The sequence below is a fragment of the Myotis daubentonii genome, chromosome 6 (genome assembly GCF_963259705.1).
Source record: "Myotis daubentonii chromosome 6, mMyoDau2.1, whole genome shotgun sequence".
NCBI classification, from domain to species: Eukaryota; Metazoa; Chordata; class Mammalia; order Chiroptera; family Vespertilionidae; genus Myotis; species Myotis daubentonii.
In genome coordinates, this window is record NC_081845.1 from 46452009 (window position 1) to 46524097 (window position 72089).

The 72089-nt window shown below is 37.7% G+C and overlaps 1 pseudogene; it reads left to right on the forward strand.

The window, feature by feature from the left end:
* Positions 1–23788: 23788 nt before the first annotated feature.
* LOC132236682 (ATP-dependent RNA helicase DDX54-like) lies at positions 23789–37898 on the forward strand (annotated as a pseudogene).
* Positions 37899–72089: the final 34191 nt, after the last annotated feature.

Below are 72089 nucleotides of genomic sequence, written 5' to 3' on the forward strand. Positions count from 1 at the left end.
TTATCTGATAAACAAGTCATTTTTGGAAACTGCAGATGCTCCCACTGTGAAGTATTAAATGTGGCCCCGCTTAGATACATAGAATGGGGTTCTGGTCGACTGAACGCGGGCTGATAAGCTCTGCACAGCTCAGAATGCTGTTTGCCCACATACTAATGTTAAACAAAAGAACCGCAGACTGCAGAGAAAGGATGCGGGTCAGCCCAGTAAATTGCTTAAACCCTTAGGCAGCCTTCTGAAAAGAAAATGCATGAAAGAAGCTGATATGAGCTTTTATGCAGAATTGTTCTGTTTATTATCCCTGTTAAGGAAATGATGGCAAGTGTCTTGTTAAACTCTACATTCCCAATAAGGCAAGAGGACTGACTCCCTTTTTAAACAAGATGCAATATGCCACTGGTCATCACTTGATAAACCATACATCTCTCCTATATTATTTCTCCATTATGAAGACAATAAAAAGACAATAATAAAGCAGTACACATAATAACCATAAATGCTGTTAAATTGTGTTCCAGTATTATCCTACCTGATTTGTCACTGGGCAGTCCAAGCTAATAACAATCTGTCATGGGAGAAATCCATTTTGTATAAAAATTTCACAATCTTCATTAAAACTTTGTTAGTGTAATTGTGATGACTCAATTTCAAATGAATTGCTGGGACAGTTTAATAATACAATCAGAATAAAATACATCATTGTGGCAACATGTAAACTTAACCTGAGTAGAGCAGGAATATAATTTTATTAGTAAAATTCTCCAGTGGCTAACATGACAGTCAATATTGAATCTCTCCTGTGTTAAGGGTGTGAGCTGGGGGGAGAACAGGGAAGAGTCTTAAGTTTGCTAGACTTTCAATACTTCCCCTCAGGTCTGACCCCTTAAGAAAGAGCATCTTTTCTGAAAGCAGATTTTTCTCCTGCTCGGTCCCCTGCCCTTCCTCCCCTCCCACAGAGACACTCCCATTATGATTCATGTACTGGGACAAAGGAAATGAGAGAAGATCTCAAGGCTGAATAAAAATCCAATGAGAGAACCCTAACAGATAAGCAATGCATTCCTTCCAAATCACACAGCAAGAAAAGACTGGCAATCAAAGGGCCACTATACAGCAGAAAGAAATAAAACTACATGATTTAAAGGCAGAATAAAGAAAAACACACAGGGCAATTGTACTAACAATAAAAAATTAAAAATTACCCTTTGCTTAAAAGTAGTATAACATGTCATTGAGTACTACTTTGACATTTCCCTGCGGCTTTTCTCAACAGGCGATAAATGAAAACAATCTTGAAACTGTTCTGCTAAAGGCTCAGTGCAGGAGGCCTGTCCATACATTGTCATCAGATAATCTTATAATTTAGGTTGGGCTTAAAAGCACTTATACCTATAGGAGCAACAGGTTTTTAATAGGAAATACTCAAGTCTAGTCCCAAGTCTTTAAAAAACAAACAAAAATGAAAGATACACACACACACACACACACACACACACACACACTCACACACACACAATTCTCCCATATTACAATAAAATGTTGGAGAAGATAAAAGTTTAATTGTTCTATCCTTAAGAAGCATAGAAGCTGAGAAATATTTTTAAACAGAGTACTAAAGTAGTAACAAAGAGAGCCCAAATCTGCAAAAGGGGGTGGAAGTGAATCCAGGCTTGCCCAAGGACATGTGACCAGGATTGCATGGGCTTATTATGACCAGGAGAGAGCTCAGCTAACAACAGACATCAAAGGGATAGGGAGGTTTACAGAAGTAAAAAAAAATAATCATCTCTAGATCAAAACAAAAACAATCACACATAAAAGATTCTGACACTGTGACATTGCAGCTCCAGTGAATGGTCCGTGGAGGGAGCTGTTGACACAAGTTCCTGTGTGGAGATAAAATGACACCATTACATCTATATGAAAAGAAGGAAAAGGAAGAGAACTTAACTAAACAACACAATTGAAATGATTTTATAGAAATAACTTTTAAGCGACAAATCTGCTCTCCAAGGGCATCACCTAGGGTAGATCCCTCCCAGGCACTGGCCCCTCTGTGTGTGGATCAGAGCCCAATGTCACCGCTACTGTCTGTTCAGAGCAGAGGCAGATATTAACCCGCCACTCCAAAGAGCAAAGCTCAGAAATGCTGGGAGAAGGTGAGTTAACCCTTGCAATGTCAGCCACATTGCTGAGAGAAATGCTGGGAGAAAGTGAGTTAACCCTTGCAATGCCAGCCATATTGCTTTGGTGGAGATTTACTGTGACAATGCAGCATTAGGTAAACAGGCTGGAGAGATGCTCTCATCCTATAGGTTACTTGCAGACCCCTCTGAAGGAACAGGGCATGTGGAAGGAGCATCATTCTAAATAATGTCTGACTTCAGAATGCATAATTGGAGCATCGCTTCAAATAATTTTCATGTCACATGGTTTCCTGTACAAAGTTTTGCAGAGGAAGCCTTTCTTTTTCTTATAACTCCTTGGCAACAAGCAGTGACATATTTCGGGTGATAAAAGCGGGAGACTGTATGTGTGAACGGAGGATCCTAGCTGCTCAAGGTTTATTCTCAAAGACCCACACCCACTGAATCTGGAGGGTCCTTCAGGGCGCAGGACTCAGTGTCCTGCCTAAAGGGTAGCTGTGGCTGGAGCAGGGCCCAGGCAGAGTCCTGGGAGCAGTCTGGCCTCAGCTGCCCGCTCCTGCAGCTCATCGGAGGACACCCACAGGGAGCAGCACACTTTCACAGAGTCTGGGAGCAGCAGTGATAACATTCGTTGGCCCTTTTTAAAAAAATTGCTGACTTCCTCCTCCTCTCGTTTTATTTCTTTAGACCTCTATGTGAGAGGGTGAAAAGCTAAGCTCAACAAGGAATACTATGGAACTTGGTCAGTTTGAATTATTTTGGATTCATTAATATTTTGGAAGGTACAACTTTCCCTCACAACACATCTTTTCCATTGAGAAAACCTACCACAAAAGCTATTATCTGAGATTGAGGAATCTTTTTGAAAATGCAAATACTGAAATGCGAAAGATATTATTTTACTTTTTAATTTCTGTGAAATTTACACTCATATTCAGCTATTGTCACAAAGCATTTAGCCCTTAGGTCATAAAAATATATATCTATTGTTGAAGTGTGAGAGTCTCATGAATAAACATTTACTAAAAATAAAGATGATAAAAGTAACAATATTAAAACACATGTTGTGACCCTATGTATACCTGTAATGATGCTAAAGAGGTACAGATAGACCAGGGAAATTCTTTTCCATGGAATTTTAGTAAAAATTCGTTAAATGGTGAGGCCCCTACTTAAGTCTTTAAGGATTACTTTGAATTAAAATGCTCCTTTGACTACAATATCACATTTACTCTCATAACAAACGTACAGTATGAGAGAGAAGTTTTTGGTGGTGGAAATTAGGCTCTTCCATGGGATGATGAGGAAAGAATTTCAAGGGCCCATGATATTATGATCTCTTGGCAAGATTTATTCGGGAAGTCTGCCCATGCCCCTGGATTTCAAAGTCTCATCTCCCTCTGTCCCACACTGGGAAAAGTCCAACCATGCCTTCAGCAAGGCCAAGGCAAAGGCCAGTGGCCAGAGTTTCTGCTTCATGGTCCTTCTTAGCCTAAGCAGTCTGCAGCAGGCCCCAGGTGACCACTAGACAGGCATGGTTGCATGGTCCTGGGCAGGGAGAGCACACACAAATGGGGCAAGTGCGGGTCACCAGAAAGAGAGAGCGAGAGAGTTAGACTGACAGTCCTCTATCATTAAGTACCTCCCCCATGCCACTTTGACTTTGTTGCGCATGTCCACATCTCTCCCTTGTTCTATCTCTTACTCCATCCCCCACCCCACCAGTGACCTTCCAGGGGGTGGGGGGTTTGTGGGAAGTAGTGAAGCTGTGCTTTTGGCAAAGCAAAGAGGCCTATGCTTCCCAGCTAAATATGTGCAACAGTGTCTGACTCCCCTGCTCTTTTTTCCTCATTAATATTTAGCTAATTATGGTAACAGTTATTATTAATATCTAGGTTTCAAATAGAGAAACTATGGTAAAAAGATAACGGTCATTAATTAATGCCCTAATTAATTAAGGATTTTTTTAGTGCATTGATCATGCTTCGTCTTATCTTTTTTTTCCTCTTTATTGATTAAGATATTACAAATGTGTCCTTATCCCCCCAATGTCCCCTCATCCCCCCAATCCTGCCCTTACCCTCACCCCCGGTTGTCCACATCCATCGCTTATGCTTATATGCATGCATACAAGTCCTTTGGTTGATCTCCCCCCATCATCCCCATCCTCCCCTACCTTCCCTCTGAGTTTTGAGCATCTGATCAACGCTTCTCTGTCTCTACATCTGTTTTTATTCACTGGTTTATGTTGTTCATTATAATCCACAAATGAGTGAGAGCATGTGATATTTATCTTTCTCTGACTGGCTTATTTCACTTAGCATAATGCTCTCCAGTTCCATCCATGCTGTTGCAAATGATAGGAGTTTCTTCCTTTTTACAGCAGCATAGTATTCCATTGTGTAGATGTGCCAAAGTTTTTTAATCCATTCATCTGCTGATGGGCACTTAGGCTGATTCCAAATCTTAGCTATTATAAATTGTGCTAATATGAACATAGGGGTGCATATATCCTTTCTGATTGGTGTTTCTGGTGTCTTGGGATATATTCCTAGAAGTGGGATCACTGGGTCAAATGGAAGTTCCATTTTTAGTTTTTTGAGGAAACTCCATAGTGTTCTCCACAGTGGCTGCATCAGTCTGCATTCCCACCAGCAGTGAATGAGGGTTCCTTTTTCTCCGCATCCTCTCCAGCATTTGTCGTTTGTTGGTTTGATGATAGCCATTCTGACACGTGTGAGATGGTACCTCATGGATGTTTTTTATTCTGTTCATATTTTTTTCAGTAGCTTGTGCTTTTTTCAGAGAAACTTCAGGCCTTGGGGTAACTACCAAACATTACTTTTGATGCATAAGCTAAAGTTGTTTCTCAAAAACATGATGCCTAACTTTATTCATCACACAGCATTAAGGATTTACATGTTGACACATTAGATTGTTTTTATCTTCTAATCAAGTAGGTCTGGCTTTCTTGTGTCTGAATTGCCTAGGTGTTTGTGAAGTGTGCTAATTGCTCACACCACATTAGATCAACTATTGATATGTGAATTATTTAAATTCAGCCATACATTAGAGCAGATGAGGAAACATAAAATGTGATAATAAAATGAAAATAGAAAAACAAAAGGAAAGAAAGTTAGTGATAGAGCAGTTTGGTAATTTTCTGTCAATGTGAATTTATTTTGACCTGAAACCTATTTCTAGAATGGCATCAAAATGAGCAACATGCTTTAGACTGTAAACAAGTTTATACATAGGTTGTGTTTACATAAGTTAATACATCAGAAACGTTAATATTGAGCCTTTTGGAATTAGTAATTTTTGTGTATTTAGTATATCGCCAACTTCTTAGTTATGTTCCCTCTTAACCTACTTGACATTTCTGATCTTAGTTCCCTCATGTATAAAACGATCATGTAGATAAATAATCTAACCCATCAGGTTGATGTGAGAATTGATTAAAGTGACTAATACATGTAGCTAAAATTTCATCAATTCAGATAACTAAGGATTTTGTACTAAATTAATTTCATACTATGATTTAATTTAGAACAAGCTATTATTGGCAATTTATTGGATAAAACAAAGAAATCATGCTTATGTACTTAACATTCCTGATAATTTTTGGACTGAAAAATTTTAACATTTACTGGGAAGACACCAAAGAGTTATTTGGATATTTGGGTTGTAGCCTTAATTTCCCCTCAGCTGGAAATCCCGGTTCTTTGGGGTCCCCTTCTGCAGACCCAGTGGTTCTGATACACTTTCTGGCAGTGGGGTGTACTGCCAAATAACATCCCTCCCTCTCTGGCACACCCTCAATGTAGGACAGCCTCATTTAGAACCCATTACTTTGGTTTATAGGTTTATCAGACAAATAGGAACATTTGGGAATAAAAGGGGGGCACTGTTGACAACCACTCTCTGAAAACAGAAGTAAACCTAGATTCTCTCTCTAGCAAACAGGGACACGTGGTCTAGCTATTCATAGGTATCATGCTATCGGTGAGCCATTTGTTTTAATTAATACTTGAAATCAATAATGTGAAATATTTTCCTCTTACGTGCTTCTCACTTCAGAGTGATGTGGAAATTCTCTATTTAAAAATTATTTTAAGTGAATTTCAAGGAACTACCAAAATTGTTAAATAAATACTACTTTAGGGTATGAGGGGGGCATCTTTGTGATACAGAAATGATGTTTTGCAATCGTGTTTTTTAAAGCAGAGATGTAGAGGTTTATCTACATTAATTTGGTAATATTGATCCAATTATTCCTAGAAAAGGAGTTTGCTGAATTAAACTAAATAGAAAAGCTCCCAGCCACTTTTACACAATTTCAAAAGGATATAAAAGTCTGACATTAATACTTATTGATTTGTGCCTTAATTCAAAACTGCAAGCCATTATAGAATATTGACAAGGCTTTTATTTTTATCTCTTTGGTGATATCTCCATTGCCTCCACCTTACACAGACATCCTAAACCAATGTTATGACATTCTGTTGCATTAGCCATGATGCAAAAACATACCTTTCTGGCCAGGTGAGGTGAACAGAATCAACTCCTGTGAGCTGCAGGAGCTCTGCTGGTTGGGTACAGGATCATCTTGCCATCAAATGTGACCTGACACACTCAACAACAGCTGATATATGTGCAGTAGTTACTAAGGCTAAACTCTTGATCAATATGTCAGATTTCAAAAGCGATTGCAACAAAGTAGACTCTGGATTATGAGGGAGCTGAGTGCACAAAGGTAATAGAAAGACAGACCTGGCAGGACTGCCTGCATTTTGCATGTCAAAGGACGGAACACATGATGCTGGATCTATAAATGCTCCCAGTACTTAGGAAGGCAGTAGTCTGAGGATCATTTGGTAGGCTAAAAATGTTAAACATTACAAGTTAATTATTAGTGAGAAAAAGAAAGAGAAGAGGAGCATTAGCACAGAGTTCTGTAAACCCCAGTAATTCTGCCCAAGCCTGTGACTTGCTCAGACCTCACCTAAGCATCCATTAACATGATAATGCACATTAATCCCGCCAAACACAACTCATCTGTCATCCTCAGTGGCGACCCATCTGTGTGCATGTTGAGGGGAAACTCACAGTTTTAGCTGTCCAGGGATTAGCTTCAGAGGAAAGGCTGATTTTCCCGTAATCCTTTGCTAAGAAAGCACTCATTTGTTTGCATTTATTGAAGCACCTATTTACTCTTCAGCTTTCATCATCTCACCAACATCTTAAGCAAAAGCTAAGAAGAGGATGGATAAAATGGCAATAAAAACATCTCAGGACAATCAACCTGAAGCCTAATTTAGTGCTCTCTCAAAGTTTGTGCTATTATGTATTCTTATTTCTGTGGCTGATCTCAGATATACATTTTGTCAGAGCAAAAAAAAAAAAATACGTACATATATTTGTAGGTGGTCATTAATGGGCAACACTCTTCTCTATTGTTTATATCTAATTGATATAAAATATGTTAAAAAAACCTATGGATGTCTTATTATCATATATACGTTCTGTTGTGTCAACAAGAAAGAGAAGACACTGCTTCAGAGAAGGTAAGAATAAAAACAGCTTCATTTTTTCTCACACAAGTACAGTGATTTCTCTCCCTGCTACGAAACCTTACCCAGTGGTTAAATGGTCTGTTCTCTGGGCTATATTTACTTTGGACAAAATTATACATAACTTCCTTCTAATGTAAAGCTAAAAAAATATAAGAAGCACTGGCAAGAGAAATACCATTTTGAGGGTAAACTAACTATACCATTCAGTAAATTTAGTGGAAAGAAAAATCAGTTACAAGGCAGCATGACTGGCTGGTTGATTTAATTGTTCACTTTTCAAAGGGTTATGTTGGAATAATCAGAACCTTCTGTTAAAGAAAAGATGCAAATAATCATTTAAAAAAATAGGCACATAAAACAGTAAATCTCACTTATTTTTGTTTTCCTAGTCTAGAGTGCCTGAAAGTGTGGCCTGTGTGATGTTAAAAGATCTTGCATGCAAAGTTTTCTATCATATAAGTTTGGTAAAAACTAGGTTAAATAAAGTGAACCAGGTTAATGCATGACAGGACTTCTTAGTTATTGAATTTTGTGGAAGTTATTTTACATTTTAAATTGTTTCCTCATCTTTAAAGTAAGTGTGTGTGTGTGTGTGTGTGTGTGTGTGTGTGTGTGTGTGTGTGATGGGGGGGGGCAGTGAGGGGAAGAATGGGGGGGACAAGACCCCAATCAATTAATGCCATAGCACAGAGGAAGAACTTCATCAAAGAGAGCTAATATGTTTTTCCAAACACACTTGGCAACATATCTATTCCCATTACTGAGAATTAAATTTGCAGAACTCACTCTTGAAAACACTATCCTACACTAACATTGCAATATTTCTATTGTTAGAAGTATCGGACAATTTTTCCAAATAATAAACCCTCACTGTGAAAAGGGCTAGCAGAATGTTTTAAAAAGTACCTATTAAAGGAAGACAATTAAAGCCAATACATTCAAGGGAAAATTATCAACTATAAAACTTGTTACTTGAGCAACTTTCTTTTGGGTACCTGGTAATGAACATTAATTACCACCTGTCCATCACACCTGAAAAATTGAACAGATGTTAGAAAGCTGACACAGTAAAGCAAACACTACTATTTAGCTTTGTTTTTGTGTTTTTTCCCTTCCTTTCAAGATGCTACTAATGGAAATGACATAGAAATCTGTATATGGAAGCACTTCTGAAAAAGAACATCTATGTAAATAGAGCATGAAGGAGGCATGAAAGAATCTAGCAAGCTCCATTTGGGTCTTTAGACCTAATAGCCCAGATTTGGTCCTCAGATGTGCATGCATGCACGAGGTAATACTAAATTTGGCCGAAGCTGTGCAAACAATCCTAAAGCAAAATGAGCCCAATGCTTGATGCCTAAAGAGTTGGAACTGCAATTTCCAGATGAGACAGTCATAGGAAAACTACTTGGGTACAGAGGAAATGTCCTGTTTCATCCTCACTGAGAGACCAGGGTGACATTTTAAGAGGAAAAAAAAAACATTTAGAATTTCTGTTTTAGGGAGCTAATCACCAGATTTCAAATTTATTTAAATCCATTAGCAGTCATTTTGTGAAATAAAACATACTTCAATATTTTAAAAATACGTGGGTATGTGTGATCTATCAAAGTCAGTGAAAGATTTAAAACTTGTGTTTTTAACAGAACTTCAGCTCCACAAAGTGAACTCAGTGCCTTGGCTTGAATATGCAATGGTGCAATCACTAAAATAAATGTACTTGCTGCACTCAATTAAACATTGTATTGTACATGTGTGTTTATTCAATTGTGTGACGACACAGTGATTGAAACACACACGCTCGGCGCATTTGTCTCAATCTGTAGTGCATTTATTTAAATGTGCAATCAATCATAGGCCTCTGCTTTTAGTTTTTCCTTTGTATTTTTAGAGAATACTAAATATAAACCATATTATTGTGTATATGCTGTGACATGAAGAACTAAAATGCACATTAAATAAAGCAATATACAATTGGAAATTTTATTTTGCAGGGAAAGAAATTATGCAGCTAATATGTGTATTATATAAGGTCAGAGTTTTATGATCTGAACTGCTCCTTGATAAATAGCTTATATGTATGGTAACATTAATAAACTTTTAATAGTAATTGACAAAATAATGTAAAAGATATTCAAATTTATTAAAACTAGAGGCACAGATTCATGCACCGGTGGGGTCCCTTGGCCTGGCCTGTGCCCTCTTGCAATCTGGGACCCCTCGGGGGATGTTGGAGAGCTGGTTTCAGCCCGATCCCCACAGGCCAGGCCGAGGAACCCCACCAGTGCAATCGGGGCCAGGGAGGTACCGCGGGAGGACTCCCGGGAATGTCCGGCCCATCTCGCCCAGTCCAGATTGGCAGGACCCCAGCAGCAAGCTAACCTACCAGTCAGAGCGTCTTCCCCCTGGTGGTCAGTGCGTGTCATAGTGACTGGTCGAACAGTCGAATGAACGGTCGGACACTTAGCATATTAGGCTTTTATTATGTAGGATATTTTTGATCAAGTTTATATAGAGCTTTATTGACTCTTGTTCTATATCATTATTTTAAATATGCTTATTATTGTATTTATCAGACTATTCTATTGTCTGAATTTATTGTGACTATCTTCCTTCTGCTTATGTCTATGAATTCTTACTCAGAGTGTAGAGTATATCATATTTTTTCACTCTAAAGGGTAACCTCATCTTCAATAGGATATGGTTTGTACCTATTATAAGTGGTCTGAGTTGAAGACATGTCCCTTCAGAGCAAATTTTCCTGCCTGGTGTCCTGGCTTAGGACCAAAACTCAAGGTTTCTTTTTATCTCACAGGACATTTTCTCTCCATCCAGTGCCAAGGTAAAGACAAACTTCCTTGCCCACTTCTGAATGTTTGCCCATGTTGTTTTCTTTACATAGAAAGTGTTTTTCTTCTGTGCTTGACCTAGACAACTCTTTTCATATTTTACATCTTAACTGATAACTCACCTGTTTAAAGAAGCTGTCCCTGAAGATACTTCTACTCGTTTGTCTTTTACTTATATATTCTCTCAATTTATAAGTACTGCATTCCCATATCATTTTAGACACTGGGTATACAGTGATGAACAAGACAGATGTGACCACTATACCCAGGAATTGATACTCTAGCAATGTGTCCCTTTATATTTTTATTCCATTCATTATATCGTACATGTTGTAATTTGCAATTTTTCTACTTGCTTACATCTTTTCTTTGTTTCTCTCTCTTACCTGGCTGCAAGTGTCCAAAGAACCTGAACCATGTCTCTCTGGCTCACCTATGTTTTCTTCAACACCCAGAACAGTGCTTAGAACATCATAGGTGGTCAAAAAACATATCAGATTAATTAATTAGTTAAGAGAAGGAAGGGTGAATTTAGTCCTTGCAATGACCCAAAGCAACCACAATTGTTACTAGTTTACAGTTAAAGACACAGAAGCTGAGTGGTACTAATAGCATGTCCAAACTATGCTGCTGGTCAGTGAAAGGACCCGAGATTAGCAATAAATGAGTGTGACTCAAGAGTCCACACTCTTCTCAGTGATGTTCTGAATTATTTCATTTCAGAAATAATGAGCAACAGCAAATATTTAAGAGATTAATCTCTGAGGAAATTCAGGTCCAAATTTAGAAAATTTCTTAACCCCCTTCATCTATGTATTAGGAATAATACCTGACTCATAGGTAGGAGATAATAGATGTAAGGTACTTAGAACTGTGTAAATATTACTACTGTTGTTGTAGTGATTAGCTAGGAACAAAAAATATATATAATTGCCAGAAGTATCTTCTGGGTGAAAGTTTTTTTGAATTACACATTTTTTATACTTCTATTGTATCTAGATTAGCATTTACATCTATGCCATTCTTCAAATGGCATTTGATCTATCTGTGTTGGTTGAATAGATAAATGGAGAATGAAGAAAGAATCGATTGCAAAAGATAAATACAAGCTTAAACAAAAATTTGAAATTATTAGGCACAGTGTCTTAAAGTATGTTTAAATATAAGAGTGCTGTGTGTTTACTGAGTCTAGAGAAACCCTCTAAGAATTAAAACGGTTCGAAATTATATACTAGGCTCTCCACTTTCCTATGTACTAGCCAATGCCTATAAAATAGGGTTATTAGCAAAAACAGAAAGAGAAAATGATGATACTTAAAAACATACCTGACAAGGCCATTATTATCACTGAAAGTAGATTTTAAAATGTAAAGCACGTTGACATTTTGAGAGACTATACACTTTGGTATTATAATTACTTTTAGCAATAATTGACAATAACCCCCTGACTTGAGATAAGTGGGAAAGGATCCCAGTTTTAATCATGACTTCACTCACATTTATCTGAAACATTCAACTTTCCCTAAATCCAAGGCGTAGGGAAGCTGAGCAGGGTGGTGGGAAGTGAAAAGAGAGGGGAGAGAGCACTAGGAAGAACAGGACCTCAACAAGGATGATCCAGAGACCTGCAAGGACTAAAGCCTCACCAGCCTCCTCGGAGCCTGAGCCACCGCCTGCCATTCATTAAACCTCAAACAGGCATGAGCTTATCCTCCCTGTCATCCAGCGAGGGCTCACTGCGGGCTCCTAGAGGAAAACACATGAAGGACAGCTGCTGGACCAACAGGGCCAGGCTGTCAAGCCCAGGAGGACCCATATAAAGTTAGACTCTGGCTGCCTTGCAGCGGGGCAGCCCGGGAGAAAAACAGTCATGCTAGGCAGCTCATTTCCATCAGGACAAGAACTTCTGAGTTGACACTGAGCTACTTTATTTATGAATCCCATTTAGCCTCTGGCCACCGTCAATCTTACCCTATGCAGATGTTTACTACTCGGACTACATCATTTTTGCCTGATGCTGCCTACACCAGGCTGCACTGATATCAGCACTGCCTGCCTGAGATGCTTCTGCTCAAGTCCCTGACTACTGGGGGAACCCTATCTCCCTAGTGTACCTGGGGCAGTCCCAGTTTGCGTCTATTGTCCCTGTACGATACCCATAGCAATCCTATCACTCTCAAAAGAGTCCTGATTTGGACTATAAATTAAATGATCATCCTGCTATACACTGACTGTAAGGCATCTGCTTTTGTATTCACTCAGTAGGGAAATGCATCCATAGCCATGCAGATAAATCAATCACTGCTTTAGGCTATCCAGGAAACTACCAATGATTAAAAAACCAGTACTTTGACTCCTAATGCCACAGCATTTGTCAATAGCTGATATACTCTATGTTCCTTGCTTATTTATTATCCATCTTCCCTAACTGGAATATGATTTCCATAAGAGCAGGAATTTTTTTCTGTTTTGTACACTAGTACTTAGAAAGTGATCAATAAGTATTTTTTCTAAATAAATTAATGAAAGAAATCCAAAAGCTACAGTAGAATTTGAACCTTACCATGGTCCCAGAACTATAACGAGGCCTTTACCTATACTGTACTTTTCAGTCCTAATAACTCTGTATGTACATATTACTTTTCAAGATGAATAAACCAAGGATGATAATTTAGTCAAGGACACATGGGCCCAGGATGCTGATTCTCCTTCAGAGCCAGAATGCTTAGGCAGCCTGGTGAGGCTACCCAGAACCATGCAGCCTATTTTCTCACTCTTAAATATTTTGTGGAAACAGAGATAGGCCTGCCCTTCTGCTTTATTTTGTTTTAGCAGATTTGAGGAAGATCAGGTTTAGGTAGAATTAAATAATTTCAGTTTCTGAAGATATATATTTTGTTTAAAAAAAAAAATACCAATAAACTGAAAACTTGTCATGCTTCCAAGCCTGGAAAGTAGTTAATGAAAAAAGCATATGCCTCATTTCAGTATTTCTCTAAGATAGTTAAAATCGCTAACACTAAATCAGACAGTGTTGACTGCACTCTTACCATCGTGCTAGTAGACAGTAGAGGGAACTGTTAGTACAGTCAGCAGCAAGGTGTAAACAGGCTATGGCAAAGGGGAGAAAGCAACCAACTACAGCGTACATCACACTTGGATCTCTTCTCATTTAAATGTTATGTCATTTTATCATGAACTTCTCTTAGCCTGACAACTACATCTAGTTAATTCTAAGTGATGTCTCTAAAATATTGGTTTTGTGTGCTAACATATTTAGAATTTCTTTTTTATTGAGCTTTTTTCCCTAGAATCTCATTGTCATTCAGTTGAAGTTTAAGCTACCTGTCCAAGTCCCCAAGCATTTCCCTACTCCTTTTCTCACCAGTCATTGCCTCCTCCGACCTCTTCACCTCCTTCTCACAATCTCAACCATCTGGAACAATTTTCTTACTTTCCCTGACAAGTGTCATATCTTACTTAAGACTTTCCTTAAAACTCTTTTCTTCTGAGGAGATAACTTGCAGCTTACTTTGATAGAAGTGTGGGCATTCCGGTCATGACATCTACCACCCTACTGAAAGCTGGGGTTGATGGCACTAGTCTACTGTCTAGTCAATTAATCCTTTCTTTCTCAACACCTTATGTGTTTTCCCCTCCAAAAAGTACCTGATAAGTCAAAGAGAATTGTCTTTCCAGAGAGAGGAAATTATTTTACTTATGAGTTTAGGTAGTACTATAGTCTACGACAAGAAGCACCAAACTTCTCCTTGGATAGTTGGGGAAACAACTATTTTACCTTCAAATATCAGCAGTATGTGGAGTGAGCTGCATGCATTACTTATAGGTGTGTCTCCTACATGGCTCTTAAAATATCAGGGAAAATATCCCATTGAAATTCTTGTGTGTACCACCTGAGTCTCTAAAGTTACATTGCATAGATCATTTAAAACAGAGAACAAAGGCCTATTGTAATTTTAGTAAGAAATCTAATATGCTTAGTGGGACAATAATAAAAATAAATATGTTTAATAAGCTCTGGCACCAAAAGATGTAAGATAGAAGGGTTCTATGGTCACATAATAGTGAAAAACAATACACACATATTCTCTATCTTGGAAAAAACTGTGCATTAATGAACAGAATAAGGCTTTGAGAAGTCCTTTCCAAAACAAACTCTATTACTATCTTAATAAATGTTTCATAAATTTATTCAAAGAACTTTTTCTTTTAATTAACATAGCATGCAATGTTATCTAACAGAAATAACATTCAACAGAACAAGATTTAGAAAATACTAACTCAAAAAATAAAAGCTTGAAGAGGCCTATAATATAAATCAAGTCCAGCCCATTGACCTTATTGATAAGTAAACTTAGACATTGAGATGATGTCTAGCAAATTCATGAAACATCACATTTTAGTTTCTTTATCAGCTTCCTTTAGTTAACATTACCCCATGCCAGTTGATTTTCCCCTAATTTCTGTTCGGGGAACTTCTCATTGCTCAGCACCTGTCAATTTATGTAATAGTCAAATATCTCAAAATTACCTTGCTAACATAGTTTAAAATTTACACTCCTTAGCATGGCCGTCTGTGGTTTGAGTGAACCGAACAGGTAATTTCAGTATCGTCTAAATGTGCTGTCACAAGTGTAGAGCTACTTCCCAAAGACATTCAGTGTTTTCTACTTTTGGGTTTTCTGCTCATCTCCACTTCAAACCCTGCTAATCTTTTTGAGGCCCTCTCAATGGTACTTTCTCCATGAGGATTTCTAGGACTTTCTCAGTTAAAATTCTATATTCACTCATTACCAAAGCATAACATACATATGCTCCAGCTTATTAGATTTCATTGTATACTTAAGGGCTTGTCTGATATTCTACTTACGGGCAGGGTCTGCACTTGGTTCATCCTGGAATCCTGTTGCCCAAAGCAGGTTCATAGTAAATATTTGTAGAGTTAATCATATCATCTACAGTCACACAGACATGTAGTGACATAGTAAGGGCTGGACCCTACCACCTTTCAGGATTGCTGGTGTTGCTAATAAAACCTAGGAAAAGCAATGGGAGTATATCCGTTGTTATGATACTGTACTTTTAGATTTTCATAGGAAACCAAACATCATCAATACTACCATGGCTATGGACTCATCTGTTTCATTTTGATGACACTTCATGATGAGAAATAAAGATGTGTGAAATTACTATATAACTTACAAGATGCTATTTGGGGATGAATCTTATAAAAGCTACAGAACTGTGGAAATCATTGTTTCTATAAATAATCAATATCCCAACGATGAAGAGAGCACAGTGAAAGGCTTGGAGACAGGTATGACTTTAATCCCTCCTTGGGGACATTTTAGTTCTATGACCACCCTTAACTCTAAGTGTCTGTTTCTTCATTTGTAAAATGGCAAACATTTATTGAGCACTACCCATGTGGTAAGTTTTGTGTACTTAACCCATACTTAGTATGTGTTATCTCATATACTTTTTATAACAAGTATATGAAGAAGATGATATTCCCAAGTTATATGTAAGGAAACCAAGGCTCAGGAATTATTCAAATAACATGACTAAAGATAAATAGCTAGCTACTATATATCAAAGGCAGGATTCAAACCCAACTTTTCAGAGGTAAAGTAAATTCTGTTTCTATATTCTCTACCCTAGAAGTAATGTTGAGAATTAAATAAATGCATTTGAAATCCCCTGATATAATGCATCTCACTCTAGGTTTTCTCAACAAATGTTCCTTCCCTTCCTACTTTTTTCTGCTCATGGATTGATGGGAATTACACCAAAATAATAATGAGAAGACCTGCGTTTGAGAATGGTCCTTATTACCAAGTGAGGATAACAAGACCGTGACTATGAAAGAGCTTAAAAAAAACCCAAGTCTTCATAAATACAAATTTCCGTTGCACATTAGATAAACAATCCCTGGACTATTTGCTTGCTTGTTTGGCATTCTAAGATTGTTTTTCCAGAGATAAATGCCATTTTATGTTGAGGCCACAGCTCTGCATATGTCTTAACTAAACTGATCTCTAAGAAAAAATATACTAAAATTAGAAAACATTATCTTGACTTTTTCCTTTGCAACAGGTAAGTTCCTAACATCTAAATTGATTTTAACCAAGTGGCCTCTGACTATACTCCAGGGAATTGCACTGGTATCTAAGTGGTTACTGATATCACTGAGTTGAATACCACAAGAAATTAGCCAATTTTTCACCCTTTGTTACTGATATTCAAAAACTGTCTGTAATTTGAACTTGAGCTAATTGGTCCTTGAGTCCAGATTTGGATGTTCATAGAATGCACAGAAATTCAAACCTCGTTGTTCTATTTTCTGGCTCGTTTTGTCTGAGGGGTAGCATCACACTCACACACACACACACACAGCAATACAGTGCCAAAAATATGCAGATGTAATGTGAAAAACTCAGCCAATCATCTAAATGTTTAAAAAATATCCAGATGTTGGATTTAATGTAAACAAACCATCTGGCAGATAACTTTAGTTTTTTACTTTACACCCAGCTGTTGGGTGCTGTGGAAGGACAGCATAGGTCTGTCCTTAAAGATGAGCAACAAAGTCAACACTGACTCATGGATACAGAGAACAGACTGACAGCTGTCAGGGGGGAGCGGAGTGGGTGAGAAGGATGAATGGATTAAGCAAAGAAAAAAGAAAGACTTGTGGAGACAGACAACAGTCTGGTGATTACCAGAGGAACCCATGGATGGGGGAAGGTAGAAAAGGGTAAAGGAGGGATAAATGATGATGGATGGAGACTCAACTTGGGGTGGTAAATACACAATATAATATATAGATGATGTATTGTAGAAATGTATACCTGAAACCTATATAATTTTATTAGCCGATGTCACCTCACTAAATTCATTAAAAAATAAAAATCCCTAAAACAAAGTATGCAAAGAAAATGTGTCAGATGTATATTGCTAGATCTCTAGAAAACACTTCTAATTGAATAGGCATCATTAAATTTTTGAGGGAGGAAAATAGAAATTTCATAGAGCAGTGCTCTTTGTTTAGAACTACCCACTTTAAAATACTTTTCATGCCCAGCTGGCGTGGCTCAGTGGTTGTGCCTTGACCTATGAACCAGGAGGTCACAGTTTCATTCCTGGTCAGGGCACATGCCCTGATTGTGGGCTTGATCCCCAATGTGGGGCATGCAGGTGGTAGCCAATCAATAATTCTCTCTCATCATTGATGTTTCTTTGCCTCTCCCTTCCTCTCTGAAATTAATACAAATATATATTTTTTATAAAAACAAAACACTTTTCGTGGACAACTCTTTTTCAGACACTTATTGTCTTAAAATAATACTGAAATTTGGGGTAATTGACTCCTACTAGCAAAACTTCCAGATTCATATTTACAGGCAAATACTTTATAGAAGAAAAGTACAAATAAAAAAGAAGAAGAAAACAAATAATAATTGGCAGAGGGAAAGAATGCATCATCATCCAGCACTAAATTATAAACCAACAGATGTTCTACTGAGAACACTTGGTCCTTCTACCAGCATCAGTTTATTCACATGTGATGAGGCATCAAGTCAAGGTCCAGAAGCAGAGGCAGTCCATCAGTCACAAGAATTAAAATTTGCTTTGAGTCTACTCTGCAAAAGGTAGAATACCTCTAGCTGTAATAATTTTAAAATACATAACTAAAAGAAATGAATGACTCTTTTTATTTCCAGGTGGTGTATCATTCACATATCATAGCATCACATTTTCAATACTATTTTCCTTTAAAAATAGAACTATATAGTAAGGAAAAAACTGGCCAATGTGATAAGTGCTACTTCCCTCCTTAATTACCATGGGGCAGATTTTTCTTTCATATTTAGAAGTCATAAGTGGCAAAAAAAATGCCCTGTAACAAAGCACTAAAAGGGACAGTGAAAATGAATAGATACAGCAAATTTGATTTTGTTAACAACAAAGTATCCACAAAATCATAGTACACATCCCAACCTCAAAAAAATCATTAAAGGACACCATGAGATAAAGCAGGGGAAAATGATGAACAAAAAAATCAGATGCTCTGGAAGAAGCAAAGAAAAAAAAGATGGGCATGAAAATTTATAGACAGTTTGAGGGTAGGTTTTCAAAGTGGCATGTGACAGAGCCAAGCACAAATCCTCTTACTTATTAACGGGATTTGTCCCTGTACCTGTCACACATTGCTTTGAAAATATCTGCCTCTGTGAAAGGTGTACTGCTTCTCTCCGTCAGTTTTACTCTTGAGAGACTAATGTATAATCTCTTTAGGTTTCATCTTTTGTATTTCTGTGCATATGACAAATTGTTTTGAACACTCGTCATCCATACACATAAGGAGGCAGGCACCAAGGGCTTATCATCGCATATTTAGAAATCCCTGAGATCCTACTTTCCTTATTGGAAATAATTGTTCTATTAAAATAATCTCTAGATTTATCATTGAAAATTTTCCAACTAATGCATTTGTGCCTGCATACCATAGGCTATTGTTCTCAACCTTATCAGACTCAGTGTCTCCTTTTTATAACAAATATTTTGTAACCCATTTATTATACTGAAATAAAATGTGTAGATGTTGTAACCACTCTAAGCATATAATTTTTAAAAATCAATACAGTGCCCCAATTATAAAATAAAGGGGAAATATAAAGTTCTTCATAATAAAATAGAATGTATCGTGCAGTGCAAATACCTGAGCACTGCTACATAATGAAAACCTAAAGAAGGTGAACGCTGATTCTCCTGCCAAGAATCCTGTAAACTTGTGAATGCGTAAGCTACCAGTGCAAACTGAAAGAAGATTGTTGCGCTAATGCATCAAACACCACAAAGAGAGCTGCCGTTAGTGACTATCACTTAATAAAGTTCAGAACAATAAGTGTCTCTTAATTTACATGATTACTTTTTACAAAATTCAGTGTATATTAGTGTGGAAAGCCTTTTATAATTACGTGAAATAGAATTCACATAGAAATAGATTCTTATTGCAGATAATAATAAATGACCTTTTTCATCTACATGAATATCTAACAGGATACTCAAAGTCCAGCAAGCATGAGGCAGTTTTTCAATGTATGTAGCCTCCTGCAAGTTGCAAATGTCTAGCTTTTTGACTCCACCTATGTTAGTGGTGGTTCCAGCCTCATCTCATTCACTTTTTGTACAAACCTCAGAAACCTTCACAAAGTCAGAATGAGTGCTAGAGAATTACAGCAAAGGGGCTAAAACAAATAATGGTATCTGCATCTTTTTGCTTTTATTTTATTTTGGTTTTGCTAAGGTAAGGCAAAGCTTGATTTTTAAAAATCCATCATGTGTTTACACATTCTGTGGCAGGAGAGGTCAAGAGTCTTCTGATCACAACCTTTTGTTCAAAGTGAGTGGACTCAGCACATAGATTGGGGACATTTGAATGAAACTTACTAAAAGGAGTGTCACACAGGATAAGGTAAGACTGCTTAATTTTAAAATAGAAAGAATAGATGTTTGCCTTTAGGAAATAGATTTCACATGCATAAAGAATGAATCCAGACGCAAAATGTCATTTATTAATCAGAGGGAAAAATAAGATGCAGAAGGAATTTGGAGAAAAAGAAATACTGGCACAAGCAGTTGTTTCAATAAAAAACAAAACAAAACAACAAAAAAACACCTTTGCCACATGACATGATATGGTGCTAGATTTATTATTCCATTTATCCATTTATCCTTAAAACAAGCGAACCATAGACATTTACCTTAGAAATCTAAAGTTGCTTTTTTCTGTACAGTACAGTTCTACAGAACCATGGATTGATGGTTTCATAAGGTATCAGTCACACTTCCATAGCATCTGCTGATATAAATATAAAAGCTTCATTTTAAAGGATAAATAAAGCCACACTATTATCTAAACAGGGTAAAATTTAACATCCTTGTGGTTTGTGGAAATTTTTGATGTGCCTGCTGGCTTTTCAATAAAAATCAATTATGCCTTAAATGCGAGCGGTAGTCAACATACTACAGACTATAAATTCAATTTCATACTCAGAAATATGGATTAGCTGAACTTGATGCCCTTCCATTGATTTCAGAAAGCAAAAGCTGATAAGGTAAATAATAGTAAGAGGCTTTCTGACACTCCACATCAAGTTCCGGATTTCCATATTATTTCTGTAAGAACTTTGCAGTCACCACAATATCCTCCTTGTGAAATATGTATGATGGATAGATATTATATGGATTGCTGATTCATCTCTCCATACAGAATAGATATTTTGCTTTCATAAGTCAGGGAGAAACTGCAGAGGAAAAAGAATATGCTTATTTCCCTCGGCTCAGTGCAAGGTATATGTCAACTGATTTTGGATAAATCTAGTGGGTAATTAGAGAACATACCAATTAAGTGCTGAGATTCCACCTATAAATAAAAATTGAATGAACCAGGAACAAATGTATATTCTTCAATTCTTCAATGTCTTATGCACACACACACACACACACACACACACACACACACACACGTTGAGAGAGAGAATGTGATAGAAAGAGAGGAAAGCATTCTAAAAACTAAAAAACATCCAGTCCTTCTGTTCACTCAAAAGAATGCCTTAAATTGGCAAGAATCTCATGGACTGGAGGCAAGAAGAAATGATTTGATACTAAGAAATCTAGGGAATAATGATCATAAGGAAAGAATTTAGAATAGTTCTCAGCATAATAGGAAATCCAATCACATCTGCAACAATTTCCTTCTTTCCTCCTTTAATATGCAGAACATTTAGGTTTATAGAAATGCTCAGGTCCACTTTGAGACTTCTGTGGCTCAGCCATTTCCTTTGGTGGTAAACCTGTTGTACTCAGCTTAAATCCCAAAGAGTTCTGAGAGAGGTTCAGTCCACATGGCCTGGTCTCACCTTTCATCAAGGTGAGTTCCTGCTTTCCCCACACAAACAAGGACCGGTCTGTCACACAGTCAGCATGCTAACAGAGAAGCCATGGCTCCTATTAGTTCAAAGGGACACGTTCCTTAAGAGAAGAGTTTCCTGCAGCTTCCCCCGAAGCCAGCATTTTCAAGAGTTCATATAATCACTTTGGTGAACATCCAGGGCCTAACTGCTCCTCCAAGGCAATTACTTATACTTGAATTTCTCAAGTTAGAGGTTAATTTATTTTAAAATAAACTTATATGTCATTTATTTTACTGAAGTACAAGTAGTTTTATTAAAAGATGTTAAATATAAAAATAACCTATATAAAATGCTATGAATATTAAATGGAACACACCCTAAAGAAAAGCATTTCCAACAGTAAGCAATTATTCATCTATTCATCTATATGGTATCTGTTACTCATCATTATCAATTTCTTGAGAAAGCATAGAGAAAAATGCCAACATGGTTATTGTGGGCTCCTTTCATGAATAACAAATTGTTTGTATAAGAAAAACATAAAATCATGAAAGAACTGGTACAGTCTCATTTCTGACTTTTTCAGTTATTTATTGTCTGTGAAAAAAAAGTCAGCAAGCATTTCTTTTTTGCAACTCCTAGAAATCTATGTGTGTGTGTGTGTGTGTGTGTGTTTATTTATAAATATAAATTTTTTTCATAACAGGGAATATGGGGGCAAACATTTTTCAGCAATGTCTTTTCACATGCTATTTAAATTTAGGTAAATAATACTAGAAATTTCATTTTCCTTATACCAATATATACTCATAAACCTGTAGTACATAAGTTTTTGAAAAAATATTTACTATGTGATTTATAAAATTTTAAGTTTCAGGGTATGAAATAACACTATCTTTAAAACCTATATAAAACAAAAATGCCACAACCAACAATTTTCATCATATGTTGTAACGTGACTGTAGCATATGAGGAAAAAGGCATCACATTGTTTATGAAAAAACAATTCTTGTAGATACACTTGGAAAACTGCAAACATTCATAAACAGTTACTCTTTGGGGATAGAGAAAAACTGCCATTAAACAGGTGTTAGAATTTAAATGACATCTCATTAGTGACTCCTTTTTGCAGCTCTGAGACAAATAAAACCTTCATTTAAAAGCATTAGTGCTATTCCTAAGGGTTTCTGGTATCATAATGTTCTGTTTTATGAAGATATTTAGCTTCTTCTAGCATTCTTGCTTATTTATACAAAATAAACCAATTGCATTTCCAAGTTTAGCTGAGTGTGAAGTCAGGGGGTGAATAAGGCCTTTGCCATGCTGTAAATACCCTTGTCCCTCCCTCACTTCAGAGAATCTGGGAGGTTGGAACACAGCCTGAAAAACAAAGGTATTTTTGAGAATCATTTCCAAATAGAGAGTCCTTGTATCTTTTGCCTTCTGTTAAAAAACAGTCATATAAAACACAGATTTTCTTGATGTGAAAGTCATGAACTTTTTTTCCAAATCCATTTTCCATGTAAAATGTGAGTCTATCTTAATAATTCAATAATTACACCAGAGTGGGTAGCTATTGAAAATTTATCTGCTAATTGGGAAGGTTTTTCACACTGTCATTTTATACTAGTGTTACAATGACAATCTCAATTTCTCAAATATGAACCCAAAGACTAGCACATAGAAAGCCCCAATAATCAAACCAGGATTATAGGAATTCATTCATTTCATTGCCTTGAAAAGCTACCCAATCCCTTATTTAGTTCAGCTGACTGGGATCCATGGAATTCCACAGTTCTATATGGTATTAGGGAAAGACTCTGCTAAGACAAACAGCAAGGAGACATATACTTCCAGTAGTTGCTTCCCTACAAAAATACTAATTATTATTGAGTATTGGGTATAGGAAATGCAGTGATATGTTTTGGAAAAGTAAAGACAATTAGATCAGATCTGGCCCAGAAGGATCTTAAAATTGAATAGGGGCAAAGACAGTGGGAAAAGAAGGGATAAGATAATCTGCAAGCATGTATAATATGATTAAGACCATTGAACAGTTAGAAAATGCAAGGGGTGAAGTTCATGGAAGAAAAGATGACATTGGGCTGGGAGAATCAGAAGAGGAGATAGCATTTGAAATGGATTTTACTGGGTGAGGATGATTTCATGGAAAGTGGGTGGGTTATGGAAATATAGGCTCTGTTCAAGGACTTCGCAGGAGATCTAGAAGTCTCTGGGTGCCAGGCTCATGAGCATACCCTGAATTTGTTAGGGACATGGAGTCTGAAACCTTTGGGAAAGACAAAGACATGTGTAGGAAAATTATTTCAAAGGAAGAAGAAAATAAAGGTGACAGGACTCCTAGGAAGGCTAATTCTGGCATGGAGGCAAGAAGTCTGAAGCTTGATAAAGGAGATTAATAGTGTGAGAGACAATGAGGAAGAAGTCACTGACATTGCAAAGCTAGATTCTAGTGAATGTGGCAAATGATTGAAGAACAAGGAGTTAATAAGGACTCTGTAGACCCTTGACTGGGAGGCTTAAGGTAGAAGGAGGTGGTAGTTTGGGGAAGATGTGAGGAGAGGTTTTGGATATACTGAGTATGAGACATTAGCAGAGAATTTGAGTAGATTGTGCAATGTGACAATGCTGATAAGTTTCCCAAATGAAAAGGTAAATTTTCAATAACTTTCTATGCCAGGATCTTAGACTGCAAAAAAATTATGTCACAGCTTACACAGAGGAGCTGAGATTTAGAGATTTATGATTTAGAGAAAATCTGAGCTTCATATGACTATTATTAATCCAATTCTTAATGATAAAAGTGAAGCTGGAGACAGAATTCCCTGGGCTAGATTTGCAAGCAAATATCTGCATAGAAATGAAACCACAAGAATCAATAGTATCCAGAGGGAAAAGGTATAAAAGTGGGCAAAAGTATAAAGTTGAAAAAAAGGGAAAAGGTAGAATCATGGAGACATAGACAGGAGCCAAGTCAGAAAACCTGAATTCAATTTTACAATGGATTAGGATGTATTTAGTTACTGTTTATACATTTGGTGAATAAAAATAACAATAAGAAATAATGATATTACTTATGTAACACTGCTTATTGAAATAATTGCTAAATATATTCCAGTTGATTTGACAAGGTTATAACACTGTGATCATTTCAAATTATCATCCAATTCTCATTTAATCATGCAGCTTAAGCAAACTACAGAGCCTAAAAAAAAAGTGGAAGAACAGAAACCAAAGGCAGTTCAAACACAGTAAGTGACATTTATTCTGAAAGAACAAGTTACAGGCCGCATGAAAAAAAAAAAAATGTTCCTGCTGAAATCAGCTTATATTACAAAATACATGACCCTGTGACCTAAACATTGGAACACTAGTCTAGGATAACTCTAGAACAGCAGAATATAAATATGTGTATGTGTGACATTTAAAACATATTCCGCTTTGAATATAATGAATAGGTATGCTTTCTTGTTCACTGGCTGTATTCTTGCCTCATCCAGGAAATGAATTAAAAATTGATGGGTTGCCCTGCCCAGTGTGGCTCAGTTGGTTGGGCATCATCCCATGCACCGAGAGGCTGCTGTTCAACTTTCAGTCAGGGCACATTCCAGGGCTCAATCCCCAAAAGGGTGTGCAGGAGGCAACCACTCTGATCTTTGTTTTACTCTCACATCAATATTTCTCTCTCTCCCTCGCCTTTCCTCTCTCTCTAAAAAATCAATTTAAAATATTTTTAAAAATTATGGGAAGGATGAAATCAAAGAGATAAAAAGGGTACATAATAAAATGTCCCGGAAATCTATAAACACCAATTTGGTCTTTTTATTATGGCTAAAGCTTAAAAATACTTCATGTTATTAGCTCTCCTGGGCCTCCTCTCTGCATTTTTCTCACGTCCATACTCAGGTGACCTCTACCTTAACATAACCATCGTTCTCTCAGCTCCAATTCACACAGGTAACTGCCTTTCTCTGTTGTTTATATCTTTCTGTAAATCCAAGTCAACATGTAACTAACTCTTAATCCTCATTCACTTCTCTAGAACAGATCAAATGAAATTTTAATAATTATTATCATGTCCACTGGCATCTTCCGATTTACCATGCATTTTATATATATTACTAGAGGCCCGGTGCACAACAATTTGTGCACTCGGGGGGGTAGAGGGGGTCCCTCAGCCCAGCCTGCGCCCTCTCACAGTCTGGGACCCCTCGGGAGATAACGACCTGCTGGCTTAGGCCTGCTCCCGGGTGGCAGAGGGCAGGCCCAATCCCTAGGTGCAGCCCCTGGTCGGGCTCAGAGCAGGGCCGATTGGGGAGTTGGGGCGCCGCCCCGTCATGCACAGAGCAGGGCAGATTGGGAGGTTGTGATGCCACCCTCAGTCACGCACAGGGTAGGGCCAATTGGGGCGTTGGGGCACCGTCCCGTCACACTCAAGGCAGGGTCGATGGGGAGGTTGCGGTGCCACCCCCCGTCACGCACAGAGCAGGGCCCATCAGGGGGTTGGGGCACCGCCCTCTATCACACACAGAGCAGGGCCGATCAGGGGGTTGGGGCGCCGCCACTCTCACACTCAGGGCAGGGCCAATGGGGAGGTTATGGCTCTACCCCATCACACACAGAGTAGGGCCCGTGGGGGGGGGGGTTGGGGAGCTCCCCCCTATCAGGCACAGAGCAGGGCTGCTCAGGGGGTTGGGGCCCCACCCCCTGTCACACACAGAGCCGCAGGGCGATCAGGGGGTTTGGGCACTGCCCCCTGTCACGCTGATCCCGGTGCAGGGAGGCATATTACCCTTTTACTATATAGGGTAGAGGCCTGGTGCATGGGTGGGGCCGGTTGGTTTTCCCTGAAGGGTGTCCTGGATCAGGGTGGGGGTCCCCACTGGGGTGCCTGGCCAGTCTGGGTGAGGGTCTGAGGGCTGTTTTCAGGCTGGGAGTGACGGAAGTTCCCAACCGCTCCTTTTTTTCTTTTTTTGTTTTATTCTGGGCCAGCTTTAGCTTGAGGCTTGGCTCCAGCTCTTAGGCCTCCACGGCTGAAAGTAGGTTTCTGGCCTTTGCTTACAATGTTGGGAATCTGCTGGCTTAAGTCTGGCGGTATTTGTTACAATGTTTCTTAAACTGCCCGCTCAGAGGCCTGCAGCCGCAGGCGGGGAACGTTGGTTTCCTCCAAGGGTCCTCCGTCACTGAAGCAAGCAAGCCTCATGTTAGTTTCAAGCTGCCTGGCTGCCGGCCACCATCTTGGCTGACAGTTAATTTGCATATCTCGCTGATTAGCCAATGAAAAGGTTAGCGGTCGTACGCCAATTACCATGTTTCTCTTTTATTAGTGTAGATCTCACTAGATTTGTAAACTGAATGAAAAAATAATAATTTTCTTTGTGGCCATTCTTATTATTTCTTAGGTTTTGTGTATAACAAATGGTTGGATAAAAGTTTTTACCCATTTCATAGAAGAATTTGAGGCATTATGGAACAAATGGAGATGTTTGAGCAATGGAAATAACAGGAACCCCTAAAATCTCTTACACCACACACCACTCTAGCCACCACATCTGAACCAAACTGCCCTTGGGGTAGAGGACATAGAGTGGGGAGATCTAGAGCTTTTTAGTGCTTGCCAGGGAAGACCTTCCCTATTTGGGTAACAGAAAAGGTGGCTCCAACAATACAGTATTAAGCATCTCATTCCTGGTTATCCTAACCTCCTCCTTCCTCAACATTTTCCTCCATAAAGGAAATATCTTATTTCTTCAATTTTTCATACTTAGGTGCTTTCTTTTTTTCTCCCCTTTAATATTTTTACTTAGCTGGTTCAGTCATTTTAAACAGTAAATGAGTATAACTCTACTGATTTGCTTGGTTTGTGCACACAAAACTCTGCACTGGGACCTCCAAATCCTCAACCCAGCCTCTAGGCATTGGAACCACCCCTACCTAATGGTATAGATTTAGGGAGCCTCCTCTCCTTGGGTATGACAGGTACCATCAAGCGCTCACTCTGTCAGTCAGCTCTAACCTTGTATTTTCTGGGCCCAAACCTCCGAGTGAGGCCCCCTATATGGGATCTGGGTCTGTTGGTCCTAGCTCTTACATTGGGGCAGCTTTGACTCTAGGACAGTGAGTCGTAACTTGTAATCCTGCAGCCATGAAAACTCACTTCCAAGCTGTGGCCTGGACATGTGTGGCCCAAGTCCCTGATGCCCTCCTCCCTACTCATGGCCCATTCTTCTCTCAGATTTACAAATGAGATGAGAAAGTAGATGCCAAGAGGTTGTAGAACTGGTTGAAGGCAATGCAGTTAAAAAGTAAATGGCAAGGCCAAGATTCAAATCAAAATTAAATTAACTGAAGAGTCCGTAATCTTTCCCCATACCTCCAAAACACACAAACACACGCACATACAAACAACAGTTCCCAAAAAGGCTGCTTTTCATAACATGCTGCAAGAGTCAGCATGATAGTCCTCAAATAAAAATAAAATAAGCATTAAATACAAGTCAATAACTGTATTAATGTTGCTGAATAAACACAGATAAATTTAGGGTCCCACCTAGGTATCTAATTCCTTATTTCTCCTTTAGACAGCTTTTTTCATAAGCCCCAAATGCTATTTTAAAGCTATATAAAAAGCTTTTTTAATTCACATTTCAAAAGAAAGATTCACAAACAGAGATAATACCTGCCATTTTACAGACCTTGACTTTCAGCCCTTATATTTACTTACATGTAGTCAAGTGTATTTTTAAATATATGTTCACATTTACATTATTCCCATTAGAGGTTTCTTTTATGGTCATACATGAGTCTCAGTTTCACCAAGAGAAAATCAGATATTTAATTTGTATCCTGTTTCTCTTAGCCACAAGAAGAAAAAAAGACAAACTTGACCCAAAATAATTATTAGCACATTAAAAATTCTATACCCTCTGAGGTGTAACGTGTTTGCTTCTTTAAAAAAATATTGCCCTGAATGTTTGGTGGCTTGGAATCCCACCTGAAATAAAATACTGGTGGAAAGAGTGTTTTCTTTGTTAAATATGATTCAAAACAATGCTGTTCAGACCAGGTCAAACTTTTAAATAAATGTGTTAAAGGAAACAGGACCTTGTGTCTTTTAAAAGCAAAATTTAGTTTATTATTTTATTGATTTTCAATAGATATATTAATATAATTGTCCAATGATATGTTTGTAAATCAAACCAAAACTACAGAAGGAGAGCAAGAAAAGCAAGAAATTAATAAATGAAAAATATTTTAAGACAGAGTTAGTCTACTCTCTCATTATTATATGGTCTAAGATCCCTATCAAAATATATTTAATCATTCAAGTATACAATTTTAAATTTCTGCTAATAAGAATGGCTAAAATTCTGTTTAGTTTTAAACTTCCTATAACACTGTCAACTCTTTCTCTAATCATTCAGAATTCTTTGGAAATATTAGAAGAAAAACTCTCCCAGAGCAACAACCACCACCAGCTTTCTAAAAAGCTAAAATGCTGCATCACTTTTATTTAAACTCCTTAGGAATGTTAGCATTCTATACCTGCGTCATATTCTCTGGGCTACTAAAGTTCTTACATATGGGTCTGATATGAACATTGCTTGGGATTATATACCAATTAGTGAAGATCCATTCCAAGCAGCCTATTTGCTTTCCCCCCTTCCTTTCTTCCTTTTTTTTAAGGGGGTAAAAACTGTTTTATATCGACAACCATCTGTGAGCCTGTCTTTCAGGCCATCAAACTCTACCATCCATTACGGAGCCTTCCTCACCTCCGCTGCATGACAGCACAATAAAGATGACATACTAATTCAATGACTTGTAATTTCAGCTAAACAAAGACAAGTGCTGCAGCTTCTTCTTTTGTGTTAGCAGTGCCGTATCGGCAAAGCCAGCTATGCAAACATAGCACTGGGAGGGTTTTATGACAGCAGTTGAATGGGGAGACTAGCTTGGTGTTGCTTTTTATGGTTTTTGGCTCCATAATTTCTGGCTCTGTGCTGCTGGCCATGGCTATTGTGTCTGGATTCTGTGTCAGCAGCAGCTAATTGTTCCAATAATGTTTATCATAGGGATCCACCAGGGAGCTGTATATGTGGAGATAAGCTACAGGGCAATGATATACACTATCTTTCTGATCTCTATACACACTGTTTTTGCCTCATGCCAAAAAGCTTTTTAGGTCCCTAGTCTTAACACACACACACACACACACACACACACACACACACACACACACACACACACACCAGCTTAATCATCGTGCCAACAATAGTGTCTAAGGGGATGTAATCAGGTTCCTCTGATAATCTTAGCAACACATGAAAGTCATGCGCAAAAGCAGTAATTGAAGCAGTTGGTTCATTCTACCACCTGCTGTTGAAGTCACAGGTTAATCTAAATGAGGTCCCCTTCCGATGATGCAGTATGTGAGGCACTTTTTATATCATAAATGTGCATTACAGAAGCTTTACAAAATAATAAAGTAACAGTTCATTTAATGAACTGTGTGGAGTATCCCAGGCTTGTCCAGCTTCTCCCACGGCTGGCGGATAGCATATCCAAGTGTAAATTCTGTCCTCATGTCTATACCCCAGTGCACACTTCAGTTTGCATATGGTTCCAGACAATGGGAGTTCCTGAGACAGATGCCCAAATGTAACTAAACGTCAGGCAATCACGGGAATCAGCTGCGGGAAAGGGAAACATTTTTCTTTGTCTGCTTTTGATGCTGTTTCCCCCAAGATTACTAAATAGAATGTTGACAGTGTAAAAATAGTTTTAGAATCAACAATTAAGCATCTTGCCATCGTCTACATTAGCCCATGTGTAAGGGATACATTTTTCTAATTAAACTTTTAACACCTGATTTCCATTTAAAATTTTCCTCAACTACTTTCCATGAGGTCTTTATCTGACAAAGAATACTAAGACTACACAGTATGCTGCTCTTCTAACAGGCAATTTCTTTAACAAAAGTAATTTTAAAAAATTATGGGGACTGTCAAAATAAGGCTTTAATAAAAAAATTTAAATATAGGAGAAATGACACCTTCAGATTAAAATGTGTTCCTGCTTTTAAGTTACTTCATGGAATGAGAGCCAGCTCCGCATCAGATGCTAAACTAGGTAACATTATCTTATTTAAGTCTCAAAGCCAGTCACTGAAATTGGTGTTATGTCTGGAAAAGCTGAGGAAACTAGGGAGGCTGCATAATAATTCAGGTTTCTGGGTAAATTATGAGCTTTGACTGGAAACCAAGTCAGCCTGAGTTCAAAACACAGTGTGCACTTTTCCCACCAGGATAAACTGATACAATGTACTTAGTGTAAAAGTGTTTATGTGGAGAAAGAAGCCTCATTCTGAATTAGGCATTTATGTTGGGGTCATAAAAGGGAATCAATTTGTGGACATAAATTGGCATATCCCTGAATTTAGTAGTGGCTGGGTTTGGGGGAGGGGTAGAGCAGAATTACAGGACCAGGAGCAATATCTGATCAAATAAACAATATATTAATTTAACCTAATTCTGTAGCATAATAATAAGTGGTTAACAGAGTGACTACAATATTGAAGGTAGGCAATAAATGTTTGCCAAATTATAATGGATGAACAGATTAATCAAATAATATTAATAAATGCAACCACAGAAGCTACTGCACTTAGGAGTGCTTACTATGTGCCAGACAGCATTCTCACTTTACATATATTTTGTCTTACATCCTTACAACAATCTGCTAAAATTGGAATTGTTATCCCCATTTTACAGGTGAGGATATAAGCCTCGGACACATTAGATCACTTGCTCATGGCTACCTTAGCAGGAGAGTGCAAGAGTCCAAGATTTGACTCCATAATCTGATGCCTCAAAGCTCTTATCAGAAAAATTAATAATTGAATTTAAAAATAATATGAACATTACAATTATCTTTGGTCGTCAAAGATTCTTACATTGCCTTCAAAGATAGCAGCCCTCAGTCCATGAAAGTAATCAGAAGAATTTTAATAATATAGAGGTAATTTTGTTTAGACATTTAGTGTAAACTTTCTCAGTAGCCAAGATCTTTGAAAACAAATCCAAAAGTTATTTTGTGGATATCAGCAAACTGATTTTAAAGTTTATTAGTATATGCAGAGACACATGTGGTTCTAAAGAAAGCTGGAGAATATTCTTTGAATATTCTAGAGATCTTTGAAAACAAATTTTATTTACATCTGTCTCAATTATTTTAAGTGGAGGCTAGAAAAATAGAATGTGTTACCTTTAAATACTTATCTAGGACAATGTTCCTGTACTAATTGGATGCCAATTTTTCTAGAAATTCTTTCTGTGATAGACTTAAAGTATATGAACCTGAAAAGCTCTAGGAATGTCCACAGCTCTCAATATCATGTTGAAATATGTTTTATGCAACTGCTCATCACAAAAGGTGCACTCATGAGCCTCAGTATTAATTTTCTGTTATTTAAGGCTTGAAGAGGACTCATAATGGCATTCTGTTTGGAGAGAGAGAAAAAAACACCACCACCCAAAGTAAGCCGCTTTTAGAGAGGATTTTATTTCTGTTTTCCTTTTCAGTGAGAAATTCATTTCAGGTACCTGATACTATTTAACTGTAATTAAATAATCATTTAAAGTCTACCTACTTATTAATACTGTTGCTGGAATTGATTAAATTAGAACATTCACACAAAAAAATTATAACTTATTCCTATGGGTCCTGTAATAACACTCTATGGTTTTCCACCACACTTTGATTGGTCTACTCACCTATAATTTATTACTGAAAAATATTATTGATAATTTATAAAGTTATATTTTACAATTTTCAACTCTTCATTTTCTGCTTAGAATTAAACACATTAGCCTTTTACTTATTCTTTATTTCTTTTTATCCTTACCCAAGAATATGTTTTATTGATTTTAGAGAGAGGAAGGGGGGAGGAGAGAGGGAGACAGAGAGAGAGAGATCAGTTGCCTCTGAAATGCCCCCAACCTGGCGATCAAAGAGGCAACCTAGATATGTGCCCTCACTGGGAATCTAATCTGCAACCTTTTGGTGCACAGGATGAAGCCCCAACGAACTGAGGCATCTAGTCAGGGCAACACATTAGCTTTTTAAAGTACAACTCAAGTCAGGGCTTCTGGTTTCTGATCCAAAGAGACTTGGGTGCTGTCACTTCATCCTAACAAGTCAAAAGCTAAACAAACTTTAAAATCAACTTTCTTTGATCTATGAAAAAAGTGAGGTTATAGGGCAAATTCATGGTCAGAAAAACTAAATATTGTCAAAAATCTCAGTTCTGCTGAACTTATTCTAGATTCAACATAATCCTAATCAAATATCCAAAAGTTATTTTGTGGATATCAGCAAACTGATTTTAAAGTTTACTAGTATATGCAGAGATGCAAGAACTAGAATAGCCAGCTCTATATTGAAGGAAAAGAACAAAGTTGAAGGACTGACACTTCTTGACTTCAAGACTTAGTATAAATATACTTTAATCAAATAGTGTTATAATGATGAAAGAATAGACTCATAGATCAATGAAGCCTAGAGATAGATTCACATAAATACAGCCAACTGAACTTTGACAAAAGTGCAAAGATAATACAATAGAGCAAAAATAGTCTTTTCAACAAAAAGTATTGGAACAACTTGACATCCACGTGCAAAAAAATGAATCTAGACACACACCTTACACTCTTCACAAAAATTAAGACAAAATTGATCATAGACCTAAATGTAAAATGCAAAACTATAAAACCCCTGAAACATAGCATACAGAAAATGTAGGTATGGTGATGACCTTTTACATGCAACACCGAAGATAAGATCAATGAAGGAAAAAATTAATAAGGTTGACTCCATTAAAATTAAAAACTTCTACTCTACAAAAGGCACTGTCAAGAAAATGAAAAGACAAGCCACAGATTATGAGAAAATATTTGCAAAGGACACATCTGCTATAGGTCTGTTATTCAAAATACAAAAGGAATTCTTAAAGTCAACAACAATAAGAAAACAATTTGATTTAAAACTGGGCCAAAGACCTGAACAGACACCTCACCAAAAAAGATATGCAGATGGCAAGTAAGTTTATGAAACTATGTTCAACATCATGCATTTTTAGGGAAATGAAAATTAAAACAACAATAAGATGCTTTTATATACCTATTAGAATGGTCAAATGCCAAAACACTGGCTACACCAAATCCTGACAAGGACGTAGAGCAACAGGAAATCTCATAAATTGCTGGTAGAAATGCAAAATGATTCAACCACCTTGGAACACAGTTTGGCAGTCTCTTACAAAACTAAACATATTTTATCATATGATCCAGCAATTAGACTGAAGTGTAATTTACTCAAGGAATTGAATACTTCTGTCAACAGAAACACCTGCACACTGATGTTTGTAGCAGATTTATTCATAATTGCAGAAACTTGATAGCAATCAAGATGACCTTCATTAGGTGAATGGATAAAAAAAACTGTGGTACATCCAGATAACGGAATATCATTCAGTGCTTAAAAAATAAATTATCAAGCCATGAAGATACATGATAGAAACCTAAATGCATATTAAGTGCATGAAGCCACGCCATATTTTTGAACTCCAACTATATGACATTTTAGAAAGGACAAAACTTTGAAGAAAATACAAAGATTAGTGGTTTCCAGGGTTTATGTAAGAGGCAGGAATAAATAGGCAGTACACAAGGATTTGGGGGGCAATTAAAATATTCTATATCATACCGCATGGTGGATACATATAATTTGCATTTGTCAAAACCCATGAAATATACAAAATTAAGAGGGAACCCTAATGTAATCTATGGATTTGGGTGATAATGTTGTGTCAATGTAGGTCCATAAATTCTAACAAATATACCTCTGGTGAGGGATATTGATAGTGGGGGAGGTTGAGTGTGTGTGCATGTATATGCGTGTGGGTGTGTGTTGTGTATGTGTAACAAGCATATCAATCTCATGTTAAATGAGGCATGTGGCCCACCGGCCACTAGTTTGACATGCTTGGACAGGGAGTATAATTGGGACTATACTTTCCACTCAATTTTTCTGTGAACCTAAAACTGATCTAAAATAAAATGTATTAAATATGAAAAAAATAAAAGTCAAAAGTTTTGAAAAAATTAAGGGGAGAAATCTATCCTTCACTTGCTGTCAAGCAGCTTAGTTAAAATCTAAATCTAGCCTTATCATTTCCCTGCTGAAAATCCTTATCTGAACAAGTATGGTGCGTTCATGAGATGATTTTAAGAAATACATGGGTAACTCTAAATGTTTAACTGTAATATATATATTGTAGAGCATATTAGAAAAGTAAAACTAGCAGAACAAAAACAAAAAAAAGTTGCATGACCATTTACTGATTCTGACAACTGGATTACTTATCTCTATATCATGGTAACCTGTACATTTTTCAATAGTCCATTAACACTCAATTCCTTATAAAGCATCCTTATTTTCCATCAGTATACACTATAAAATTAGGGGTATTTGTTATATTGGGGGAGAATTTTAACCACTTGACTATTAAGCCAATTAACATTTAAAAATGTTCTAGCTCACAGCCTAAGTTCCTAACAACAACATAAAATGTTTATAGTATTCAAAATATTTGAAAATGATTTAAAGTAATCATAAAATAAGCATAGCTGCAATTAAAATATATTAGAGTCATAGAAAATAGAGCTCTTTTATACCTGGTGAAATCAAATTAAAAGTAAAACTTTTTCACCAGTCTTTTTATAACTCAGTGCTTGAAGAAATCATCTATAAAGTATATGTGTGTGACTATATATATATATATCTATCTATCTGTATATATATGTATATATACATATATGTATATGCATATATATGTATGTGTATGTGTGTGTGTGTGTGTGTAATTCCAGAGAGGAAGTGGAGGGAGAGAAGGATAGAAACATCAATAACATCAATGATGAGCAAGAATCATCAATTGGCTGCCTCCTGCACACCCCTGACTGGGTATCAAGCCTGCAACTCAGGCATGCGCCCTGACCTGGAATTGAACCGTGACCTTCTGGTCTATAGGTTAATGCTCAACCACTGAGCCATGCAGGCTGGGAAAAGGTAAATCTTTATATTCACCCTTTTTCCTGTTTTGAAGTTTCATCATCTCTTGATTTTACTAGCCTTTTTCTAATTGGTTTAACTATAATATTATCGATTGCTATGTAGCCGTAACATGGCTTTTTCTTTGGCATGGAAACATGCAAGCTGCTAAAACAAAGGTCTAGCATGCCCAGTCTTTGAAGTGAAGGCCCTGCCCATTCTCAGGAAAGATCAGGAAGAGGAATGTTTCTCTTCTTTCCTTACATGATGGTATTGTTATGTAATAGAGGATCCTATCTACCAGGACTAGAAAATCACTGCCAACCAAGCCTGGCAAAGTACTGACTGGCCCTGGAAAATAAATTGTTATGGAGTTTCATGAACCAGGAAAAGGGTACCAGGGGCTCCACGTGGAGCTCAAGCTGGGGCTGGAACAGTGACATAATCTAGGATCCCACAAGGCCAAGGAGTTGGGTCTTACAAAATGAGTAATCTGTTAAGTCCTCAAGTTCACAACTATTCCATATAATAAAAGGCTAATATGCAAATTGACCAAACAGTGGAAAGACCGGTTTCTATGACACACACTGCTGCAGCCAACCGGCGATCAACCCCAATGGTCCCCCCCAACTGCCCTTGGCCCCTCACCGCCCCTCCCCCCTGCCAGCCCATCCCATTGGCCTTCCCCGTGCCCACTCAGAGCCTAGGCATTAAGTGTCTGCCTCCCCCCACCTTGGTCTCAGGGGCCGAGGCTGCTCCAGTGGGCGAGCTGTGCCCACATCTACAGCGCCCAGGACCAGACAGCTTGCAAGATCAACCTGGCTAAGTTCACCCATGGCAAGTGCTCCACCCTCATCATGGCTGACCTGGCAGACCAGGGCCTGGACATCCTGCTGTTGGACAACATCATCAACTTCAACTCCCAGCCAAGGGCAAGCTCTTCCTGCACCCTGTGGGTCATGTGGCCTGGGCTGCCAAAGTGGCACAGCCTACTCCTTGGTGGCCCCAGATGAGGTGCCCCACTGGTTAGACCGGCACCTGTTCCTAGGGCCGTGGTCAGCAAACCGCCGCTCACGAGTCACATGCAGATCTTTGGCCCCTTGAGTGTGGCTCTTCCACAAAACACCACGTGCGGGTGCGCACGTACAGTGCAATTGAAACTTTACAGCCCATGCGCAGAAGTCAGTATTTTGTGGAAGAGCCGGTATTCTGTGGAAGAGCCACACTCAAGGGGCCAAAGAGCCGCCTGTGGGTCGCGAGCCACGGTTTGCTGAGCCGCAGTTTTCCGACCACTGTCCTAGGCCATGCCCTCACCTTTGCCGGCCCCATGAGGACTTTGTGTGGTCGGCATGGACTGCACGCTGTGCCAGGTGCCATAGAGCATGATGGACATTCTGGAGGCGTCGCTGGAGCTGCAGGGCCTGGGCCGCATGGCCGACAATGCCCAGCGGCAGTGCGTGGGTTCCCCGCCTGCACCCTTGCCAGAGTCCATCAAGCGGGCCAAGGAGCTGGACCTCGGGGGGCTGGGCCTGCACCCCCTCTTAGCTTGTGCTTCGAGGAGGAGTTGCTGCAGCAGCTGAGGCTGGTGGACAGCATCAAGCAGGACTGCTCCCAGGCGACCATCTTTGAGATCAATGCCTCCAGCCGGGACCTGAGCAGCCAGGTGATGCGGGCCAAGCAGCAGAAGGATTGCAAGGCCATCGCCAGCTTCCAGCAGGGCTGGCAGGAGGGCCTGGCTGGCCCAGCCCCGAGCTGCCCAGCGCGGCAGGCGGAGCAGCCTGGGAAAGAGGAGGAGGATGAAGAGGCGGCGGGAGAGAGCGTGAAGGACGTCTTCACAGAGGTCGTGGAGCCAAGAGGAGGGAGGAGGAGGCCCGGCCGCCGGACCAGGATGTCTATGTCCCCTATGGGCCCTAGGACTTGGACAGTGAACGGGCCTGAGCGTTGGTGGGGATGGGGCGCCTTTGAGCAGCAGGTGGCTGGCGCTGTCCTGACCTGACGGGGGAAGAGGCCCAGAGCCTGACCAGGGGCCGGCAGCAGCCCAAGCGGGACCAGAAGAAGAAGCGGTTTGTGGGACAGTCAGGACAGGAGGACAAGAAGATCAAGACAGAAAGTGGTCGCTACATCAGCAGCTCCTACAAGCGGGACCTCTACCAGAAGTGGAAGCAGAAACAGAAAACTGCCATACGCTCAACACTGAGCCCCAGCGGCCGCCAGCAGTTGGCCCTGTCAGTGGTGCTATTTTGGCTGATCTGATCGGGGTATGTGCAGGAGGCAACCAATTGATGTGTCTTTCTCACATCCATGTTTCTCTCTCTGTCCGTTGCCTTCCCTTCTACTCTAAAAATCAATGAAAAATTTCCTCAGGTGAGGATTAACAACAACAACAACAACAAAAATATGCATACATTCACACATATACATAAATACATGAATATTGGGGGGCTAGGGGGAGGGGCCCCACAGTTGCATGAATTTCATGCACCCGGCCTCTAGTATTATATAATCTCCACTTAATAAATAATGCCTCAATTTTACTTTTTCTCCAACTTATTACTGGGAGCCTGCGCCTCTATTCTTTCACATACTTACCAGGCTGTGCCAGCAAAAACCAAATCAGTGCCCCCCCTGATCCTTGGCACGTAGCCACATGTCTGCTACACAACAAACATAAACAAAACATGCACAGAGGCATAAACCTATTTCAACTTACAATCTTCGTTGATTTTACATACATCTCATTTCTCCCTCGTTAATGTGATAAGATTGCTTTCTATATCCTCTTACACCTATAGTGTTGTTCACTACACTCATATATATACATACATACTATACATTATATATATATTAGTTTATGAGACATAGGAATCTTTTGAGAAAAATCACAATTGTGATCCAGAAATTTCATTAGTGTTTTAACAGTGATGCTTATAGAAGCTATGAAGTATATACTTGTTCTTGATTTTCCATTACACTAAGTGTATGTAGTATATATCTTTTCTTTGTCACCTCCCAAAATCTTTTGAAAATTATCTCTAAATTCATAGTTCTCCAATTGTGCCTCTCTTTCTTTGGTGGCAGAATCCCAAAACAATATTCCCTGGTGTGACATATTAAGTACGATTTCCAGTGTGACAGGTTTAAGTAGGAGTTCCAGTTCTTCATCCCTACCTTTATCCAATTCCTTTGCCAGGTGACTTTGCAGTCCCTCCTACTAGAAGTGGAATGTATGTCACCGTGACTTTGAACTCAACCCTGCGACTTGTGTTAGCCAAAAAATGTAGCAAAAGGGAGAATCTGCCCATTCTGACCCAAGGCTAAAAGAGACACTATGTATTTCTGCTTGCTTGCCTACAGTTTGCCATCACCATGAAAACTGTTTCCTTTTGGGTATCTGCTGCCCCTCAGCTCCAGCCCCAAAATGAGTACAACTGAATGCAGAGGAATTTAACCAACCGACAAAGAGCCATGTCCAGCCATATCTAGACCACAAAGCAAAGCTGCCCAAGCATGCCCCACCTAATCTCATGAGCTAATCTCAGCCACCTTGTACACGTGTGAGAGAAAAAAATGATGAGTGTTGTTTTAGGCCACTGAGTTTTGAGGCGGTATGTTATATACAAACACTATGCTACAAACAGCCCTTGATGCATTCAGTAACGATGCCCCAAGTTTCCCTGCTTCTATCCAGTAATAACTGTGCGGCTAGAGTGAGGATTGCGGAAACCATCACAGTTGTGAAGGCACAGTGTTTCAGTAGCTGTTAGAAGTGCTAGTTCCATAAGAGCTGAGATTCAGCATCAGCAACAAGTGAATTTCTATGAAACAATCTCTTGGCATGGTTCACTATTACTAGTTTGGTGGCATTTAACCCTGGTACACTGGCCTTCCCAGTAATTGCGTAATTGTGTAAGCTAATTGATATCCTGAAATAAACATTATTCCATTAATTAACTAGAGTGGATTATGTTGAATTGAGACAGTAACTGCCTTACTTTTTTTAAAGGAGTTAATTTTAATGATAGCAGTAAAGTAAATTGAGTTGTAACCTACAAACATTAAAAAATACTAAGAGAACACTATTAAGAACTATATCCCAACAACATTGACAAGTTAAAATCAAAACTTTACAAGGCTGACAAATTAAAATCAAAATCAAATTTTGGTTTGGGCATTTTTGTCTTATTTTTGTCTTATTTTTCTTTCCTATTTAGTTGCTATTCTTTTTTGGTAGTGAAATGCCAGTCAGATAACCAGAATTCACGGCCCAACTCTACTTTGATCAATTGTTCAGTCTTCCATAGGTCATATAATCGCCTCAAGCCCCACTTTCCTCATTTGGAAAATGTGGGAAAGAACTAACAGCTGCTTTGAAGAAGCATTATTATGAATAACAAATATTATTATTAAAAACAACTTTAAATACTTTAAAATAAGGTCAGGATAAATATGTGCATGGATACACACACACACACACACACACACACACTCTAGAGGCCCAGTGCACAAATTCATGCACAGGTGGGGGTTCCTTGGCCTGGCTAGAAATCAGGGCTATCAGGGCCGATCTGGGCCAGCCAGCCAGGGAGCCAGGGGAAGGGACTGAAGAGGTTGGCCGGCTGAGGGAGGTTGGCTGTGGAAGTGCACTGACCACCAGGGGACAGCTCCTGCATTGAGTTTGCCCCTTGGTGGTCAGTGCACATCATAGCTACCAGCTGCTCGTCAGGTCATCTGGTCATAACGGTCGCTTAGGCTTTTATACATATAGACATACAAACATATACTTATATATGCACATATGTGTGTATGGTTTACTGTCACTATTAGCTCAAATTCACTGGAGAAAAAAAAATGACCCATGGTTTTATTTCTATTTCAATATCATTTCCAATTTGAAGAACTTCACATCACAGTTTATGACTCATCTACCATGTGGTCTACTCTTGCTTTCTGCCTGTAGCCCATGGAAAGGGTATTATCACTAAACATAGTATAAAACATAATTAATTCACCAGGAAATAGTTAATTATCCATGATATTTAATGTCAATCTTTTTCTCAGATTACTGTAACAAGGCACTTAAAAGTGACTAAGCTTTTAAATGTGTCATTATAATCACATTTATTAAACAATCTACAAGTGTTTACTTACCAATAGGAGAAAAAAAAAAAGAAATGAGAAAAAGTCAAGTTTAACTAAGCACTGTGTGAATGGTATCAGATTAGAAAAAAAAAAAAAAAAACCTGAGGTCATTTTTTATCTCCATGTTAATATTCACTTTTCTCCAGTAGTAAAATGTCTACAAGTAGATGAAATGAACAATTAAACAAAACGTGATATCTGTGACTACAAAGGAAAACAGTTTTGAAGACCTTAAAATATAAACTGCTCAAATGTCACCAAAACAGAATAATTTATAATCTTCCATCTCATTTATGTAACTTCTAGAGGAAAGGAAGCATATTAATGGCAATCATTTCCTGAAACCCATTTGAAAAACTCAGTAGGAAAGCAGTGATTAGAAATAAAAATGTACTTCTTTTTTATCAGGAAACCTTCAGCCAAGTGTGTGAGAAGTGATGCCATCCCCCTGCTAATTGTTAACCCAGTGTTAAGTACCTAGTGATTTTTCATTCAACCAAAATGTAGTAAGCCTTATTCCATGTCTAGGACAGGAATGCCAGGGGACAAGTTGAATAAGTAGATGAGGTTCTTGCTCAAAGATAGCTTACATTCTAGTAAGGAGATTCAGCCAGGATGCATGTAAAGAAGTAAATAATACAAGTTTACAGAGGGAAAAATATCTTGAAGAAAATAATATAGAGTAACTAGGTAACAGTAGGTAGGATAGTGAGGGAAAGTCTCTTTTGAGAGAATGGTATTTGAGATAAACAAATAACTATGGAAGATACATAGTACATTTAATGATTTTCTGAGAAATAGCTCTCTCGACAGAAAACTTAAGAACTGATTAAAACCAATTTTACTCAAAAAAGTTTGCCAAAGATTTAGACAGAGGTATGAGGAACAATGGCCAAAACTATATAAGAACATTTTTTAGGTATGTACAGATGTTTAAAATTCTGATATGTGGACATATTTTCCTGGGTTCTGGAATCAGACAGACCTGAATTTAATTCTCTCTCTGAGGCCGTCAACAGGATCATCTTGGCAAGCCCCTCCATCTTTCTGACAGTGCCTACTTCATAGACTTATATTCTATGACAGGCATTCTTTGCCTTCATATAAGATGAAAAACACCTTATCATATAAAATTGTAGTTAGTAAATGCCTGCGCCATTGAAAAAGAATCAGACGGTATTAATTATGCTTTCAGCAGAGAGCAAGTGAAGAATAGGGTTTAGATTTTATATGGGAGTGATCAGGAAGCTCAGATAAGTGAAGGCTGTAAAGTGCTCTTTCCCTGTGAACGTCCTTTTGTTGCAGCTTTAGGTATATCTGCCATAATATCATACTCTGGAGTCTAAGTCTAAAGTCCTTGTTCTACTGGACTAACATTAAAAACACTAGCAGAATCTCACAAATGCAGGCATTTCCCAGACAATTTCACCCCTATGATGATATGTTTTTATTTTAGTTTGAACTAAAATACCTCAAAGCATCTTTCCAGACTACATATGTGTTTAGATTAAGAAAAAGCAACTAGCCTTAATTTTGCAATGCCATGTAACCCAATCAATTCTAGCTATTTTGTAGTTTGCCTCATGTCTCCCTCGTTTTTTTGTTTTGTTTTGTTTTGTTTTATTTTGTTTTGTTAAACCTCACCAGAGAATATGTTTCCATTGCCTTTCAGAGAGAATGGAAGGGAGGGGGCGGGGGGTAGAGAGAGAAACATTGATGTGAGAGAAACACATCACATTGAATGGTTGCCTCCTGCACATGCCCTGACCAGGGATGGGGAGCAAACCTACAACCCAGGTACATGCCCTTGATTGGGAATCGAACCCTCCACCCTTCAATGCATGGGCCGATGTTCTAACCACTTACCAACACTGGCTAGGGCTGCCTCATGTACCTTTAACATAACCTATAGCTAAGCTTCAGTTTTAAGATCACTGTGGCTAATTAAAACATATCACTTGGCAAAAGTTTTAGAAACCAAATTCACCTGCAGTTCTGGGATATAGGGAGGAAAATTATGTTTTATAATTTAAAAATTAAGAAATTCTGATTTACAAGTCACTTAGGAATGAAAGAGATGCTATTTTAAAAGTCATGTTAAAAATAATTTCTACTACTGTTGGAAATACCTTCCAAATATTCTTGTTCCCAAATTAGCACATTGCTATCTTTCCACTAGGCTGAAATAAACGTTTACAAAATACAAACTTAACAATAAGGATTTATTATAATCCCGTTCATATAATTACTGAGTAGCAGTTATGAGTAAAGCAGGCTCCAGGGGACAGAAGGATGAGTAAGTACTCTCAGGGAGCTGAAAGCCTATTTATGAGCCCAGAGTGCTTGTTAGGAAAGCTACCCTGTCCATTTCTTTAGTGTTTGCTTCACTCTCTCTAAGGGAGTTGTGGCAATGAAATCACCTAAGACTCGACTTTAAAGTGCCTCAGAACCCCTAGAGTGAACTCTTGAATGCAAGCTGAGAACTTGGGCCTTTGGACCACTTTGCCTTTCTGAAAGCCTCATCAAGGTCTCTACCTTCTCTGCCACTCTGGGGCCATTTTAGTAGGTGAGTCTGTAAAATGGCCATGCATTTTCCAACGCTTAAAGTCAGGGGAGGAGCTGCAAGGCTACTTCGCATTATCTGGTTACACACACACACACACACACACACACACACACACACACACACACACACACACACTCTCTCTCTCTAAACCAGCGGTTCTCAACCTGTGGGTCGCGACCCCTATGGCCGTGGAACGACCCTTTCACAGGGGTCGCCTAGGACCGTCCTGCATATCAGATATTTACATTACGATTCATTACAGTAGCAACATGACAGTTATGAAGCAGCCACGAAAATAATTTTATGGTTGGGTCACAACATGAGGAGCTGTATTTAAAGGGCCAGAAGGTTGAGAACCACTGCTAAATCCTGGCCTTCCCCACATACTTAGGACAGTTACTGCAGTGGCCAAAGAAAATACCTTTCACTCAATTTTTTACTCAACACTGTCCCTACTTTTTTGTGTAGTAGGGCTAAGGCCATGACTGCAGCTTTTAAAAAAAGAGAGAGAAAAGTAATTTCTTACTAATACTTTAGAGCAATCTCAACTGATTTTATTCAGGTATAATTTACCAAAACATGTACCTATTTTAAGTGTACAGTTTTGATGAGTTTTGACAAAATTATATACCTGGTTAACTATCATCACATCAAGTTACAGAATGTCTCCATCATTGACCACTTGTTTTATTCTTTGCCACTAGAGTATGAAAAGAGAGGTGCATCCATTTTTAAAGCTTTCAATATATATTGCCAGTTGCCTTCCAGAAAGTTGTTACAACTGGCTGTGCTCTCAGCTGTGCATGAGAATGCAAAATTTAGATAAGAGGTCATTGCTCTGTTGGCAGCCGTGTTGCTCCTTCCCATAAGATCTGAATTTTTATTAAGCGAGTGAAAGGAGCTTTAAAAATGATTAACTTGCTTTAATAATTAAAATCATTGAATTGTTATAGAAGTGGAATCCTTAGGAGCAAATTAAAAGCATGTTAATAATAGAATCTGTTGATATGTGTTTAAGATGGTAATCGAACAGAAACATTTTAAATGGTATTTTTTTCAAAAATAGAAAAACTATAATTGACCTAACATGGAGCTGTGTGGATCTGTCCTACAGCAGTGCCATTCCAAAGGTAGTTAGTTGGTAGGCCAGTAATATCAGCATCAACTGGGGGACTTATTAGGAATGCAAGTTCTCAGGCCCCGCCACAGACCCGGACCAGAAACACGGGGCTTTAGGCTCCTCGGTCTGTGTTTTAATAATCCCTCTAGTTGATTCTGATGCATCAAGTGTAAAAAGGACATTCTTTGAGGATGACATTTAAGAGAAAAAAGAAAATTCTTTCCAATACTCAGGAATAAATATAGCAGTCATCAATCACCAAGTAGTTTTTTCTGTCTTTCCTAGATCTAAGTCTCTTATCTTCTAATATGGGTGAAATTATTTCTAATATTCGTTTTAGAATTAAAAATTCATGACTGCCATGTACAAAGGTCTGAATTTGGGGCTATGGCAGATATAAGGAAGTCATGATCTTTGACTTCAAAGAGCTTAAATTTGGTTGAGCAGGCATAACGTAACTAAACATAAGAGGCTCCATGGGTAACTGTGAGGTGAGTGATGTGGACAATAGGCCATATAGGTAGCAGAGAAAGATGGAAATGGAGATCATATAGAGGAGATGAAACTCACTGAGGGTTTTGGCGAACAGTTGGGCTTCTCTGAAAAGATGTGACATGAGTTGTGCATCAAACGTTACATAGGTTTTGCTTTAGTGGCAGAAGGAAGACTGAGTTAGAAGGCTGTGGAAAGTCACACTCTTTTTCTGGGTATTTTTGTGAAGTATGCAATCAATTCTTAAAAGTAGTTCCTTGGTCAGTAGAAAATGAGAATATCCTTGTATAATGGTTTGGCTATCAGATCACAAGATTCATATTAAAAGAAAACCAAGTCGCTTAAGCAATATGCATCAAAATGCCTTTATAGTTAACTAAAAAAAAAAAACCTTAGACTATAAGTTTATTCTTGAAAACCTTTGAAATTTACCTGTTCAAAGAAAACTAAAACTGGAAATTTGCATACTGCTTACAAAGAGAATCGTAGCTAATGTTTGGCATATTATTTTATAAAAGCTTTGTTATGACCATATTTTCCTGTGAACTTAAAAATCTAAGTATTTAATGATGAGCTAGTTTAATAAAATTCAAAAAAAAACTTTTGACACTGCTGTGGCCTATTAGGCTGGGCACATGAAAAAATTAGATTCAATAACCTACACAAGCCACACTTGGTATATTTATCTCATATAATTCTCAGAATTCTATTCTGTTTCTCTTTAGAGAAATTGCTGTGAAATTAGAATATATGCAGGAAGGTCAAGGAGAGTCTCATAAAATATCTAAGAACTTCCTCTGACTAGTAAGGAAAGATGACATTTTTATGCATAGAAAACTGATAATTTTTAACACTATTTCAAATCAATTTCACTGGTCTACTGATCGGTTGATAGCTGTAAGTTAGCATGGATTGTTAAAATAACTTATCAGAGTGGAAAATTTTGCATTCAGTGATATCTTTTACCAACTCTTCACCTCTCATGGGTATGACATTTGCATACCCTAAAAGTAGATGTAACAAAATACAAAGTAGAGGTTTTCACTTTCAAGCATACTGAGTTTACTAAATTGATCTACAAGACTTATGATTAAGTATTGACAGTGCCATGAATCAAATATGTAGTGCATCCCACCACACATTGTAATGATCATTGTGGTACTGATAGCATACTTTCATATTTAGATACACCTCTTAAACTAAGGGGCCAAAATATCTGAGTAATTACCTACAATAGTAATTGCAGGGAGAAAATATAGACTTGAACCATGCCAATTTCTACCTTGTAAAGTGGAGATTAAATAAAACAAAGCGTGTGGCTTTGACCACGCACCATAGAGGTTTGACTACAAAGTGTTCAATTGAGTGCTTGACTGCCTCCTCTGATGCTTTATTGAGTTGACCGTTGTGAAAACACAGCTTTGCCTTTAGATAGTCATTTGTTTGCCTCCCCCAATAAAAATCACTTTGCTTTTTTAATAGAGCTTTGAACTAATAGAGTTTCTAGATTTCTTTGAAAACCTCCCTATTACTTATCTCTACAAATAATAACAGTATTTATAACAGCTCTCTCTGAGCTGTTACCTCATTTTCCTGTCTAATAATGTGACATCTGACATATTTATTTGAAAGGAAAAGTGACCAAGAATTAATCTGTAGTAAACCAGTAGCACTTGAACAACTTTGCAAATATATGACATTATGTTACAATTTTCTAATACTTTCTCTCCATATGGTACCTATTTTAAGCACAGAGTAAACAAAACTTGGCTCTGAAATATTCCTCAGATATATTTATTATAACTTCAACTAAAATCATTTTCCATTTCACTATTATCTCAAAGTTGTACATTACAACTTCAGTAAAATATAAAATAATAGGTAAGATTTTTGCTTCTACAATGAAACTTTTAAAAATAAAACTAAGTTCTTATATTTAAAGATGGAATAACAACAACATGTATAATTATTATATACAGCAATGTGATTGACTCTGCGAGGTCTCAGCAAAAATAATCATACAATATACGTATAAGAACCAAATATGAAAAACTTCATAAATACTTCTTTCTACTGATAGGTTTGTTTCTATTATGTGATTGTATAGATTCAAGTTTAACTCTCTAGCAATATGACTAAAATAAACTTTAAACTTCAATTCCTCTTAATGACATCATTAGTATGTTATATGTAAATATACATTTTGCTATTTTCTTTTAATAACTTCTGCATATATATAAGCTCCTTTTCCTATAAGCTTAGTGATGGCTGCAGAAATAGTATTAATTTATGTTAGTTACTGACATGATTTCACCTGTAGCCCTAATTAATTTTAGTCTATGTGACTCATCCAGTTCGTGAAATCATATTCACAAAACCAGTTAAACCAACAAATAGTAAATGAAAAAGTTCAATATTTATCTCTTTCAAATAACTTTGAAAAGGATCTAATCCATAATTCATACCTATGAACAGATCTAAATATGCAAACACAAAAGTTTGTTCTTTCACAATTTGTAGGTATTTAATTTTTTTAAAATATAATTTTGATTTGAGATAATCTCAAACTTAGAGAAAAATTACCAGTAGACAAAAATAATTTTTTTCTTGAAAGACTTGAGAGTAACTTGTCGACCTGATGCCCCATCACATCTGAATTATTAGGTATTTCTTATAAATACTAGTAAGTCCATTCTTTTACACAGCTGCAATATAGTTAGGAAATTACTGCCATCTACTCCTCAGACCCCTTTGAAGTCACCCAATTGCCTTGCAGTGGTTCTCAACCTTGGCTGCACATTAGAATCACCTGGGAATCTTTTTAAAATCCTGATTTCTGGGCCTCGTCCTCCGGAAATTCTGTTTCTTTGTTACTAATGTTGTGGCCTCACCCCATAACAAAGAAACAGAATTTCCGGAGGACGAGGCCCAGAAATCAGGATTTTAAAAAGATTCCCAGGTGATTCTAATGTGCAGCCAAGGTTGAGAACCATTGCCTTACACAAACGGATCTGGTGCAAAATCATGCTTTGCATTAGTTGTCATGTCTCATTAGCTGTCCTTAGCCTGGTACAGTTATTCAGTCTTTTTTGGTGACCTTGACACTGAATTTGGTAGGCCAAGTACTTTGTAGACTATCCCTCAGTTTGGGATTGTCTAATGCGTCCTCACAAGTAGATCTAAGTTATACATTTTTAGCAGAAATATATGTGATGTTGTCTTCTTTTAATTGCATGAGGTATCAAAAGGCACACAATTTTGATTTGTCCTGTTATTGATGATGTTCACTTTTGGTTTTTGCTTGTTTATTTCTGGCTTAAACAACAAAAATGTATTGTCTCAGGTCTGGAAGCTAAAGAAAGGTGTCAGCAGGGTTGGTTCCCTGAAGGTATGAAATAAAGTATGTTCCCTGCCTCTGTTCTAGCTTCTGGTGGTTTGCTGGCAGTCTTTGGCATTCCTTGGTTTGAAGAATCATCACTCCAGTTCCTGCATTCATCTTCACGTGGTGTTCTTGTGTGCATGTCTCTGGGATCAAATTTACCCTTTTATAAGGACCCCAGTCATAATGATTGGCACCCACCCTACTCCTTTATGACCTCTTCCTAATGAATCACATCAGTGATGACCCTTTTCCAAGTCAAATTCTAAGGTATGAGGGCTACACTCCACCACATAAATTTTGCAGAGGACACAATTCAATCCATAACAGAAGCAGAAAGGACTGCTCCTTCCAGTCTCCATCCTGTTCCTGTCAGTGCCAGCTGCTTCCAGGAACAGTAGTTAGTTCCCATTTCCAGGTGTTTTTTCTTACACTACTAGAAACAGCCTCATTTTGCCCCATCACAGCCACGAGTATAAGCTGGCCAGGGTCACTCAGAGGCAGTCTCGCCCCATGAGGAGCCTCCTCCAAAATCTAAATTCCACCTTTTCTCCATCATTATTTAGGAATAATTGATAAGTATAATTGTATGTGCTTAAAGGATACAATATGATTTAATATACATATATGTTGTGGAATAATTACAAGGTCAAGATAATTAACATGTACATCAACTCACATAGTTAACTATTTTGTGCATGTGGTTAAATCACTTATCTCCTCTCAGCACCTTTCAAGTATATAGTGTCACATTATTACTCATAGTCACCATGCTGTACATTAGCTCCACAAAATCTATTTTTCTTATAACTGAGAGTTTGTACCCTTTGACCTACACCTGCTTATTTAGCCTTCCTCCCAGACTTTGCCAACCGCCTTTCTATTCTGTTTCTATGAAATTGAATTTTTCTTTCTTTTTTATCCCCCCTCTTTTTAGATTTCACATATAGGTGATACCATAGAGTATTTATTTTTCTTTGCCTCACTTATTTCACTTATCATAATGCCCTCCAAGTTCACTGTTATCAAAGTAACAGGATTTCTGTTTTATAAAATGCTGAAAAAAAATACCATTGTATGTACTGGTATATATCATGTTTTAAAAATCCACGGTTGCAAGACATTAGATTGTTTCCATATTGTGGCTATTGTGATTAATGCTGCAGTGAACATGGACATGTAGATATCTCTGTGATACTGATTTCATTTTTTTCAGATATATACCAGGAGTGAGATTGCTGGATATAGTAGTTGTATTTTTAATTATTTGAGGAACCTCCAAACAGTTTTCCATAGTGTCTGCACAAATTTACATTCTACCAACAGTGCACACAGTTCTTTTTTCTCCACATCATTGCCAAGATTTGTAATCTCTTGTCTTTTTAATAGGTGATATCTCATTGTGGTTTTGATTTGCATTTATCTGATGATTGGTGATGTTGAACACCTTTCATGCACCTATTGGATATTTGTATGTCTCCTTTGGAAAAATGTTCATTTAGGTGTTCTGCCCATTTTTAATAGTTATTTGGTTTTCTGCTATTGAGTTGCAGATGATGTAGTTCTATATACGGAATATATTAAGGATTTTACCATAAAACTGATAAATTCAGTAAAATTTCAGGATATAAAAATCAACAAACAAAAATTATTTGCACTTTCGACAAGAATGAACTCTCTAAAAGAGAATAAGAAAGTAATCCCATTTACAGTAGCATCAAAAACAATAAAACACTAAAGAATAAATGTAACCAAGGAGGTGAAAAATCTGTACACTGATGACTATAAGTCACTGATGAAAAAAATTGGAAATACAAATAAAAGGTACGATAGCCTGTGATCCTGGATTGAAAGAATTTTTATTGTTAAAATGTTCATATTACCCAAAGCAATATATAAACTCACTGTAATCCTTCTGCAAATTCCAATGGCAGAAATAGGAAAAACAATTCTAAAATTCATATGGAACCACAAAAGACCCTGAATAATCAAAGAAATCTTAATAAAGAATAAAAGTGGAGGCATCAGAACTCCTAATTTCAAAATATGTTACAAGCCTAAAATAATCAAAGCAGCTTGGTGCTGGCATAAAAGCAGGTACACAGACTCATGAGACAGAATACAGAGCCCAGAAATAAGTCCGCATACATACTGTTAACTAATCTTTGACAAGGGCACCGATAATGAGGAAAGGGTAATATCTCTTTAATAAATGGTGCTGCGAAAACTTTATAAACATAGGCAAAAAATGAAATTAGACCACTATCTTACACCACTGACAAAAATGAACATAAAATTCACTGAAGATTAAATTTAATACCTGAAACCATAATATCCTAGAAGAAAACATAGGTGAAAGCTCCGTTATATTGGCCTGGGCAATATTTTTTGGGGGGGTAAGACACCAAAAACACAGTCAACAAAACCTAAAATAAACAGGCTGGACTACATCAAACTAAAAACCTTCCTCTTTTGCTGTCTTTGTCAAATGACGATTTTTTGCAGTGGTATGGTTTGATATTTTTTCCTCATTATTTGTGTATCTATCACAGGTTTTTGCTTTATGGTTACTGTGAGGCTCCTATAAGCTAATAACAAGTTAATTTCAATTACATTAAAAAGTTTAATATATTTCCTTGCCCCCTCTCACATTTTATGTTTTACTTTAATTTACACATTTTTTATTTTATCATTTTTAATTTTCAATTACACTTGGTATACATTATTCTGTTAGTTTCAGGTGTAAACCCCAGTGATTGGACACTATATAACTAAGTGATCACCTGGTTTCTTTGTATATGATGAGTCTTTTTATTTTTTCTCTTGCTGAATTCTGTCTTTGTCTCTGAGTTTTAAGAGTTTGATTACAAGATCTCAGTGAAAATCTCTAGATTGAATCTTTTGGGGGTCTTTGAGTTTCATGTACCTGGAGGGTCATATCTCCCCCCAGATTAGAGAAGTTGCAGGTACTGTAGGAGCTCTGCCTCCAGTTCCATCAACACTGCATTCTCTAGTTTCCCTCCCACCCTCCTTGCACAGATTGTTGTAGGCCTTCGCGGTAATTCCTCACCCTCCTCCTCTGGTTTCTACAGATCTGACTCTCTCTGTTCAACTGTCCTAATTTTGCATCATGGAAGATCTGGGAACTAAGATAGCAAAAGTTCTCCTTCAGGATAAAGGATAAGGAGAGGATGTATCAGGTAAAGATGGGTTGAGGACAGATAGAGAACTCTCAGGTTCTGTTTATTTTTCTTTGCTACTCTGCTTGCCCAATTACCTCCAGCGCCTGCCTAGTGAGTATAGCAGCCATTTAAAAGACATGTGGTTAAAGGTAGCAATATAGCTCATGTAAGGGCACAATAAAACAATTTCAACCTTGATTTTTTACCTAGCAAAGCTATATTTTTACTAATTTAGCTAGTCAGCCACATCATTATTTTAAAAACACTTAAAAAATAAATATTCTTAATAAAATCTTGAAATCATATACTCTCAAATTCTACATTTGTTTCCTTCAATTTTCCCTTTCAAATTAGAGCTAATATTGAATTTCTAAAGTCTTAGTTTATATAAGAATCACTATATGCCAGTTATATAATATGACATAGCAATTATAATTATGTGAATAAAAATAATAAATATGTATAAAGGATAAATAAGTGCATAAAGAAAAATGCAGCAGTAGAAACTACTTTAAAATCAAATAGAGAACATTTTGAGGAAAAAATAGAGAGTGGATTAAAATTACAGTTGATAGTGAAAATTGATGGCCTTGAAATAAAGTAGAGAAAATAAATATTTATGAAGTACTACAAATAATATTATTTAAAATACATCATTAGAAAGCTCTTATAACATTATAATAGTTTCAGAAGTAGAGTAGGTGAGTGGATTATTTCCTCTGAAGTAAACTTTCCTCCATAAAATGTCTCTGACACCACAAATTGTAGATTACTGTGGATATCTTTAAAGACCTAATAGCTTCACATTTTTCAATTCCTTCTATATTAAAATTTTTTCAAGGAGAAATAATAAACTATGATCTGGCTTGTTCAAGAAGAACTTCACTAGTTTACCTGATTTCTCATTAAATCTGCTACAGGGTGAGGACAATGCTCCTTTCCACTGGCTATGCATTGGGCTATCACTGTGGAATAGTCTTAATATTTTACTTAAATTATTTAAATGTGAGGTCATAATTTAATAAAGTCTGAACCATATGTTAAACAAAGTCCAAACAGAATAAGTAAAATGTGGATCTATGCCATAGCTCATAATAATAGATAGTGGGCTTTCAATACAATTTTACTAAGTGAATAAGTTAATAGCAAAAATGAAATACTGAAAAAATTCACTTTAAAACAGATATGGCTTAGTTATTCATATCTGTCATATTTTCTTATTCTTACTGAATTCCAACAGTTTTTCCAACTGTAAATAATAATTTATTTACTTTACATTTCATTATTTTGGTAAATATTGGTGACTTTTCTGTCCCATCCTAGCCCCCAAATTTTACAAGGAAAACAAGATGCTTACTTGAAAATAAACAAAAAGAGCTCTATTTCCCTCAGAATTTCCTTTTAAGTCCATCTGTTCTTTTAAGGACAATCCCAACTTTTAGCGCAGTGATTTTCAACCTGTGTGCCACAATTATTTTTAAAACATGCAATACCTGACTAGTTAGTCAGGGGCACTGACCTCTTTTCCTTTAGACTGTCAAATAAAAATGTGACAACAGCCAACACAATAGCCATGTGGTATGAGTGAAAAAAAATTAAAATTATCTTTTTCTTGTCATATTTTAGTAATTAATTTGTGTGACATGAGATAAAAAAGGTTGAAAATCACTGTTTTTAAAGCAGTGATTTACAACCAGTGTTCTATACTTCTAAGAGCCATATAGATTTGTGAAGAGTCTCAGAATACATATGAAAATAAGGTGACATTTCCTGGCTGAAGTTGTTTAACAGACACATACACACACACGCAAATGTACACATACACACACACACACACAAACACAAATCACTGAAGTGTCTTATATTGAATGAAAGGATCAGTTATTTAAGTAAATGAATATGTGCATACGTACACACATATATTCACATATATTATGGGAATGTGTATATATGTATGTGTGCATTTGTATGTGACTTAGAATACTACCTGGCATAATAAACAAAAAAAAATTTAGATATATTTTTCATTAACATTTATAACATCTTAAGAATGGTGGAAAGAAAATGCTAAATATTGAACACATGGGTAATATCTGAACATTTGAAGATATTGTATAAGAAACTTTCATTTTAAGAAAATAATAAAATGTTAGTTTTATCTATGTGTTTACAAAACTATAAATTCATGAAGAAAAAACAAATGTGCAACCTAAGTCAGTTCTATAATCCAAGTATTAGAACAGCTGTATTATAAATATATTATTTGCTGTTCTAAAAATTGCAAGAGTTTTCATAACTTTTTAATGCTATTCTCTATGAACCTTACCATTTACTATAAACAAGAATTCTAAACCTCCTCACTATTGACATTTGGGACCAGATAATTATTGGGAATTGTAGGATGTTTAGCAGCATATCTGCTCTCTATCTACTACATACCATCGCCCTTTCCCAAACACCAACAAATAAAAGTATCTCCAGACACTAACAAATATCCCCTGGGTGATAAAATCACCCCCAGGTGACAAAAAGTGATTTGGCAGACAAATAAAACTCATAAAGCTCCTACTTTGCTATTTTTTAATAACATGGAAAAAAATGTAAAACTTGCAAACTGATACACGCCTAACCACCTTGCACAATTAGCCTCTTAATTAACAGCTAGAGGAATTAAAAGCCAACCATATGTCTAAGTTTTTAGAATTACAGTTCTTGCAAAGTTGTTTGATCACTACTTATTTTCCTATCTTCATGAAACATCAGTTAAGAGCCAGATGAAAGTAAAAAGAGGTTTTTACCCTTAAATTTTCCCCCTAAAAGTATCTGTTTGTCTACAGATATTTAGACAGCCCCTGGGGCCAAGCCAGGATTCCTGTGGCGAGACAATTGACTTGGCATCACATTGACAACATATAAACAACAGTTTGTCAACAGGCTTCACATTAGTGACAGAACATTTTTTGGCAAAATAAAGGCATCCTTCCGGGCACCATGGCAAAAACAGCTACTCGCTTCCATTTAGGACTACTCTGTATGGAGTATCAAATTAATTAAAAGATAAGCATTCTGAAATTTGTTTAGAAAATATTTTTTAAGAAAGAAATATAGCACAGCAAATTTTCTGCTAAAAAATTGCCCCTAGCAGTTTACTCATAGGTGCTATAGACCTATAAAATCTAGGTAAGTCTCAGAGATGTGTGTTTTTGTTCTGTTTTTGCCATTTTCTTAAATTAAAACTAACAGTATGGAAATTATTATTTAATAACTAAGTTTTGGGAATGTAAAGTATTTTGCCATAATGATGATCACAAAACTATACTTTATTCTGCTTTCAATGTTAGTTTATAAAAAATAAAAGTAAGAAATAAAGTAAAAGCAAAACTATACACTTATTAAAACATAATTTCTTTGATGTTAGATGGGAAACCATAAAAATATCAGAAGAATCCATAGGCAGCAAAATATGAGACCTATGTCATAGCAATATGTTTACTGACACATCTCCTAAGACAATGGAAACTAAGGAGAAAATAAACAAATAGGACTACATCAAAATAGTTTCTGCACAGCAAAAGAAAACATCAACAAAATAAAAAGAAAGCCCACTGCATGGGAGAACATATTTGCCAATGTGACATCTGATGAGGGTTTAATCTCCAAAGTTTATAGGGAACTCATACATCTTAACAAAAGGAAGATAAACAATTCAATAAAAAAATGGGCATAAGACCTAAATAGATACTTCTCAAAAGTGGACATACAGAAGGCCAAGAGATATATGAAAACATGCTCAAAGTCACTAATCATCTGAGAGATGTAAATCAAAAGAACAATGAGGTACATCTCACACCTGTCAAAATGGCTATCATCAACAAATCAATAAATGACAAGTGCTGGAGAGGATGTGGAGAAAAAGAAACCCTCCTACACAGCTGGTAGGAATACAAACTGGTGCAGCCACTGTGGAGAACAGTACGGAGTTTCCTCAAAAAACTAAAAATGGAACTCCCATTTGACCCAATGATCCCACTTCTAGGAATATATCTCAAGAAACCAGAAACACCAATCAGGAAGGATATATACACCCCTATGTTCACAGCAGCACAATTCACCATAGCTGATTTGGAAACAGCCTAAGTGCCCATCAGCAGATGAGTGGATTAAAAAACTGTGGGACATCTACACAATGGAATACTACGCTGTGGTAAAAAAGAAAGAACTCTTACCCTTCGCAACAGCATGGATGGACCTGGAGAGCATTATGCTAAGTGAAATAAGCCCGTCAGAGAAGGACAAGTATCACATGATCTCACTCATTTGTGGAATCTAATGAACAACTTAAACAGATGAGTAAAATAGATTCAGAGACACAGAAACATCGAAAAGACCCTCAAACTTCAGAGGGAAGGCTGGGGAGGGCCTGAGGGGTAAGAGATCAACCAAAGGACTTGTATGCATGCAAATAAGCATAACCAATGGACACAGACAGTAGGGGAAGGTGAGGGCATGTGCTGGGGGGTGGGAGCGGCTGGGGAGAGGTCAATGGGGGAAAAAGGAGACATGTAATACGTTCAACAATAAAGAATTTAAATAAGCCCTAACCGGTTTGGCTCAGTGGATAGAGCATCGGCCTGCGGACTGAAAGGTCCCAGGTTCGATTCCAGTCAAGGGCATGTACCTTGGTTGTGGGCACATCCCCAGTAGGAGGTGTGCAGGAGGTAGCTGATCAATGTTTCTCTCTCATCGATGTTTCTAACTCTCTATCCCTCTCCCTTCCTCTCTGTAAAAAATCCATTATATATATAAATATATGAATTTAAATAAGTAAAAAATAAAAAAAATAAAATTGGAAAATAATAATTTATTTGAAATAAATGTAAGTAATGCTTTATATTATAACTTTCAAAGAATAAAGTGAGCTGAGAATCATGGGAACCTGAAAATAAATGCTGAAAGCAAAACTAATTCTCCTAAATATGTAAGAATAAAATGAATTTTAACTTGAATAAACAGCCACAATTTCAGCACCAAAATCACTTAATAAAGGTAAAAGTAGTTTATCCTGTTGGGCCACCGTGCATGTATATGTGGCTAGAAATTACTCAAGGTAGACAGAGAATAGATCCTGCTTAACCTCAGTGATTCACTGTTTTTACAAAAAATTATTTTGCAATAATTATAGATTCACAGGAAGTTGCAAGGAGAGTAGCACAGGGAGGTCCCGTGTACCTTTCACTCAGTTTCTCCCAATTGTTATATATTGAATAATTACAGCACAGTATCAAAGCCAAGAAACTGACATTGATACAATGCATGTGTATCTTTATCATTTGATCACAAGTGTATAGTTGTGTAACTACCACCAGGATCAAGACAGGGAATTGTTCCAGCAGCACAAAGGTCTCCCTGAAGCTACCTCTTCATAGTGACACTCAACCTCTCACCCTAACCCCTAGCAATCACAAATTTGTTTTCCATCTCCAGACTGTTGACATTTAGAATATGCCATCTAAATGAAATCATAGGAGAATGTGTGCCGGGAGCCGGTCCATCCTTGCTGTTTCAAGGGACCTGGCATATATGGCATACGGTTCTTAATATGTTTGCTCACCTTCTTGGCGCTGCGTTTTAACCAAGGTCACCTCTCCAACAAAGGTTGAATCCCCAGGTAGGGATTTTCCCCTGAAGTTAGGGAGGGAATAAAACCCCTCAACTAAGTGCCAGGCGGGTAATTAATCCCTTTAACTACAAACAATCATGCTTAAACTACATAATCTTTTCTCCCTGGAATGGAGATAAGAAACGCCCTAACCTTTGTAATAGAGATTGATAGGATTGAATCAACTGGTATAAATACAGTTGTAACAAGACAGAAAGACTCAGAACTTAGAACAGAATCAAGAAGACAGAGCCTACACGGAGCCTAGAGACAGAAGAACTTCGCTGGAGAGAGCATGCCGGAGGATCCTGGAGAGGGACTGGCCTCAGAGCCTAGAGACAGAGCCTAGCGGGAGAACATGGCAAGGGATCCTGGACTGAACCTGACTGCGGAGATTGGCAGGAGAGCCTGACTAGAACCTGGTGACTGAACCTGACTGGAGAACCTGGACAGAACCTCTCTGGAGATCCTAAGCAGACCCTCTCTGGAGATCGAGACCAGAACTTGGCTGGAGATCCGGGCTAGAGATCCTGGCTAGGCTGCTGATCAACTGAACGCTGTCTCCGTGTCCTTCCTTCTTCGCCGACTCCGTCTACACCTTTGGGGACCCCTGGACCCGCTGGGGTTGGACCCCGGCATCTGGCGCCCGAACAGGGACCCCTAGGTAAGTGCCCCGCACTCGGGACGGATAGGACTCCACCGTAGGAAGAGGGTGGATAGTCTTCGCCAACTCCGTCCACACCTTTGGGAACCCCTGGAACAGGATTCCCTTAGGTAAGCCGCCCCATTGAGAACCTCCACACTCGGGACGGATCAGACTCCACCGTAGGAAGAGGGTGGATAGTCTTCGCCGACTCCGTCCACACCTTTGGGAACCCCTGGAACAGGATTCCCTTAGGTAAGCCCCCCCATTGAGAACCTCCACACTCGGGACGGATCGGACTCCACCGTAGGAAAAGGGTGGATAGCCTTCGCCGACTCCGTCCACACCTTTGGGAACCCCTGGAACAGGATTCCCTTAGGTAAGCCCCCCCCATTGAGAACCCCACACTCGGGACGGATAGGACTCCACCAGGGTACTGCAGACCCCCCTATAGAGGATAAGTAGGGTAAGAAGGTGGATAGTACAGAACTTAGATTGAGAAGATGTGCCATACTGAGTCCAAAGAAAGAAGACTCTGCATTGATCCTTAGATTGAGAAGATGTGCCATACTGAGTCCAAAGAAAGAAGACTCTGTATTGATCTTTAGATTAAGAAGATGTGCCATACTGAGTCTAAAGAAAAAAGACTCTGTATTGATCTTTTAACATATGTGCTTGCTAGCAGAGGAATTAAGGTTACTCCCAGTCAGACAGAACGTTTTATACAAGAAGTATGTCCATGCTTTTCAGAGGAAGGAAAGGTGCCAGAAAGGTAAATGTAGAGGCATGGGAGAAGGTAGGCCCAAGGAGCCTTATCCTTAACCCCACTGCAGCCTTTCCACCCCGGGAAAGTGCAGGATTGGCAAGCTCTCCCTGGGGTGATAGACTCAGGTAATAGCGGAAAGCGCCAATCCTACTCTTAAAATGGATACAAGAGAGCATTTCAGGTTTTTCTTTTTAATGGCTGCTTTTAAAAAATAAAAAAGGGGGAATTTGCCGGGAGCCGGTCCATCCTTGCTGTTTCAAGGGACCTGGCATATATGGCATACGGTTCTTAATATGTTTGCTCACCTTCTTGGCGCTGCGTTTTAACCAAGGTCACCTCTCCGAGAAAGGTTGAATCCCTAGGTAGGGATTTTCCCCTGAAGTTAGAGAGGGAATAAAACCCCTCAACTAAGTGCCAGGCGGGTAACTAATCACTTTAACTATGAACAATCATGCTTAAGCTACATAATCTTTACTCCCTGGAATGGAGATAAGAAACGCCCTAACCTTTGGAATAGAAATTGACAGGATTAAAATCAACTGGTATAAATACAGATGTAACAAGACAGCAAGAGACAGAACTTATAAGACAGAACTTCAGACACAGAACTGAGAACACAGTGCTTGGAAGACAGGACCAAGAGAGACAGAGCCTAGGCACAGAACGTTCTCCAGAGACAGAAGAACTTTGCTGGCGAGAGCATGCCGGAGGATCCTGGACAGGGACTGGCCTCAGAGCCTGGAGGCAGAGCCTGGCGAGAGAGCATGGCAGGGGATCCTGGACTGAACCTGACTGCGGAGATTGGCAGGAGAGCCTGACTAGAACCTGGTGACTGAACCTGACTGGAGAACCTGGACAGAACCTCTCTGGAGATCCTAAGCAGACCCTCTCTGGAGATCGAGACCAGAACTTGGCTGGAGATCCGGGCTAGAGATCCTGGCTAGGCTGCTGATCAACTGAACGCTGTCTCCGTGTCCTTCCTTCTTCGCCGACTCCGTCTACACCTTTGGGGACCCCTGGACCCGCTGGGGTTGGACCCCGGCAAATGTGACCATTTGAGATGAACATTTTTCACTTGGCACAATGCCCTTGAGATGCATCCAAAATATTGCATGTATTTATTGCTGAGTGGTATTTCATAAGGTGTGCCACAATTTAACCATTTACTTATTGAAGGGCATTGGTGGTTTACAGTTTTTGTATATTAAAACTAAACTCCTATGAATAATTATGTACATGTTTTATGTTGACATAAGTTTTAATTTCTCTGGAATGCTCAGAAATCCAATGATTAAGTTGTATGGTAAATGTTTAATTAATTTTAAAAAATTGATGCATTACTTTAGAGTGGCTGTACTGTTACATTCCCACCAGCAATGTATGAGAGATCCAGTTTCTCTGCATTCTCTCCAGCAACTGATGTTATCATTTTTCCCAGCAGTGATCCTACTGACTCTGTAATATCTTACTGAGGTCTTCATTTGCATTTCCCTTATGGCAGTGCTATTGCACATTTTTAAATGTACTTATTTGGCATCTCCTTTCATGAAATATCTGTCCACACTCTTTGCCCTTTTTATCTGAGTTCTTTATGTACTCTAGATACAAGTTCTTTTTTAGACAGGTGAATTGCCAATGTTTTCTTCCAGTCTGTAGCTTGTCTTTTCAACCTTTTAACAGGTTTTTTTTGTTTGTTTGTTTGTTTTGCAGAGCAATAGTTTTTAATTGTGATGAAATCCAATTCATCTGTTTTCTTATATAGATCATGCTTTTAGTGTCATGTCCAAGAACTCTTCAGTAAGCCATAGGTCCTGAAATTATGCCCCATGTTTTCCTTTGAAGGTATTAAAGTTCTACATTTACATTTAGATCTATGATGCATTTTGAGTTAGTTTTGACTAAGGTGTGATGTTTAGTAGAAGTTCATTGTTTACCATTGGATATCCACTTACTCCAGCCCCATTTATTGGAAATGCTATGCTTCTGCATTTGAATTGCTTTTGAAACTTTGTCAAAAATCAGTGGCTACACTTGCAGGGTTCTCTATTCTGTTCCATTTTTCATGTATCTAACCCTCTGCCAATACAACCAAGTTTTGATTACAATAGCTATATAAATTTTGAAATTAGAGTGACTTCTCCATTATTCTTATTTTTCACAATTTTTAGCTATTGCAATTTCTAAGACTTTCCATATAAAGTTTAAATTTAGTTTAGTCTTCTCCATGCCTACAAAAATCTTGCTTGCATTTTGATGGGAATTACATTAAACCTGAGAGTGCTTGAAAACAAAGTACATTTTACTATTGTTGTGTAGGTGTACTCTATAAATGTTAATTTGCTCTTATTATAATCATTTTATCATTTTGTAATGTACATCTCTGTCTTTAATAATTTTCTTTGCTCTGAAGTCCACTTTATCTGATATTAACATAGCCAGTGTTGCTTTTTTGATTAATGTTTGTACTTTATATCTCTCCCCATACTTTTACTTTCAACTTACCTAAATTATTAGACTTTAAGGGAGTTTCTTATATACAACATAGAGGTGGGTGATGTTTTTTTGTTTGTTTCTTGTTTACCACTCTGCCAATCTCTGTCCTTTAGTGTTAATTTAATGTAATTACTGGTAGCCTAGAGCTTAAATCTACATCTTTATTCATTCTTTTTTGTATTTGCTCTCCATTTATCTGTTTTCTGTGTCCTTCCTTCCTGTGATTACATACATTTTTTTAAAATTGGATTTTAATTTACCTATGTGGTTTTTTAATGCATTTCTTTGTATAACTTTTTAGTGTTTTCTTGTTTTTTTTTGAGAGGTAATTACTATAAAATTTGCTCTGTATAGGTTTTTTTAGTGGTTATTCTAGGTATTTTATGTACATAACTTATCATAGTCAATGGTGTTACCATTTTACCAGTAATAGTGAAGGTTAGAAATCTTGTGCCTCTTTATATTCTTTTCCCTCTCCTTTCATAAGGTGTCTTACTATCTCCTCTACATACATTTAGAACCCGATTAGCGTTATAAATTTGCTTCAACCGTCAAATTTAATTAAGGAACCTCAAGGAAAAAGTGTCTATCACATTTACCCATGTTTACTCTTCCTTCCTGAAGTTCCAAGGCTCCTTCCTCTCTCATATCCTTTCTGCTTGCAGCATTCTGCTCCATTAGTCCCTCTGTAGGTCTGCTGGTGGCAACTGCTGTCTTCCTCATCTAGGAATGTTTTGTTTCCCCGCTTCATCCCAAAGCTTATTTTCGTTTGAGTATGGGTTCTGGATTGACACTTTTTTCTCACTTTTTTCTTCTAGTCCCTGAAAACTGTTGTGCCTCTTTCCCGTGTCATCAGCGGCTACTAATGATAAATCTTCTGTCATTTATCTTGTTTCAGATGAGGTGTCATCTTTCTCTGACTACTTTAAGCATTTTTTCTTTTTTGTTAGTTTTAAGATGTTTTATTATATATCTTCATGTGGTTTTCTTTGCATGTATCTTGATTGGAATTCACTCACTTCTAGAATTGCAGGTTTACAGCTCTTCCCAAATTTTGGAAATTTTATGCTACTATTATTTTTTGATAATGTTTCATTCCAATCCTTTTTCTCCCCTCCTCTGGGAACCAAATGACATAAGTTTTAGATTTTGTGAGGGGTCGAGCCCTCAATTTTCCTGAGGCTCTGTTCATTTTATTAAAAGTCTAATTCTGTCTGCTGTTCAGTTTGGGGCATTTTTGTTGTTTTATGTCAAGTTCACTGGATCCTTTTCTGTGTTCTCCATTCTGCTGCTGGATCCATCCTTTTGAGTTTTTATTTTCCAGTGCTAAAACTTCCACTTGATTTTTCTTACATTTTCTCTATCTTTAATATTTTGACTGGAGAATTTTTAATTTTTTAATTGTTTCAAGCATGTTTGTAATTGCTTGTTGAAGCATTTTATAATGACTGCTTGAACATTTTTGTCAGAAAGTTCTAACATCTGTGTCAACTTGGTTTTATAGCTTCTGTTGGTTGGCTTTTCTTTCTCAATTTGAATTGTTCCTTATTCTAAATATGACAAGTGATTTGCCATTAAAACCAGGACCTTTTGCCCATTACATTATGAGGCACTGGATCTTATTTAAATCTTGTTTGCCTCTGTCACTGCTCCGGCGAGGGGAGGGAGAAGTGGATATCCAGGTTCCCCACTAGGTTTCCACTAATAGACCCTGACTGAAAGGGACAAGGTTTCCTCTGAGACTATGAGGTGGTAACTTGCGACTGCTGGGTGTGGGTGAAAGTCCTAACTCTCCAATAGAATTCCTCTGACACCATCCTACCGTGCAAGGGTGGAGGTGAAAGTGCAAGCTACCCATGTGGTCTGCACTAACACGGCAGAAGGAAACCTGCTCTTCACTGGGCAAAGGATGAAAGTCTTGGCTCTCTACTCAGCCTTGCTTCAGACAATGTGCAGAGGGAGCATGTTGGGGAACCTCATTGCAGCCTGGTAACAGTGGAGGTCTTGGTTCTCAATTTGGCCATAACTGCCAAGTGGCCATTTATTGTGTGATTTTAGGCTGGATTACAGCAGTTATTGTTTAAAAGTTTTCCCTCTTACCAGGCTACCTTTCCTGATATTTTTATTTGAGAAATCAGTGGGTTCTTTGGGCATTTATTTATTTAGTCTTCAGCTGCTAGCATTGCCAGGTTGCCAACTTTTCTAGTATCTTGTCTGGAATAAATGTAGGAAAAAGAAAAGCCAGGGATCTCACCATGATGTTATTTGTGTTAGGCTGTTTCAGGGTGCATGCATTTCCTTTTCACGCAATCAGTCTAACCCTGTGCCTCCTATCAGCACTTGATCTTGATAGGAGTTTCTTGCCCTTTCTCCAATGAAAGCAGATCTCAGCTTGGTATCAATAAACATCCTGGATTCAAACCAGTTTCCAACCCTTTTGCTGGGAGTGGAGATTCTTTCCAGAAGCAGTGGACTTGTACTTGTGCCCTAGGAAGGCGTGTTGCCTCCTACCCTCCCAGAGGTGTGTGCTTTGCTTCTCCTCCCTGCCCAGAAACAATGGGATTTTGCCTGATCAGTGGTGACAAGAGTGCTCGCTGCTGCTCTCCAAGGTTAAAGCTTTCACTGTATACCAGAGAGGAGCTGGGAAGATGCATGGCGTTGGCCCTGCACCCCAGTATTAGCTGACCACTTCCTGCATGCTTATGTCATGGAGAGAACTCTCTCTAGTTTCCTTCCCTGCCTCCAGTCTTTCTTATGAACACCCTGTGGAAACCTTTAGGAAAGAACTCTTGAGTTAGTGTAAAATCCCTGTGTCTGTGGCTCCTAACTATTCTAAACTGGCTTGCTAGTTGTATAGGAAACCTTAAGAAATCATTAACATTTTAGTTGATTTTTTTCTTACCAAATGGAAAGCTGACCACCCCCTTCTGTACTCTGCAAACAATAAAGCAGTTTATATGTCCTATTTCTACTTGGAAGGTCTGGTCGCTATTTGGAATTCAGTTTAATCGGTTGACCTGCCACCTTAACTCTCTGATGGGGTAAGAAAAAGTTGTGATTTGGGAGATTAGATGTTTTTTTCTTAATATTAAGGTGGGAGTGAAATTCTCCTGCAACTTTCTAGATCAGCCGTGGGCAAACTATGGCCCATGGGCCGGATCTGGCCCGTTTGAAATGAATAAAACTAAAAAAAAAAAAAAAAAGACCGTACCCTTTTAGGTAATGATGTTTACTTTGAATTTATATTAGTTCACACAAACACTCCATCCATGCTTTTGTTCCAGCCCTCCGGTCCAGTTTAAGAACCCATTGTGGCCCTCGAGTCAATAAGTTTGCCCACCCCTGTTCTAGATCTTAATCATAAGTAGAACCACAAAGGTCTTTGCATGCTAGTTTTCTAAAGACAAGTTGTGGACTTTAATAAAAATTGGACCCAAATGATAAAAGAAACATACACACCTTATTGGAATTAATGTGTGCATATATGTAAATACAATAAATAATCCTAAGGCACAAACCTATTTTAACAAAGATGCTAATTACCAATAACCCCTACAGAGATAATTAGTTTAATAATAGTGTTTAGGACGGTGCTCTTTTATTGTTGGAATCAGAGACTTAATTTTTCCACTCTGGTCCTCCCACCTGTGTCTATTGTCCATGTGGGACTATATATGGCCATAGTTTTCAGTTCCTTCTCATAAATGGTATATTAATTAGAAGTTCTCAGCTTCCTCTCACCACTTACCATATTGTTTAGTCTTACAGCATTCAAATAAACAATACTTTTATTTCAATATCTAATTGTGACTGTATAAAATATGCTGGAAACCTATGATGTATCATTACATAATCTTATATAATAAAAGTCTAATATGCATACAGACCGAACAGCAGAACGACCAGGTCGCTATGACGCGCACTGACCTCCAGGGGCAGATGCTCAATGTAGGAGCTGCCCCCTGGTGGTCAGTATGCTCTCACAAGGGGAGCACCACTCAGCCAGAAGCCCTGAGCGAGCTCATGGCTGGTGAGCACAGCAGCATTGGAGGGAGCCTCTCCCGCCTCCAAAGGAGCACTAAGGATGTCCGACTGCGGGGGAGCAGGCCTAAGCCCTCAGTCGGACATCCCCAAAGGGCTCCCAGATTGTGAGAGGGTGCAGGCTGGGCTGAGGGACCCCCCAAGAGTGCACGAATTTTGTGCACTGGACCTCTAGTCTCTACATGAGATCCTCATGATCTTTGTAGCATCTGTGATGGCAGCATTTTCTAGTAGGTCTGTCTTCTTTCAGATTTAACTATGGTTTAAGCTGAGACTACTTTAGTCCTATGACTCAAAGTCTGTTTCCCTATGGATGTTTTCTGTGCCTTAATAATTCTACTTACCCCTTGGGTTACATAGTTCACTACGGTTTTCTTTTATGTTTATGAGTGTTGGTATGCAGAGTACAAAATAAAAAAACTTTCCTACAATGTGCCGTACAGACCAATGATCTAGGTCAGTGGTCGGCAAACTCATTAGTCAACAGAGCGAAATATCAACAGTACAATGATTGAAATTTCTTTTGTGAGCCAAATTTTTTAAACTTAAATTATATAGGTAGGTACATTGTTATTAACTTAATTAGGGTACTCCTAAGGCTTAGGAAGAGCCACATTCAAGGGGCCAAAGAGCCGCATGTGGCTCGCGAGCGCAGTTTGCTGACCATGGATCTAGGTGACTTGCTTTAAAGGATCTCCAGATTGAGAAACAGAGAAATAGGGGAAAAGGATGGGGGTGGGCTGGAGGGGGTCAACTGGGGAAAAAGGAGGACAATAGCAATATTTTCAACAATAAAGATTTTTTTTTATATTTTAAGAAAGAGAAACAGAATAAAATAACTACTCGCTCAAATACAATTTGATGACTAAGATTTTAAGGCAGTGCTATCCCATAGAACTTGTAGTGATATGGACACTGAGCACTTTAAATGTGACTGACATTATTAATAAAGTGAATTTTCAAATTTTATTTTATTTTAAGCAATTTAAATTTAAATAGCTACATATAGCTAGTGGCTACTGCACTGAACAGCAGTTATAAAGCAAATAAACACATTAGAAGAGATCCAGAGATTATTACTAAAATGAGTTTTGAATAATGGCTCTAATTTAGCCACATGTACATACAAAAGGGACTTAAACATCAATAGAATAGAAAGTTACAGAGGTGTGAGGGAGTATGCTAAGTTTAGGAAGCTATGTGGTTTTCCCAGTATGGTTCAACTGACAGTACCTTATATGTGGAGGTACAGTGGGGGGTTAAAAGCAATGAGGGCTTTTTCTGTCATACTGAGAAATTTATATTTTATTCTGTTGGCATGGGAGGCCAGTTAAGAATTCGAAAGAAAATAGAACATAATCAGATTCATATTAGAAAGACTATCTCTTAAAATCAGAGAGACCTAGTTAAAATTAAGTAAGGACTTAGACTAATCATATCCTATATAATAAAAGCGTAATATGAAAATCAACTGAAAGATGGAACGACCGGTCGGCAGGGGGCAGAGCCAGCGAGCAGGTGGTGCCAGGCCAGCCAAGGTGCGTGCCAGTGGGCAGAGGGAGGGGACAGTGATAAGGGGGCGGTGCTGACCAGCGATAGCGGAGGGGCAATGGCAGGGGCAGGGCCGGCTATTCGCCAGCCAGCGCTGTCCCCTAATTGGCCCATCCAGTTGCCTCCTGCAGAGGAGTGGGCCTAAGCCTCAGTCAGACATCCCCTGAGGGCTCCTGGACTGCGTGAGGGCACAGGCCGGGCTGAGGGACCACCCCACCTCCCAGTGCAAAAATTTTCATGCACTTGGCCTCTAGTTATGTAATAAATAAAATTATCAGGTTAAAGAAACATCTATGCAATATTTATACATCCATGAAACACTTAACAAAACCAATCAAATAAGTGACCACAAAGAAAAAATATTTAAATCAAATGTAGAAATTGTAAAGGCTCAAGTACCTAATCATAAACATTGTGACCATAATTATACTTATGTTGATGGAAGAAGATTTGACTTTGGATGGTGGGCACACCGTGCAATATATAGATCTTGGAATATAGAAACTCATACCTGAAACCTACATGATCATATTAACCAATATCACCCCAATTTAATAAATAAATAAAAGCTTAGCAAAAAAAAGTTATATAAAAAGTGTTTCACAGTATGCCACTTCAAATGTACAATTATCACATTGAAAATATGTCATTTCATGCCCTGAATACTTTTTCAACCTGTTTTAAACTTATGTACCTTGACTTTGACCACGAGGTCAAGTATGGCTTGATCCTATGGCAGCTCTATTGTAAGAGGGTTTAGGTAAAATATTCATGCCACCTTAAAGAAATTACTGTTTACTGTCCATCTCCAAGTCTGGATTTAAATAAAAATAATATTTAATGTGTCTATCATGCTGTGGAAAGAATGTGATTCTTATTTGAGTTTTGTTAATTTGGGTTTAGATTTTAATATCTCTCAAATTCTCTTTTGTATTCCCCTAGTAGCCTAAACAAATGCATAAGTCATATTTTTCATAATTAACCCATTTACTTTTATTTTTTATTCTCTTTTATTAATGATTCTTCTGAATAGCTTATAGTTTCTACTAAATCTATTCATTGTCAGGGTGCATGGAATAATCACAGTCTTTGAAAAATGGAGCAATTGTTTTACATTACCAAACAACAAATATAATTTGATTGATTTTCAGTAGTCAGGTTTTCAAAATATTTCAAAGTCATATTATAAGCTTTTAATCAATTCAGTGAAAGGTTAATATTTTGAAATATCAGGGCCCAATATATTTCAACCATTATTTTGAATAATAGATACCATTTCAAACAAAATGAATTTCAAATTTGTAGCATTTGGTAAATACATTATGTGCGCTTTAAGGAAATAATTAAGATATAGAGTACAGAAATATTTTTAGAATAAGATACTAAATAAGCCCTGAAGTACACACAAATCAAATACTCAATTATTTTAAATATGTTAAGAATTAAACAATGGAATATTCCATAATAGTTTTCATGCATGTATTTAAAGTACACTGAACTGGTTCTCTGATGACATTATTTTAGAGTAATATTACTTAGCAGGTGAGTGCATTTAATAATTAAAGGCCTAAAAGCAGTCAATATAAAATAACGTCATGGTATTGTCCCTGGAGAGAGCATTATGTGCAGGTTTGGTTTGTTGACTTCATTCATTTATTCTAAAATACATCTGTTGTACACCAATGACATTTGAAAAGAGATTGGCCAAGAGACTATGGCATTTAGGTGAGTAGACAGTAGGTAGGAATAAAAAGGTGAATAAAGCATGTTTCTTGCCTCAAAGTTAAAGTACTGTTACTTATGGATAATGAAACAAAGGGGTGATGAGTGTTACAAATGTGGTAACTGAAGAATCCAACCAAAATTAACTTGTTAAATGCATTTCTTACAGTATCATAAGAGTATTTAAATTTTCATTGCAGATTTTATAACTTTCTGCTAATTATTTACTACTCTTTTTCTATGCATTACATTTAAAAATTTAGATGTTTCTCATTTCCTACAGTAGATATCTTTAAAAACAATTCTAATACATAACTTCATGTTAAGAAATACCAACTAAAAAATCTTCATTAACTTCATTTTCCTGATAATCCATTTTAAATATAAAAAATACTGAAGGTGTAAGAAGAATCAATCAATACTTTTTTAAAGGAAATTAAAGAAAGTGGTTTCAATTAAGTAATCTGACTTTATATATTCAAAATATTAAAAAACCAAGCTCTTAATTCTACTGATGGATTACCATCTATTACAATCAAGAATATATTTTAATCTGTACAGGGTTTGTAAGATAGTAAACATTTATTAACTTAGCAAAGTACTCCAGCCTTAACATATTTGTTGGCTCATTCCTCTATTATATGTTCACAGTAGTTTTACAATGACTAAAAAATAAAAACCTGTTTTTAAAAAACTATAAAATGCTATTTTAGAAAAAAGTACCCATTCTACATGATATAAAAATTGCTTTCCAAGAAGAATTGTGCAGCATGCATAGATAATGACAGACCTATTCTGAGAAGGCTGGTGAGATTTTTAAGCTAAGAACTTTTCAAGTGAGATTTTCCAGTCATAATACCGTAAATAGTGACTGAAAATAAACACAGATTTTTCTGAGAGGTAATTTTACATTTTGCCCCATATTTGTCACAACATTCCACCTGTAAAATATTTCTGATTTCTTACCTTACCTGACCCATTAACAGTCTTCCTCCCCAATTTCATGCTTCAGTGTGATCACTAACAAAACAGTCTACAGTCCTTAGCTGAGAGGTAATAGCATTTCTGAATGACCTAAAATCCTTTGGAATTGTACTCTACCTGATTTTCAAGGGTGTGTAATCCATTTGTATGCTCCAAACTTTCTATTTGAATTTGCATCAGGTCATGTAATATCAGTTTCTTTTGTGTCATCTGATGTAGCAATAACTTTATATAATGTGACACTGCAAATGTAGAGTTTAAAAAACAAACAAACAAACCTCTCTTCCACAGGAGTGGGATCCATCAAATGCTGCATCTGTCCAATACCACTGACCTATTAATGGGTGAAACTACTAAATACAAACTATATAGCTAGTTTTGCAAATCTCAGTATAACTATTATATGCTGATGTTAGCTACATCATTTTATACTATGAATGTATTTTTCTTACATTTAATTAAATAGAAGCTAATACATCAAAACAATAAAAAATAAGTTACTGAAATTTTATTTTCCCCTCCCACCTATGGGAGCTGTAAGGTTGGAATGTTCGGAAGTAATATCACTACCACTGAATTTCATTTATATACTCCAGCAGTGAATCCTGGGAATGGAGCATATTCCTGCCTGGAATCTGGTAGGTAAAGTAAAATGAATTCTATCTTTAAGGGTGTACTTCTGTATTGTTTTCAAGATTAGGGACTGACAAAGACTGAATTTGGGAGGGGCAACTTGCGGGACATACAGCCTTTGTAGCAACTACTGCCTCTGTGACCTGAAAGCAGCCATAGAGCATATGAAATGTGATTTTCTGGTTTTCTAGATAAAAGTTTTCTAAATAAAAGTTTACTGGAATACAGCCACTGCAGGAAGCTGTCCATAGTCTTCACTAGCAGAGACGTGTGGACAAGGAGCCCGGAAGGCTGGTGACCCTTAAGCTCTGGCAAAGGTCAGGGCTGTGCACCCACTGTTTAGTCTAGACAATGGTAGCTGAAGCAACTTCCCCACCAGATAGTGATGTAAATCCTTACTGATAAGATAGTCTGCCTGTGACTGGAACTTGCCTGCCTAATGGCTATAGGTGTATTTCAAACTAAATAAAAGGTTGGCGAGGCTTGGGCACCAGTGGAAGTCCTTCCCGTGAGTTGGGCTTGCCTGCCTGGCCCCCAATATTTCCAAATTATCTCTTGTCTCGTCTCTTTCGTTTGTGTGCGGCCCTTCCTCCAGATCCTGAGTCCTGAACCGTTCGGGACGTGGGGGAACATTCAGAAGCCACACCATTTTTTTTTCATATGATCTACGGCTGCTTTCAGGTTACAAAGGCAGTAGTTGCTACAAAGGCTGTACGTCCCACAAATTGTCCCTCCCAAATTTAGTCTCGAGCCCTTTACAGAAAATGTTTGCCAACCTCTATTCTAGATTTTTTTTTAAGAACTGTGAACTGCTGGTTACATGATACTAACACAGACAATATCACCCAGCCAGTGTGGCTCAATGGTTGAGCATTAACCTATGAACCATGAGGTCAGGGTTTGATTCCCTGTCAGAGTACATGCCTGGGTTGTAGGCTCAATCCCCAGTAGGGGGCATGAAGGAGGCAGCTGACCAATGATTCTCATCACTGATGTTTCTATCTCTCTCTCTCCCTCTCTCTCTCTGAAATAAGTGAAAATATTAAAATCAAAAATTTAAATAAAACAGACAGTATCATAAGAATTCTTTGCAAGGTGTCATAAATTTAAAAAGTAAATAAATTTGTTAAAACACTAAAAGAAACAAGTTTCCAAGTAAGTTCCAGGAAACAGAGTCATATCTCATAGTTGAAGGGGTTTTTGTTTCTTATTTAGTACAAAGTCCCATTGCTTCTTATTAAGAAAGCAAGCATTTGGAAAGAGCAATCCACACACTCCTAAGGAGAACAGGTAAGGCACTAGGGCTAGAAGAAACTTGCCCTGAGCAGTGAGGCATGTGTGCTTCTAGTCCAATAAAGGAGCAGGGACTAAATGGTGATAGAAGGGGACTAGACTTTGATGGTGAACCCACAATACAATATACAAATGACATATTATAGAATTGTACATGTGCAACCTATACAGTATTATTAACCAATGTCACCCAAGAAAAGTCAATAAGAAAGAGGAAAGTTTCAAAAAAAACGTTAACAGTGAGTTTCACTGTTAGAAAAGAATCCAAGGCTATATATAGCACACTGAACTACACACTGTAATTCCACTCAACAAACTGATCACCTTCTCTGGGCTGGGTCCTATAAGAGAATCTGAAACTGATTTTATATTGCTACAGCAACATCTTTACATTCTATTCCTTAGTCACATTGGGAGGGAAAGTTTATAGTCTTCTTTCTGTCAAAAAACCATTTCTGAAGAGAGTTACAGATGATGGCATGATATTGGGCTAGGTGATAGATGGGCTAATCAGTAGAAGGCAATAATAAGTTTGTTAAAAGCAGTCTACAGTGAGGATTACAGATATAATGCAGCAATGGACAATGGTCAATAGATCCCATGGAAGGGACCTTTATCAGTAGAATTCCAGTGTGTATTAAGAAGTAGATGCCAGCATCTAGAACTGTGCATGGTTTGATGAGGAAATAGACTTTCTTTTGTTGTCATCTGATGATATCTAAATGTTGTTATTTAACATTTCCATTAGAGGAAGAAGTGGCTTATATAAACATCATAGGTG